The sequence below is a fragment of the Arachis hypogaea genome, chromosome 15 (assembly GCF_003086295.3).
Source record: "Arachis hypogaea cultivar Tifrunner chromosome 15, arahy.Tifrunner.gnm2.J5K5, whole genome shotgun sequence".
In the NCBI taxonomy this organism is placed as follows: domain Eukaryota; kingdom Viridiplantae; phylum Streptophyta; class Magnoliopsida; order Fabales; family Fabaceae; genus Arachis; species Arachis hypogaea.
Window position 1 is genome coordinate 7,437,645 of NC_092050.1, and position 72,089 is coordinate 7,509,733.

At 34.4% G+C, this 72,089-nt stretch overlaps 5 protein-coding genes and 1 pseudogene across 5 annotated transcripts; 1 reads left to right on the plus strand and 5 right to left on the minus strand.

Annotated features, from left to right (window-relative positions):
- The first annotated feature begins 3,836 nt into the window (after positions 1-3,836).
- On the plus strand, positions 3,837-5,587 carry LOC112748435 (uncharacterized). Its single transcript, XM_025796672.2, has 2 exons — positions 3,837-4,993; positions 5,351-5,587. The coding sequence occupies exons 1-2, from the start codon at positions 4,358-4,360 to the stop codon at positions 5,432-5,434; spliced, it is 720 nt and encodes a 239-aa protein (XP_025652457.1). The 5' UTR covers positions 3,837-4,357; the 3' UTR covers positions 5,435-5,587.
- A 3,868-nt stretch (positions 5,588-9,455) lies between these two features.
- LOC112748437 (aspartic proteinase 36) lies at positions 9,456-14,185 on the minus strand. Its single transcript, XM_025796674.3, has 12 exons — positions 13,503-14,185; positions 13,292-13,412; positions 12,397-12,824; positions 12,142-12,298; positions 11,988-12,070; positions 11,805-11,901; positions 11,647-11,719; positions 11,277-11,489; positions 11,001-11,125; positions 10,592-10,693; positions 10,429-10,526; positions 9,456-9,944 (listed from the first exon to the last, which is right to left on the minus strand). The coding sequence occupies exons 1-12, from the start codon at positions 13,742-13,744 to the stop codon at positions 9,773-9,775; spliced, it is 1,911 nt and encodes a 636-aa protein (XP_025652459.1). The 5' UTR covers positions 13,745-14,185; the 3' UTR covers positions 9,456-9,772.
- Positions 14,186-14,359: 174 nt separating this feature from the next.
- Positions 14,360-17,561, minus strand: LOC112748439 (FRIGIDA-like protein 3; annotated as a pseudogene).
- A 10,231-nt stretch (positions 17,562-27,792) lies between these two features.
- Positions 27,793-30,906, minus strand: LOC112748442 (metal transporter Nramp3.2). Its single transcript, XM_025796679.3, has 4 exons — positions 30,092-30,906; positions 29,807-29,943; positions 29,060-29,712; positions 27,793-28,225 (listed from the first exon to the last, which is right to left on the minus strand). The coding sequence occupies exons 1-4, from the start codon at positions 30,595-30,597 to the stop codon at positions 28,028-28,030; spliced, it is 1,494 nt and encodes a 497-aa protein (XP_025652464.1). The 5' UTR covers positions 30,598-30,906; the 3' UTR covers positions 27,793-28,027.
- Positions 30,907-34,134: 3,228 nt separating this feature from the next.
- On the minus strand, positions 34,135-35,257 carry LOC140179078 (uncharacterized). The gene is made up of 2 exons (XM_072217679.1): positions 34,519-35,257; positions 34,135-34,472 (listed from the first exon to the last, which is right to left on the minus strand). The coding sequence occupies exons 1-2, from the start codon at positions 35,255-35,257 to the stop codon at positions 34,135-34,137; spliced, it is 1,077 nt and encodes a 358-aa protein (XP_072073780.1).
- Positions 35,258-62,049: 26,792 nt separating this feature from the next.
- LOC112748445 (probable indole-3-acetic acid-amido synthetase GH3.1) lies at positions 62,050-64,412 on the minus strand. Its single transcript, XM_025796682.3, has 3 exons — positions 63,945-64,412; positions 63,748-63,849; positions 62,050-63,584 (listed from the first exon to the last, which is right to left on the minus strand). Exons 1-3 carry the CDS (start codon positions 64,286-64,288, stop codon positions 62,207-62,209), a joined length of 1,824 nt encoding a protein of 607 aa, XP_025652467.1. The 5' UTR covers positions 64,289-64,412; the 3' UTR covers positions 62,050-62,206.
- Positions 64,413-72,089: the final 7,677 nt, after the last annotated feature.

The following is a 72,089-nucleotide window of genomic DNA, read 5'->3' on the forward strand; positions in this document are numbered from 1 at the left end:
TAGTATTTAAATATAAACTAAAAAAGATAAAAAAAAATAAACAAAACTAACTATTTAAAAAATAAAAATAAAAATTAATTATATGAAATCGAGTGAATAAACTTCAATTAAATTTGTTTATTACTTGTTATAATATATTAAAAGAGAGCACAAGGTAGTTTTACAATCATTCTTAAACATTTAATTTCACTCTATGTTATCACATAAGATTTTTTTTCTAGGTGACATAATCTTCTATCTTGCATTATGCCATAAGATTCTCATGGTATTTTTATCTCATTATAACCTATCTTTCTATAATATTATAAGATTTATTTATGTTATACTATTATTTTCAATATTAATGTTAATTCTTTTTAATAGATATAAATTTAATTAAAATCTAATTCCTTCTCTTCTCTTTTCATACTCATCACTCATTCTTATATTTACTATATAATCAACATCTACTTCACACATTTTCTTTATCTCCTCTCACATAATTTCATACCTCTTTTTCTTTCTCCTTCTCCATTCTTACTAATTTTTTGCACAACTAAAATTTGGTTGATGACCATAGTTTTTTTTTTTTAATTTGCTAAACGTATGTATTAGGTAATTGTATGATTGTATTCATTAATTTTTCTATTTCTTTGTGTAATTGTATTCGTAAATTATATAGTGTATTTGTTACCTATATATCACTTTTATTTTATTTCAACAATTTATATTTTTTTAATATCATTTAGTTGTAACAATATTGTTGAAAATACATCATGTTATCGTGATTCATAAAAAAATAAAATTAGAAAATTAAATATCATTCTTGATTATCGCTTATAAAAATTTTAATAATATTCATACTTAAATTTTATCTAAAATGGTTTTATCACTGAATCATAGTATTTAAATATAACCCAAAAAAAAAAATAAAAAAAAACAAAAGTAACTATTTTAAAAATAAAATAAAAATAAAAAATAATGATATGAAATCAGGTGAATAAACTTCAATTGAATGTTTTATTATTTATAGTCTAATTTATGTATAATTTTTTATAATTATTAAATTTTGAATTAATTTTTTATTTTAAATTATCATTTATGATCAACCATTATAAAATTTAAATTAATAGTTATATGTTGCTAGACAAAATTTTAAACTTCTTAATCAATTAAATTTAAATCATATTATTATTCAATTAAATTATAAAATAACAATTAAGTATAATTATTATTTATATTAAAACGATATATTTTTTCTTTGTATATCTTTTTGTTGAATAATAATATTGTTAAATTATATATAAATTATCAAATTAAATGAATATGTTGTAGAATATTTTTTATAAATTAACTTCTAAATTTAATATTATTTATATATTATTTAATATATCCTTAAATAATATTAATATTTTAAATTTATATTATATAATATAATTTTAGTTTTTCGCATATCGTGCTTATCTTAATCTAGTTAATTAGTAAAAGCAGAACGCACAAAATTTAGATGAGTAAATTTTTATAGTGGTCCTCAAAATTGACGCCGTGCACCAAAATCGTCCCTGAGATTCCAATTGCACCAATTATGTTCCTGAGATTGGAAAAATTATATCATAGTAGTCCCTGACTCGTTTTCCGTTAACGACACGCTGACGTGGCTTGATGACGTGGACCTTTAGTGACACGTGTCACCTCATAGTTTGGCCACGTGTAACGGTATGATGACGTGTCAGTCAACGACATGTGGCATGCTGACATGGATGGGTATGCCACGTGTCACAATGCTATTTTGCCACGTGTTAGATTATGCCACGTGTCACAATCTTATTTGTCCATGTATCATCCATTATGTCATCGTTACATGTGTACCAAATTGGTTCCTTACTTTGCATCAAATGACTCATTTTAGTCCCTGAAATTGAATGTCGTGCACCAAATAAGTCCCTTCATCAGTTTTTTCTCATTTTTTATAAATTTAAAATTCTCAATATTTTTTTATACACTAATTTTAATTATATTTTTTTATTATATTTTATAATAATTTTTTAATTAATAATATTAACTTGTATCATTAGAGTACATGTTAACTAAAACTAAAATTTTTTTTATTGTCTATTGTATTTATTTGTATCTGTTTTAATATTGTTCAAGTCATGGTTACAATAAGTACTTATATTGATTAATGGTGTGATATATGAAAAAGCCACTTAACTAAGTTATAGATAAAATGAATTATTATAATTGATAAATCTATCTCATTAATTTAGTGAGAAGTTAATTATATGGGAAATCAGACATTCTTAAAATGGATGGAATAATGAATTTATATTAGATAATAAATGCCTTATCAAGAATTTCTAAAATATTTATTAAAGTGTTAAATATTAAAAAAAATGTATTAAAGAATATTATTATACTCTTAACTTATACTCTTTATTAAATCAATATCAATATGTCACATAATTCTTTTAATAAAATATTGTAGAAAAAAATTGTATAATTAAAACTAATATTTTAAAAATATTTTATAAAAACACTTGTATTTAAATAATTTGTGAAAAGATAAAATTAAAATTAGTGTATTTAAATATATAATGAGAATTTTAAATTTATAAAAAATGAGAAAAACTGATGAAGGGGCTAATTTGGTGCACGACATTCAATTTCAAGGATTAAAATGAGTCATTTGATGCAAAATAAGGGACCAATTTGGTGCACATGTAACGATGACACAGTGGATGACACGTGGACAAATAGTATTGCGACACATGGCATAATCTGACACGTGACAAAATAACATTGTGACATGTGGCATACCCATCCATGTCAGCATGCCACGTGTCGTTGACCGACACGTCATCGTACCGTTACACGTGGCCAAACCATGAGGTGATACGTGTCACCAAAAGTCCACGTCATCAAGCCACGTCAGCGCGTCGTTAACGGAAAACGGGTCAGGAATTATTATGGTACAATTTTTCCAATCTCAAAAATGTAATTGGTGCAATTAAATTTTAGAGACAATTTTGATGCACGCCGTCAATCTCAAAGACCATTACAGGAAAACTCAAATTTAGATAGGAAGTGAATATGTCTATTATCTAATCTTGTTAGGAAAAAGTTTTATTTATGCCATTAATACACGTAGCCGTTAAGCCTAATAAGATTGGGGGTGGTCTTGAATCAGACACTTCACCTGACTATAGCGCTCAAACAAAACTTTTTAATTAATTGTACTTTATGATCTTCTATCAAGTGGTGCAATTAAAGAACAAAAAAGACATTATAACCACTGGGGATCTTAAGATCTTCGGAAGAGCTTATCCTATTATAAAAATTGGAATCAGGAACATCCAGCGCAAAAAAAGGGAGAATGCATAAACTATTACTTATAATTCTCTAAGCCAAGAGATCAATTGAATCATATAAAACATCATCAATTGTTATAGTGCTTGAAGTGGTGTTAAAAGTCTTACTCTCAAATCATATGCTTTGTTTTGATGGGATAACTGATTTATAGGATACATTCATATGTATATAAGAACTAAGAACAGAACATTCATAAAGGAGTAGGAACAAGAATTAAAATAACAATGTAGAGAAGGCCCAGTTGGAGGCTTGAAAGCTTGAAGGCATGTTCGTGTGGGGTCCACAAATTGTGTCGGTAATATTACCAGCTCCATCTTGTAATCTTTCGAACAATTATTGCAACAAATCCTTTCTGGCACATTGTGATTGGTTCATTATACCCCCTACCCAACACTAACCCAGCTGTATCACCAACATAGTCCAACAACCATCACATTACTATATGTTACATCATTCACATAAGGCGTATAATTTATCAGATTTTATTTGGATTTTTGTTGATTATGATCTTTCCCTACACATTGTAAATTTGTAATTGAAATTGAAACCAGTGAAACATGAACTTAGATAAATAATAAAATCCTGGCAGCCTCATTTTTGTTCATACCTTGCAAGAAAATGAAATGCATCATAATTCATAAAGCCAGAACATTGCCGTAACCAAAATCACATGCGCCTAATGGGCCTAACGGGCCCAGTCCAGACTGGGAGAAGCGCCACGCCGCGCTAATCTCTGTTTGTTTCCTCATCAAGTGGGCCCCAAAAGACGAACCTTCTGCACCCTATTCCGGACACGTCGATCCAACGGCTATTTCTGGCCCATCATATCCACGGGACCCACCTCGCACACACGATCTAGATTAATCACTGCCGTCCATTCTGTTCTGACAATGATGCATCTTCAACGTCAAAATCTGATAGAAAAGGGCCTATATAATGCACCCGCTACAAACCCCAAGGCCTTCATCTCTAACACTCTCTCACTCTTTCTCTGTCTGCAAAAAAGAAAATGGATCGCAAAGGTGTTCTCTCCTTCGCATTGATCTGCATTGTCGTCGCCGGCGTCGGAGGTCAATCCCCGGCGGCAGCCCCGACTACAACCCCGGCAACTCCTGCTGCTACTACTCCGGCAGCATCTCCAGCTCAAGCACAAGCTCCTTCTTCAAAGCCAAAATCACCGGCGCCGGTTGCTTCTCCCAAGTCATCTCCGCCAGCTTCGTCTCCGAAGGCCGCCGCAACACCGGTGTCAACTCCAGCTGCAACTCCGTCAAAGTCAGTTGCTCCAGCTCCGGTGGCCAAGGCTCCCGCATCGACACCACCTGCGGTTGCTCCAGTGAGCACTCCACCGGCACCAGTGAGTTCTCCACCAGCTCCGGTTCCCGTTAGCTCGCCGCCGGCGAAGTCTCCACCTACACCCGCACCGACAAGCACTCCTCCTGCAAGTTCTCCACCAGCACCTGTGGTAGCACCAAGCGCTGAGGTTCCTTCTGTTGCTCCTGCTCCCACGAAGTCAAAGAAGAAGACTAAGAAGGGTAAGAAGCACGGTGCACCTGCACCCTCACCGGATTTGCTTGGCCCTCCAGCACCGCCGCTGGGAGCTCCTGATGCTTCGTCCCCTGGTCCTTCTACTTCTGCCAATGACGAGGTACATTCTCTAATCTTTGCATGTCCATTTTTTTCAGATCTATAGTTAGTTTCAGATCTGAGGAGTGAAATCAGATATATACTCATTTGTTTTAGTTTTAGACTTTAGTTGACTTCAAAGTTTCAAAGTCAGTTTAAGGTTTTCACTGAACTCAAACCTTGTCTTACTTTGGCTACTGTTTCTTTTCTTTTTTTTTTTCAAAAATATATTTTAGTTGTTTAGGGTATGAAAGTAATTTAGTTAAACAATAAAACGGTGATATGAGAATGTCATGTTTAGGGCTCGATGATTATTTAATGTGTGTGTCTGCGATTAACATTGGGATCTGAAATTGTGGTTTCTTGATATGAATTGCAGAGTGGAGCTGAATCCATCAGATGCTTGAAGAAGGTGTTGGGATGCTTAGCTTTGGGCTGGGCTTCCCTTGTTTTGATCTTCTAAAGAGAGAGTGTGCATTATATTTGTTGTTACGACATTCTTGTATCATTTATTTTCTTTTTGAGGCCCTTTTATGGGCGACATTTAATTTATTTTACTACTATTGTTTCCTTTAAACTCTGATTATTCTATTATTCACGATGTTTATTGGCATTACTAGCTATGTCATTGCTCATTCATTACTCAATTTTGCAATTTTTTTCTTGGGATTTGACTCTTGTGGTATACACCCACACAGCAATGCATTTTCTAGTTCTACTTTGGTCGTTTCCTAAGTTTGGAATGAGTAAAGACCAAGGAGCACCGACAAAGCCAATTTGGCTAATTTCATTCACTAAAATTAGAATAAATATTTATCGTTATAATTTAGGCATCATAGTCTTATGAAATTATTATTATTATTATTATTATAACTTCTAAATTTAAAAATGTATTAAAAAAAATTGAAATTTAATTTTTTTTTAAACCATCATTTTCTGATAAAAACACACTAGGGCTCTCGCTTTCTGGATTTCTGTCTTCTGGTTCATTTGCACTCTCGGATGTCTCCAGATCCAGGTTGATTGATCCCCTGTAAACAAATAAAAAAGATCTAGATTCGTCCATGGGGAAGTAGAACACGATCACACTTAATTATAGCCACGAATAGAAAAACCAATTCCAAAAGTAACTATAAACATCTTAAAATAGAATTACGGATTGAAAGATAAATCAGTTGTAAAGAAATCAGCAAAAATATAATGTCTGAGCGCGTGGAGTACTAAATTTTATGTCAAGTAAAAATAGCACAAAAAAAATACGCATATTTTGTTTGTTCCAATTCATGGGTGACCCACTGCTATCGGCGTTTGGTAAATAATGCTTGCGGACAATAATAAAGGTGGTAAGATACTAAGATCCAGAAATTTATACAAATTTCCTCGTTGAATTATGTTACTTTATCTTCCTTCCTAATTCCTCTTATTTTAATTGTCGTTTTGATATTTTTTAATACAATAAAAATTTATTTAGATACAAAATAGGATTAGATATATTAACTTTTTTAATGTATAAAAAAAAAATTAACACGACAATTATTTTGAAACAGAAGGAATATTTTATTATTCATGCCTTAAAACTATTCAATCATACTACAAACACAAAAGATCAATTATTAGTTAGTCATTTTTATATGGATATATGATTGATATTAATGAAAAGGTTTATCCTTTTTTGTTTATAGCTTTGATATTTTGGTGGTTAATTATTTTGTTGAAAAATTATATAAAATTATATATAAATATACACACACACACACACATATATATATATATATATAATGACTAATTTAATGATTGATATTTTGTGTTTATAGAATATTTTTTAAATTTATTTGCTTCTAAATGTCAATTTTACAAAATTTAAATAAGATTAAACTCTTTTTTTATTAGTAACAATCAATATTAAGTGAAAGATATAGTAGTGTAAGTGAGAATATAGGATAAATATTGAAAAAAGAAAATTGTTAACAGAGAGATAGTTTTATATAATTAGCTTAATTTACTTCAAGTAAAAATATTATTAATTATTTTCTTAATTAATGTCCAAAATTAATTGAGCACTTATTTAGGAACGTAGCTAGTAGAACAAAATGTTGAGATAATGTACACCTTGGGCATTAGCAATTAGTATTTCCATTTCCATCTCTTTTGTTTTTAATTATTTGCCCTCCTCTAACTTTATTCCACACTTTCTTTGTTTCTTCGGGTAGACGCTAGCTAAAAAGTAAAGACAACTTTAATTTATCATATTAGGCGTCTTTTTTTTTTTTTTCCTTCTTAAATTTATTGCATGCAATAACGGTTCAACTAATTTACAGTTACCAGTTACCACCTTCTGCGTTCATAATTTTTTATCTTAAAAGCACACTTCTTTCTAATTGAGAGTGAGCGAGTGGAAGCAAAATCTATAATTGATGTTTTTATTTGGTACACTACCACTAAGGTCGAAGTTTTTTTTTTTTTTTCTTATATGTAACATGATTGTATATTATATTATGTAACATTCTTCGATGTCTTCTTCTGTGGGATGCATGACCGGATCAAGTATATTGACAAATTAAAGGGACGTTTTGGAGTATCAGTAAGGAAAAAAGCTGAGAACACCAAAGGTTTAGAAGCAATGGCTCTCTAGTCTTTAGTAGGAGTCACTAAGCTATAATGGTTAGGAAGATTTTCAAATGTACCGTCGTACTAGTGTATCAGTGAACCGTTGATCTTAATTATATATATTATATATATTTTTTATAATTAAAATTAACGGTTAAAAATCACTAAAACACCGGTACGACCGCACACTTGAAAATTTTCCTAAGGAAAAATATAGGGTACCAACATGTTATCTGCCAACTTCTGCTAATTTTTATTTATAATTGTGTTTCATGGAAGTATGTTCGTGATGTGTCTAATAATTAATATATTTTAAATACATATATAAAGAGACACATCCAGAAAATATATTTATAAAGACACTTCTATTAAACATAGCTATAAAAAAGACATTTTTATTAGACACATCCACGAACACACTTCATAAAACACAATTATAAATAAGAGTGGACAGAAATTGGCAGATATGCTGTTGGTAACGTAGCGGAACCGTTTTCCTAAAGGTTATTGCAGGTCCTCATTATACTTTCACGTGCTTTGGTAACAAATTATAAGAGAATTAAAGGCGTCATCCGCTATTCAACTTTCACTATCACAGATAAATTCTTATATTGTCTACTATATACTAATGAAAAATTTTCTGTAATGCCTTAACCTGCACTGCACCCTATTATGCTACATATTTATTGCATGTGGGGTAACACCTTTTACAGCTAAAAGCATGGGCCATTGGCCGAAAGAGTGTTGTAGAATCTAACCAAATGAAAAAGAAGGTTTGTAATATACTATTTATTAGCTTTAACAACAAATCCATCCCTTGTTAAGTTTCCTTTGCTGGTAAGAAATATTCAATGCCAAAATCGCACTCAATGAACGTAGGCCTTCATAATATATATATACAAAATCACCTTCTCTCATTCTTCTTTAAGGGGTCGACTTTTTCACATGCTTTTACTCCAACAAAAGAATTTTGGCAAATTTAACTGATAAATTGGTTCATGCACAAAGCCTTCATGCTATTTATAGGCGTGTAAGAAGAAAGTGATGCATCCACTAATCTAACACAGAATCCAGTATCACGAGCCTATCAAAATCAGGAGGAGGAGAACTTGATTGCTGATTCAAATAGTTTAACATACGAAGAAAATTTTAGTTTTGTAAATAAGCTAACTCAATTCCAGCTATTGATGAAAATTTACTGAATTTTATATTAGTTTAGACCAAAAAAATAAAGAACGTATGCACTATATTTTAGGACTTAATTTTGATGCACACATAATGTAAAATTGTTTGTCTAATGTAATACTAATTTTTAATTTGTTTAATGCAAATTGATTTGCTGAGTTTTATACTAGTGTATACCTCTCTCTTTGCTTTTAGCACAAAGAATGAAAGAAGCTGCTCTTGTTTGTGTTGGGTTTGTGTTTTTGTTATGAGACGTTAATAGTATTAATTAATATAGATGGAGAGTTATGACTTATCACTAAAAAAAATGACAGTCCACCTACCTCCACTGCCATGAAATGAAAGTAACTGGTGAACAACGGTACTGCAAAGTCAGCAATTTGTGATCTGCGTTCATGTTACGAACATTGGTCAGGCGCGTGGTTTTATTCACACAAAACACCAGAGAGATTCCTCACACCTTTGTTTTTTTTTTTTTTTCTTTTTAGAATTTAATAATATCAGATCTAAGCAGGCAAATGAAATTGCGCGACAAGCTGTACACGTAGTTGTTTTTTAAATATTTGTTGATTGACATATAATCATTTTGACACTGAAATATGTTGCTATTATTATCACAACCTATTATTAATCATCATTAATGTGATAATGTCTGAATACGGAAAAACACAAGAAACATGTTCAACAGAGTATTCATCAAAACACCAATCAAAACCTTGAAGCCCTCAATAAATGCGGACATAAGATTCTTGGATCAATACACAGAAGTAGCAATAATGATTCCTGGACGAAATAGTTCAAAACTTCAACCTAATGTGACACCCTTTTGTATATTACAGTATTCACAAATTTTCTTTTCTGACTATGCAATTTCCAAAATATGTTCCTATAAGATTTCGTTATATATAAACTGCATGATTTCTTTGAAACAAAAGAATGTTGGTATATGCTAGTTGCACTAATCAGGATTAGGCAGACCATTATGCAGAAGCTGCAGCACAAAGGTAGCTCATAATGGCTGAAGTTCCTGCTCTGGCACAACCACATCAACCGGCTTGTACGAGTGCACAATTTCCTCTCTGTTTTTCAAAATTAAGAATATTCCTAAGGCTGCTACTAGTAGAAGCAATGTAAGCATAACAGCCAGAGCCACAACCAAATAATATTGTTGCAACCAACTCCTGCATCAATAGGAATATGTGTTAATAACAAAAACAGATAAAAGTTCTATCTAAACAACAGAACCATAGAAAATTGAAGACTATTTAACAACCTCAAAGACACACAAGAACAAACTGATCACCAAAATGGTAACTAAAATAAGGAACAGACCCACAGAAAGAGAAGAATAAATGAATCTGAAATTGCGTAGGTAATGTTTGAAAGAAGAAACGTGCAAAATTTTTCCACTACGCATTAAACGAACTAAAAATAAATAAAAAATAGGCAATTATGCAACTACAATAAATAAATGCAAAAATGTTTGCTAACCAAAAAATATTAGCCAAATAAATAAATGTTAAATAAGACAGTCACCAAAAAAAAAATGTTAAATAAGACAAGTTTAGACTGTTTGAGCTGATTGTTTTTTGTCTCCCTAACATTACTAAAATAAATGATACTATAGAACAGATAATTCCACTTTTACTTTAAGAAGAACCTTACCGTTTCCGTGGAGGCTCAACATTCCAACTAAGTAACTTATAATTTCCAAATGTCTCAGGAAGTCGTATTCCATGTTCAGAAAGCTGGGCAATTATACTCTGCATAAAAAATCACCATCAGATGGCAATGTTGGCATAAATGCTTATTCAAAAGTCCAACTTACCATTGCTGTGGTGTTAGAAATGTAATCAGCATATGTCCTTGGGGTTATGACCCATTGAGAGAGAGAACCATTTCCAAAAGAAGTAAAATTCATTAAGTGAACCTGGGACAGGAAACCAAGAATATTATTATCACAAGTAAAAACGCACTTGAACAGGTAAATATTAGCTGAAAATGCAAAATTGTTTTCGGGACACACCTGAAAGTTGGTTGAAAGACTAAAACCTAGGTCCTAGGACCTCCAGTCCTCTAACCAGACCCAAGTACCCAACCCACACCAATCATTTGAGCTAGTGAAGGTTGTCTCAATATTATGATTAAACTCATTTATTGCACCGGAATTACAAATCACAATTAAAGCCATAACTATGCAGCAAGATGTTCCAGCACTTAAGTTACAGTTTTCTAACCTGTGAAGCATTAACATCCAGCTCATGAGCTATGAGTCCGGCCAATTCAGTAATGAAAGGCTTCATATCCAAGTAGCTAATGTTAAATGAAATTACAATTGTAATTTGAGCAATTTGGAGTTCATCTGCACATTTAAGTTGATGAAAGTACAACAGTCATGACTCATGAGTAAGCATACACATTATGAATATAGATTAAAACTTTAACAGAATATAACTATTTTTTAAACTGTACAATATTCTATCCATGTTGAAACAGCAATCAGCTTATAATACCTTGATGTAAATTATACAGTGTTGCAGATGGAGCAACTGAAGGCTCTAGTGCAGTGGAATTGGATGAGTTTGTTCCTTTAGCATTTGGAGGCACAGGTGGTGGGGCATCTGATATGTGTAGTCTTTGCCATAACTCAGAACAATTAGTTTTCCAGAAACCAATTTTTGAATGCTCACGATCATACATTACAAGTGTGTTACGGACAATGATACCTATAAAAAATAATATATGAATGATCACTAAAGCAATGCAAATCTATACCTCAGAAGCTAGCAATCTTGTACAAAAAAATAATAGAGAGGATCTATTTCGAATGAAGGAAAAGCATGAAATGAAATGAAATGAAGTTACTGACAGTAAATGGGTTACCTCCTAAGAGGGTAGTTAGATCATTTTCATTTGGGAAAACCCCAAGACAATATGCACCTCGCACCTTTGAATGCTTCATAAAAATGTGAAAAACAGGGATTAGGAAACCAATCAAACTGTAAAGCTAAAGATATTAATGATCTTCATATGGGACTAACCCGGAACAAGTAATTTTCAGGTGACAGTGACAATTTGTGACCGTTATCAAATACCATGTCAACAGCTGGAAATTTATTAGAGAGTTGAGAGACATCACTGAAACACGAGTAAACTCAAACTGTTACTTAAGCTGCAACGGGTATCTGTTTACTCTTAAATAATGATACAGAGAACAGACATACATCCCAGCACCAGAAAAACATATATCATTGTAATTTGGATCTGGACCAGGGATTCGCTTCAAAGACTTGGCTTCCTTCATAATCTGCAAGCAGATAAAATAGATAATCAGAGTCATGATCCACATAAGAAAAATACATCTATGGAAGAACTTACGGCATGTTTAAAAGCGAGAAATGCAAATTGTGGTAGGTATGCATAAGTTGTGCCACTATCCAAGACAGTTCCATGTTTTCCATTGAACACCTTTGTGTTTAGAGGCAATCTTTTCCCCGCAACATGTATCTCCTTCAGATTGATATTATAATATGGACTGTTGCCATCCCAAAACTAGAGTAAATGTAAGATTAATCAAATGAATTTGTTAAGAAAAGCATGATACCTCGTATCCGTAATATATTCGAATCCTACCTTCGATAACGATCTGAATGTGTAAAAACCATGTCTGCTGGGGAAGACATGCCACCAAGAACCATTGCACCTCCACCAACATCCATTCCACCATAGCAAAGTGAGAACGAATCACTTACTACTTTTTTTTCAACCAGTTGATCCATGATACTTAATTCACCACGGCCCAAACCCATGATGCCATCAGCATGCTGACTGTACAGATCACCAGTCTCAACGTTTTCACAGCCAAAAACAGCACGCTGTGGGGCAAGGTCACTCTGATTTCCAAAGGATACGACATCCTCACCTAGGACCCCGCTACTACTACTCATTTCAGCATACCGTCTCTCATATGTGCACTGGTTCTTCTTATTGTCACAGTTACATCGCGAGGTGCATTTGACAGGATGATAGGTTTTTGACAAGTCTGGCTGGAAACTTGGATCCTGTCAAATAAAATTGGGTTTACAAATCCATTCAACTTCAGATAAATCAGAGTTCCCCATGCATGAGCACAGCTTAAAAAAAAAAATCCTTGGAAGATACTAAGAAACAAAATAAACACACAGGGAGGAATAGTAATTAATTAATAGACCTCTAAATTGTCCAAGATGCAATTACTCAAAATTACTAGACACAATTCTTTCTATTGAATTCTTTCTATTTCTAGTAGTCATTAACTAACCAATAGTAACTACCATAACTAACTAACTTACGGCTAACACTTGGTACCTAGAGTTATGTTGAATCTGAAACTGCCAATCAATTTCTTATATCAACTTATATGACCAATTTTGATAATCGAGACTCAAAAGTCATATCCACAACCCAACAGCAGCTCTTTTAAACAAATTTAACAAACATGAAATTATTGACGCAAAAGTGCCTCCATAAGAGGGAAATGGAACATCACCTGGTGCGTACCACAGTGTTGGCAAGTAGAGCAAGGAACATAAGTAACAGTACTCCCCGTATCCACAATAAGAGCAAACCTCTGCGGCGGAGTACCGATCCATAGCCGCGTGGTATAGTACCTACTCCATCAAATTTCCCAATTAATAAACAAATTAGTAAATACTGAGAATACAGAATCTCGATTTTCAGAATAGGGAAGTGAGGGAAACCCGTTTCGGAGGAGATCGTCGTGGAGTCTCATGCGAGCGTTAGGGTGGGATCCTCGAAGTTGGCGATGATGATTAAAGTTGAAGTTGGAAGAATTAGGAGCAGAGAGATGGAGAGGGAGAATCATGGCAGGAGGAGAGCCCTTCTCTGCATTTTGCAGCAGTAACACATCGCTTCCATCTCCCCAAAGAACCAACTCTGCCACCCATAGAATCAGAGTGAACAGAGTCCAAGCTCGCGCCATTAGTAACTGACTCCAACGACTACAGTTAATTCCCGCGCGACGATGGCGCTGATCGGTGCTGCAAACACACAGCACCCTTAATTGGAGAACTGAACGGAACGGAGGCAAGTCGGGTTACCGTTTCCTTCAATTTCAAGTTATACCCTTTAGTTTATTGAATTTGACTTGATCGACTTACTTTTACCGGAGCTTGTTAATTTCACAGTGCTTGGAAGTTGGAACACTATGGAGTCGTTAATGTTAACGCCTTATTAGTTAGGTAATAATTCAATAGTCGTTGTTGAGCATTTAACTTCTTTTTTTATTAAGGAAAAAAATCCTTGAGATATTTTTTCGTTCATTCATTTTGAGCATATTGAAGTATTGTTTCTTTATGGTCTGTGATCAGATTGAGCTTTGAAGTTTCAACATGTCAATTTCCAGCGGTTGAGGGTTCCAATTGCGTCGCATTTTCTCCACGAATCATTGGTTATATTTGATAAATTCTAATTGTATAAAATTATAAATAGCATTTTTCTATTAAAAAAGAAAAAGAAAACTGCTTTGATAATCATTCCATAATATACAGAGAGAGGGCACAAGGAATATGCCAAATATGGAGATGATAACGAAAAGTTCGGTGCTAACTACTAGCAAAGAAATATCTCTATATCTTCGAGAGAAACCCTCACTTAACAAAAGGAAGCTTCGTTACAATCAATAGTCACAACTCGCAGTGCTGATTTTTGGGCCAAATAAAAGCTGCACCATCAAAAACAAACAGCAGATAGTGACTCAAATGCGAAACTTCCTCCCACACATACTAAATTCTTTCGAATTTCCAAATGAAGTTAACAGGAACAAAACATGCCTAGAAGCATGGCTTCACTAAAGTATTAATGGCACATCTAGTCCTTCCCTACAACGATTTGAAGTATATCACATTTCACATGTACAGCTTGTGTGACGACTGCAAACCACTACTCATATATCGACCTCGGTTAGGAGCAGCATTGGATGGTTGAGCGTACATAGCTTGGCCAGGAACTTGATAATTATACATAGCAGTACCAGCATGAGGATACCTATCTGGAATCCCTGCATATGCAGCTGCCCTAACTGGTGGATGTTGCCTAACCATAACACCGGCCGGAGCAGCGCTACCCCCAGATGAACGATGATAACCTGAATTCATCCTCGGCTTCTTTGATGGAGGACGCTTGTTAAAGTCTCCACTTCTCTTTCTATCCGGATTCTTTGACTTCTCTAGTTGACCAACCCTTTTCAGAAGGGAATCAAGTGGGTAGTCAGCTTCAAGATTGTATTCTTTGATACAATTGATCACTGTCTTCAGTCCAGCCAACTCTTGCATTGGCATCATTCTGCAGATAAACGGCAATTTACAAATTTGTTATACATGCAGAATAAGAAAATCATTAACAATTGAAATGAACTTCGATGAAGCACCAAATCATACCTTAGCAATTGCAATATCACCCACATTTCCAGCCCGGACTTGTGAGTTTCTCCTCAAGTTCTTGAGATATACCTTCAGAAGAGGCACAGTCGGGAATGCTTCTTCAAGCTGGAAGGAGTGAATAAAATGTACAGCAGCAATTTGTGTCCCCTCATTTATCAATAAGTCTACAATAGCTGCATAAAAAGTAGTAGTTAGAATGATCAAATATATGATAATCATATTATCTCTGACCATGTAAATTGATACCAAAAGGCAGCAGCGTATATATGTCACACATGGCGGCACTTCGTTATAAATTCAAATTTATTAACATCCTTAAAGAAAACTAGTTATCTATAGTAAGGTTACATATCTGACTGGAGAACCCTTCATTGCAGACTTCACAGGTCAGTTAATCAAAAGAAAACCAACCTGGCACTTTGTGAGTTAACCCAATAGATCGGCAGAGCTCAGGTGCCTGCCTGCACTGAGCAGCAGCTTGTAAAAGCTTGCAGAGTTGTTCTTCAGCAAACTCTGAAGCAATCCTAAAAGTTGAAAGAAGCTGCAGAAAAGCCTCTGCTTCCAATGAATTTCCATTGGCAGCATCAACGTCTGCGCTAGCTAACTTGGACCTCCACTCATCAGCAATTGCCTTGGCTTGCTGCTTAGTTTCAGGGTTCAGAAGGTGGTCTGCACCTGGGTCAGCCTTTGCCAATAAATTGGCCATGGCTTCCATAATTATAATACAGGATTTGCGCATGCCCTGAAGGGCATCATCCATTTTATCTTTTGGTTCAGTAGTTTCATTGGTGGGGTAAAACCCCTCTAGTGAATCCAGCACCAAACGTGCTGGTTCAGTAGCATGCTCTAATGCAATACAGATATCTTCACGAATAACAGAGAGATTATGTTCGTTCTCCAGAACATAATTCAGAAGACCTTTTGCATCCATATGCTCACAAAACTGAGTTAGCTCTGGACGCGGCCTAATCTCAGTAGCCACGCCATCAGTATTTTCACCTGATTTATGAGGAAAGTCTTCCTCTGGGGAATTAGCATCACCAATAGAGCTGCTTACCTTGTTTTCTTTGCTCTCCCCATTTTCTACAGACTCCAAAGTCGCAGTCTGGTGATTTGCACGAGCCTCCACAATGGCAGAAACAGCGGCATCTTTAAGATCTTGAACCCGATCCAAGAGGTCCTGCTCTCTAGAAGCAACCTCTGCCTCTCTCTCAGCAAGTAATGCATTCATTTCTAATTCTTTCTGTTCGTACTCCTTCTCCTTGGCTTCAATCTCTTCAAGCTTCCTATTCATTGTCACCTCAAGCTCTTGGAAATGTTGCTTAATTTCATCCCACTGGATTTTAGTCTCTGAAGCCTCCTTCCGTGCTTCTAATTCAATAAATGCCTGAGCAAGCTGCCCCATCAGAGACTGCACGTCTTCCCCAGCTTGCTCCATGTCAGGCATATTCATGCAGCGTGTTCAACTGAATTTCAAGAGCAACTCCTTGGTCAAACATTATTTAGAGCATTAACTGTAACCTAAAATAAAATTAACAGGACATGTTGCAACTTGCAAAATCCGTCATAAAGAATTAAACATTCCATGTAAAGAAAAATAGAGCAAGGCTGACAACTGTTGAGGAATATTTTCAGAATTTACAGTCTAGGCTTTCTAGAGAGTTCGGTGAATTATATTACTCTTCAAATAAGATGACTACAGACCAGATAAAAATTCATGGAGAATATTTCTAGAGTTCATAGTCTAAGCTCTCTCGAGGGTTTTGGGGAATTATACTATTCTCATTTATTATAAATAAACAGAACAACCCTGTAATTCAATATATCCAATCTCCATTACGTAATTTCGTTGCGCCTATCGGAACATTGAAAATTTTATCAAGCATAGATGAAATTTACAAAATTTTTATATTGATTTGTGAACACATAGCAGATGGAAGCAAGTATGGATATTGAGAGTGGTTAGGCTATGCAAAGCATAAGGCACGCAGCTCGATTCCTCAAAGTATCCAAGAACGTGTGTTTTTTGCGTTATATTATAAACAAGGAATTACAAGATTAAACGGAACATGAATTAGGGCATAAAGAGAACAAGATAATCACCACAAAAATGAGAGAATAGAAACCAAGAATAGAATAAACATTAATGAGAAAGAGAAATTTGGCAGCAGTATTGGCGGATAGAGTGGGCACCTGGTTTGCGCTTAGGCGCTGGGGTGGCCGTCACCGATGGGGAAGAAGAGTGCCGATGCCGCTAAAGATGGAAGACGGAAGACACAGAGCGATGAGATGAAATAGCCGGAGATGCATGAAAGAAAGAAAGAAAGAAAGAAAAGAGATGGGAGCTATGTCAGCTATGTGAGAGACTACTTGATTTCAGACACATCTCCAAAGAGGGACAGCTTTGTGAATGTGTTAGTGACTTGGACTATCTGTTGCGGCCCAAATAATTCAGCCCATTTCTTGTCTTAAAAATAAAAAAATAAAACTAGCAGGCCGAAACCCATTGTATAGCAATGGTGCCTATTACTTCCACGAATATTCATTTACTTGGTTATAAAAAAAAATACATTTGTTCATACTCTGGCCCAACGTTAGGGTCCAGATTTAAACGAAAGGCCCAACCCACAGGAACTGAGCCTCACTCTACACCGATCTTCCCCAGAGGAAGTCGGTTTTTGCCACGACTTGCTCTAAAGAAGTTGAGAATAAAGATTAGCTGGCAGATAGACACTCATTCAAACGAGTAACTGCCCCTAAAATCTCTCAACTCACTTCCAGGAGCCATATCTCAACTTCTCTAAGATAAAGGGACGGTTATCCACCTTAAAAGGTGAAACTACTTCAACGGTGGTTATTGGTTCACCACTATAAATACACTGACACCCCTCAGGTATCTCTAAGTCCCAATACTCTCTAGACCTGCTTACTCCCTTGCTGACTTAGGCATCGGAGTGTCTTTGCAGGTACCACCCCCCCCCATTCACCCATATTCACAAGTCGGACGGAGGCCCAGGAACGTGATTCCCTACGAAGGCTTCCCTCCTCAGACGATTGGGCCAGCCTAACGAGTCCAGCCCATTAATCTCCGGTTATCCATCGTAACATTGGCGCTGTTGCCGGAGACCCGAGAGATCAACCAGTGATGGCGGACAATTCACCCGAAGATGGTCATACAGCGTCTGATTCCGAACAAGAAAACCTAGATATCGGAAACAACGACGCGGACCTAACTCTTCACCAGGGAGCCAACAACCAACATAGAGAAGGAACCTCTGGGTTAAAAAATACGAAGGTAAACTCCTCAGAGGGACGCGAATCAGGAAAGGAAGGGCCACCCCATGCAGCCGAGCTAATGGGGTTGGTACATGGCCACCAAGGTCGTTTGGAATAGCTGGAACAGGAGTTAGAGCGACAACGAGAGGCAGACCAAAATCTCAGGGAAGAGATAGAGCGACGAAAAGAGTTAGAAGAAAAACTCTTGAAGGTAGAATCTTCCCTTAGAAGTCGGGACTCCCGTGGCGACCAAGAAGAGTCGCCCTCGGGAGGAAAGGATCCATTCAGTGAAGACATAATGAGGGCAAAAGTTCCAAGAAACTTTAAAAGTCCTGATATGAACTTCTATGACGGAACCACGGACCCAAAGCATCATTTGAGCAATTTCAAAAGTCGGATGTATCTGGCTGATGCTTCTGATGCAACTCGCTGCAAAGCTTTTCCGACCACCCTATCAAAAGCAGCGATGAAGTGGTTCGACAGCCTCCCTCCAAGGTCGGTTACCAGCTTTGAGGACCTCTCGAGAAAGTTCTTGATGAGGTTCTCCATCCAAAAGGATAAAGTAAAGCACGCATCGAGCCTCCTGGGAGTAAAACAGGAGGTCGGAGAACCTCTACGAGACTACATGGAAAGGTTCAACAAAGCGTGCTTGGAAATTCAAGACCTGCCCACTGAGGCAGTCATCATGGGACTAGTAAATGGACTTAGAGAAGGTCCATTCTCACAATCCATATCAAAAAGGTACTCCACCCCCTTGAGTGATGTACAAGAAAGAGCAGAAAAGTACATCAACATGGAGGAGAATGCCAGACTACGAGAGCCGAGTTGGCAATTTGGGCACCCCACGCAATAAAGGAGAAAGAAAGGGAGCCCAAGAAAAAAGAAAAGGTCGGTCTCGACAGACCAAGAAGATATCACTCTTATACTCCTCTAAAAGTTTCCATAGTGGATGTATACAGAGAAATCTACAATACTGAAAGACTGCCGCCTCCCAGGCCCATCAAAAATAAAAAGGGAGGAAGCCGCAGCGATTACTGTGAGTATCATAAAACGTATGGTCACTCAACAAATGATTGCTACGACCTCAAAAATGTGATAGAAAAGCTGGCCAGAGAAGGCCGACTTGATAGCTATCTCATGGAAAGGTCGGACTATCATGGAAAAAGAAAGCGAGATAACGGAGACAGAAGAGACCCACCAACACAAATCCCCGAGAGACACATACACATAATCTCGGGAGGATTTGCGGGAGGGGGACTCACCAAGTCATCCCGCAAAAGACACCTCAAGCGAGTCTACCAGGTCGGGAGCGAATCACCCGACCTTCCTACTATCTCATTTACAAAGGAGGATGGGCAAGGAGTAATCCCTGGACACGATGATCCAGTGGTGATAACCATGATCCTAGCCAATGCCCATCTCCACAGAACTCTAGTAGACCAAGAAAGTTCAGCAGACATCCTTTTCAAGCCCGCGTTCGACAAGCTAGGGCTGGATGAAAAGGAGTTAAGAGCCTACCCTAATACCTTGTATGGACTAGGTGACACGCCAATAAAACCACTGAGATTTCTACCCCTCCACATGACCTTTGGAAAATGGGAAAAATCCAAAACTCTGAGCATAGACTTTATAGTCATCGACGTGGGGTCAGCATATAATGCCTTAATTGGCAAAGCTACCCTAAATCGACTCGGAGCAGTGGTGTCTATCCCTCATCTTTGCATGAAATTCCCGACATATGCGGGGATAGCAACGGTACGGGGAGACCAGAAATTGGCAAGAAAATGCTACAATGAAAGCCTAAACCTAAGAGGAAAAGACAAAGAAGTCCATACCATAGAGCTCGGCGGCACGAGAGTCAAGGGGAAAAACTGAAGAGATACAGGTCGGCGAAGAGGAAGAAAAAAATACCAACATAGGAGCCGACCTAGAAGAAAACCTAAAGCAAAGGTTGACAAAGCTCTTAAGAGACAATTCTGACCTCTTTGCCTGGAAAGCTTCCGACATGCCAGGGATAGACCCCGAGCTCATGTCTCACAGACTCTCAGTATACCCAGGATCACGACCTATACAGCAACGAAGGCGTAAGCTCGGCCCAGAACGAGCTCAAGCGGTGGAGGAGCAGGTACAAGCACTCCTAGAAGCCGGCTTCATTAGAGAAGTTAAATATCCAAACTGGCTAGCAAACGTAGTGCTAGTCAAGAAGCAAAACGGCAAATGGAGGATGTGCGTCGACTATACCGACCTGAATAAGGCATGTCCAAGGACCCATATCTACTCCCAAGCATCGATACTCTAGTGGACTCTAGTTTGGGGTATCGATACTTATCATTTATGGATGCCTAATCGGGATACAATCAGATCCCGATGTATAAGTCGGATCAAGAAAAAACATCATTCATCACGCCCGGAGCAAACTACTGCTACGTGGTCATGCCATTTGGATTAAAAAATGCCGGGGCCACATATCAAAGGCTGATGAATAAGGTGTTCACTCCCCACCTCGGGAATTTAATGGAAGTCTACGTAGACGATATGCTGGTTAAAATCGGGAAAAACCGACCTCTTGACAGACCTCTCGCAAGTCTTCAACACCATAAGGTTACACGGGATGAGGCTGAATCCCGCAAACTGCACCTTCGCGGTGGAGGTTGGAAAATTCCTGGGATTTATGCTGATGCAAAGGGGGATTGAAGCAAATCCCGACAAATGCAAAGCCATCCTAGAAATGAAAAGCCCGACATGCTTAAGAGAGGTTCAACAATTGAATGGTCGACTTGCAGCCCTCTCCAGGTTCTTGGCAGGATCAGCACTAAGATCCCTTCCATTGTTCTCTCTACTAAGAAAGGGATGTCAGTTTGAATGGACTCCAGAGTGCGAAGAAGCATTTCAGGAGTTCAAAAGATTCTTGAGCCAACCTCCAATCCTGACCCGACCTTTAGTTGGAGAGGAGCTTGTCCTATACTTGTCTGTGGCAGACAAAGCTGTAGCGTCTGCACTAATACGAGAAGATGTGGTCGGGCAGCATCCCGTGTACTTCACCAGCAAAGTCCTACAAGGCCCTGAACTAAGGTTCCACAAACTAGAGAAGTTTGCTTATTCCTTAGTAATAGCCTCACGGAGGTTACGGCCTTACTTCCAAGCCCACACAATAAGAGTCCGAACGAACCAACCTGTGAAGCAAATCCTCCAAAAGACGGATGTTGCAAGGAGAATGGTTCAATGGGCAATAAAGCTCTCCGAGTTCGACTTGAAGTACGAAACTCGGACGGCTATTAAAGCCCAATGCCTCACCGACTTCCTAGCAGAGTACGCAGGAGACCAAGAGGAAAAGCCAACTACGTGGGAACTTTACGTAGATGGATCCTCAAACAAGACAGGAAGCGGTGCAGGCATAATACTGGTTAATGAAAGGAGAACCCAAATAGAGGTTTCCCTCAAATTTGAATTCCCAGCTTCAAATAATCAGGCAGAATATGAAGCCCTGATTGCAGGATTGAAGCTGGCAGAAGAAGTCGGTGCAACAAAAGTGATGGTATTCAGTGACTCTCAAGTGGTGACCTCCCAGATAAATGGAGAGTATCAGGCCAAAGACCCAAATATGAAGAGATACTTGGAAAAAAAATTCTGGAACACCTTGGGCGCTTTGCAGAAACCGAGATCAGGCATATAACTCGGGATCTTAATAGCAGAGCAGATGCCCTCTCCAAGTTAGCAAGTACTAAACCAGGAGGGAATAATAGAAGCCTGATCCAGGAAACTCTCCAAGAACCCTCTGTGGTGAAAGCAGAGGACAAACAAGATGTCCTTGAAGTAACCGGGCTAAACCTCGGATGGATGAATCCCTTGGTCGAATACCTAAAATTCGACATCCTCCCCGAAGAGGAAAAAGAGGCCAAGAAAATCCGGAGGGAAGCACAATACTACACTCTGGTGAAAAATATCCTCTATAAAAGAGGAATATCAACGCCATTGCTGAAGTGCGTACCGACCTCAAGGACCACTGAAGTATTAGAGGAGGTTCATAATGGGATCTGTGGAAACCATCTCGGAGTCAGGTCGCCAGCCAGAAAAGTAATCCGAGCTGGGTTCTACTGGGCGACCTTGCAGAAAGATGCCACAGAATTTGTGAAAAAGTGCCAACCATGCCAGATGCATGCAAATTTCTACGTGGCTCCCCCCGAGAAGCTCATCAGTATAACTTCTCCATGACCCTTCGCAAAATGGAGAATGGATCTGTTAGGACCTTTTTTCCAGGCCCCAGGACAAGTCAAATACTTAATTGTGGGAATAGACTACTTCACAAAGTGGATAGAAGCAGAACTATTAGCCACCATCACGGCCCAAAGAAGTCGGAGATTCCTCTACAAAAATATCATCACAAGGTATAGGATACCCTATTCCATTACTACAGATAATAGAACCTAGTTCACCGACTCCACCTTCAGAAGCCTAGTAGCCAGTATGAAGATCAAACACCAGTTCACCTCGGTGGAACATCCACAAGCAAATGGACAAGTCGAGGCAGCTAACAAAGTCATACTGGAAGGACTAAAGAAAATACTACAAGACACAAAAGGAGCTTGGGCTGAGGAGCTCCCACAAGTGTTATGGGCTTACCGGACGACGCCACAATCTGCCACAGGAGAAACACCCTTCCGACTTGTCTATGGCGTGGAAGCCATGATACCAGTAGAAATCAACGAACAAAGTCCAATGGTGATCTTCCATGATGAGGTCGGAAACATACAGGGGCACAAAGAGGAGCTTGAATTGCTCCCCGAAGTCCGAGAGCAAGCCCAAATAAGAGAAGCAGCATTGAAGCAAAGGATGACTACCAGATACAACAAAAAAGTCATTCGATGGAGTTTCACCCCAAACGACTTGGTCTTGATTAGAAACGACATTGGAGTCAACAAATCTGGAAAAGAAAAGCTCGCGGCTAATTGGAAAGGACCATACAAAATTAGTGAGGTCTTAGGAAAAGGTTATTATAAGGTGACCGACTTAAACGGCGCCGAGTTACCAAGGTCGTGGCATGCTTGTAACATGAAAATGTACTATAGTTAAAAGCGAACTCTACTCCCTGATGTACTCTTTTCCCAACTTCGTGATTTTTTCCCAAAAGAAAAGGATTTTTTCTGAAGGGGGGTTTTTAACGAGGCATCACAGTAGAGACTAAGGGATTATAGATAGTAAAAAACCCTTAGTAGCAGTAAAAGTACCTTCACAAATAAGTAAAGATCTTTTATCTCTTATAAATTCCTTCTTGTTTTTCTTTCTTTCTACGAAACGCGCCGACTTAAGCTCGACAAAACGTGAAAATCTCATGAACCGACCTAGATGGTCGTCAGGATGAAACGACGAGTTACAAGTTGGTGTAAAGAGGTTATAAAAGTTGATCGTGAGAAACTCGGGAAATCCGACTCATAAGTCGGAAAAGCCGAGAAGCAAAGAAAACGCATCGCAAAAATAACCTAAGTTATAAGAACTCAATAAATAAAAAAATTGAGTATAAGGAATACCAAAAAAGAGATCAGGAAACCTATTAAAAGCACTAAAGGTTGTCCCGAGTTATTAAGGAAAACTTAAAGAAAGGGACAGTCAGCCAAGAAAAAGGTTTTTCAAAACAAAGATCAAAAAGGTTTTTTCGAAACCCAAAACAGAAAAGCATGCGCACAAGAAACAAAGAAAGGTAACTTAAACCCTTATCCAAAAAAGGGTATTTTTTGTTAACGGCCATAAAAGGCCAAAGAGAATGTCAGCAAAATACCACCACAAACATAAAAATAAATAGTTTAAAAGGAGGGCCCACAAGCCGAGCCCCCATATAGCCACAACAAATTTTTCAGCTGGGAAGGACGTCACCACCAGAGTCGGAGAGAGTAGTCGGAGCATCACCAGAGTTAGGGAGAGTGCCATTAGGACCAGAAAGAGAAGTGTCCATAGGAGATGGGGTGGAAGTTCCAGGAGCCTTCGAAGAACTCGGGGCATCTTTTGGTCGGGGAGGGGACTCCATTATCCTCTGCCCCCGAGTATTTAGATCAGACTCGGTGACATAATGGGGAGAGAGAGGAGAAACGATAGCTCCGTCGACCACAATTTTATCCGGATCCAAAGGAGAGAGATCCAAGTCGGGAGCAAGAACCCCAACCTGTTCCTTAAAAATCCTCCATGCTTCTTCAGCCCCGTCAGTAATGGAGTCCTCCAACTCGGTATAGGCCTCCCGAGCTCTCATCAAATCCTTCTTCACCTCCACGAGATCCTCGAACAAACTCAAATAGCTCCCATGCGCCTTCTCCCTCAGGCCCTCCGCCATGGAACATTGGGCCTGCAACTTCCTTTCCCTCTCCTAGAGGCCATCCCTCTCTTCCTTCAATTTGGCGACCTCCTCCCTCAGCACCCTCTCCTGCCCTTGATATAAGAGAAGCCTCCCCTCCAGCTCTTCAACCCTCGAGGTTGAACTCAAAGAGCTGAGGGGAGCCTTCTCAAAAATATCCAGAAACTTTGTACACACCCCAGCCACCCTGATACTCTCCTGAGCCAGAATAGTAAGGTGGTTTCGAACAGAAGCATCATCCATACTTATACGAGTATGAGGATAGATATGCTTCTGAACAAACTGAGGCGCATCTACTTTAGCCTCACCTTCAAAAGAAGAGCCAGACTCTAAAGTCTTGCGCTTCTTCTTTTCTGGCTCAGGGGAAGATCGGGGAAGAGGGGACGGCTGAGAAGAAGCTGAGGAGGAAAGGACAATAGGTCGGGTGGGGGTCCCCAAATTGTGGGAAGGAGGGGGAGGAGAAGGAAGAGAAGGACCAGTTACCCTGGCGCCGCCGACTCTGGCACGGGACCTCGTTTTGGCCTCCTAAACTCTCTAGTAAGACTCCCTGAAATTCTTCTTCGCCATTTCTATAAAAGCAATTAGGAAGCTAAAAGTCAGTAAAACAAGTCGGAGAAAACAAGTCGGAAAATATGATAAACAAACAAAAAGCTACCTAATTGAGCCTGGACAAAGGTCGGAGACCCCTAGAGAAATTTTTTGTATCCAGGTAGGGGACTCTCCCCCACACTTCTCGGAGGAACCCCACAATGGCCGCCTCCACCTCATCCAAATCATCCAAACCATATTTTTCGCAAGGGGAGGCCTCTAGCCAGTACAAAGGAAAACGAAGGGAAGAATTCTCATCCAGGAAAAAGGGGTGGTGACCCTCTACAGCTTGAACTTTGAAAAAGTAATTTTTGAAGTCATGGAAGGATTCATCAAAAAGAGTGAAGACTCTCCGACCTTGTATGGCGCGGAATGACACCCACTTTTGTTTGTTATTTTGCCCACTGAAGGGCTTAGTCATGTGGAAGAGGAAAAAGAAAATTCTCAGAGAAGTCGGAAAGTCCAAAACATGGCTGATGAACTGGTAAATTTTCAGAAAACCCCAAGAATTTGGGTGAAGTTGGGTAGGAGCAACACGATAGTGACGTAAGACGGCTATTTCAAAATCAGAAAAAGGAAGAAAAATACCCAAACGGGTAATCATGCTCTCATATATATAGAAAAAGTGAGGGGCTGCCTCAGCAGCCCTCGCAAAGCAAACTCGGTCTTCTAGACCCGGGACCACCAACTCATACTTCGGCTCATCCTCATCAGAAGTACAAATTCTATGATGAGTGCGGAGATTGGTGATGACGTCAGTATCTACAAAGAGTTCCTCCTCCAGAATAGTAACATCCACCCATTGAGCGAGGGTTTCTATGGAAGACATTCTTTCTTAAAAAGGTATAGTGAAACCTACAAAGGAAAAAAGAAAAAGGATCAAAAACAAGGTCACTAAGGGCCTGGAATCATACAAGAGTCACTAAGAGCCTACGAGTCAATCCTCCTCTCTAAAATAAAAACATGCACTTTGTAAAAAAGAGTAGAGGAAAACTAACATTTGCTTGAAAAAGGATAGGGGCAGAGAAAGATGAACTCCTTCGAACAAAAGCTCCTTCCGAACAGAGCAGAGGAAGTTTGAAAGTTTTCAGAAACGAAGCAAGGAAAGAGAGGGAAAGTATTTATAAGAACGTTAGGGGCATATTGGTAAAAACGGAAGCCGTCATTTAAAGAAAGGCACCGTTCCCAATGTAACTGATCCCCGCGTATGAATACACAAATCCCTAACGGACGCAACGTTTGATTAGACGCGACTGTTGAGAATTTTTAAAACACGTCGGTTCTGAAACATCACGTCAGTTCCTTATCAAGTCGGCTGCGATTCCGAGTCGAAATACTCGACCCCAATTCTTAAAAGAAATTGGGCTCGAGTAGGGGCACTGTTCATACCCTGGCCTAACGTTAGGGCCCAGATCCAAACGAAAGGCCCAACCCACAAGAACTGAGCCTCACTCTACACCGACCTTCCCCAGAGGAAGTCGGTTCTTGCCACGACTTGCTCTAAAGAAGTCGGGAATAAAGATTAGCTGGCAGATAGACACTCATTCAAACGAGTAACTGCCCCTAAAATCTCTCAACCCACTTCCAGGAGCCATATCTCAACTTCCCTAAGATAAAGGGACGGTTATCCACCTTAAAAGGTGGAACTACTTCAACGGTGGTTATTGGTTCACCACTATAAATACACTGACACCCCTCAGGTATCTCTAAGTCCCAATACTTTCTAGATCTGCTTACTCCCTTGCTGACTTAGGCATCGGAGTGTCTTTACAGGTACCACCCCCCATTCACCCATATTCACAAGTCGACGGAGGCCCAGGAACGTGATTTCCTACGAAGGCTTCCCTCCTCAGACGATTGGGCTAGCCTAACGAGTCCAGCCCATTAATCTCCGGTTACCCATCGTAACAATATTATACAAGAAAAAATATCTATTATTTTTGCATATATAATATAATATACATGCATAAGTAAAATAATTTTATATTAATAGTACATATATAATAAATCCTTAGTTTCATATTTTTCATTTAAGAATGAAAAAAAATATACATTTTTACAAATATACAGAAATGTACTTGAACATGAAACTTTCAGAATGGCGACACACTCAGGTTTTCAAAGAAAAAAGTATGCATTTTGAATATGAAAATATAATAGATTGTATCCCTTACTATTCGGTCACTCTATAGAATATATGTTATAATATAAAATTCATATATACATAAATATAAGTAACTAATTTAATGAATTTCTTTTACACACACATATATATGTAATGTTCGCATTGCTAACATGCAGTCTTTGTATTCCCCATTGGAAACTTTTCTTTCAGGGCTGTGCCAGAATCTCGAAGTAAATAAATAGCACATTCCAAGAGAGGAGTTATCTCTTTGAACATCATAGTTTCATTAATAATAATAATATAATAATAATACAACAGGAACATCTATTTAGACTTGTGTAACTGATGCACAGATAGCAAATAAGGAACCAGAGCCCCTTGCTTGAACTAAAAAACTAGCTAGTGTGTGAATAGTGTATCCATTGAAAGTCTTGAGTGGCATCCATGGTCTGAAGGAACAAGGATTAATGCTCAGTTCTCTGTGCTAGCAACTGCCTATGATCGATCTAAACTTTGCCAAGGCGAAAAGGAAACAGCACGCGCAATAAGGTATATTACAAATGCAACATAAGCAGCTGTTAGTGCACACACTACAACGGCAAACACTGCTCCATTCACTTCAGAGGAGAAGAAGTCTAGCAAAAGATAGCCATTGATCACTATCACCAGAGCAGCCACCAGCCAAGAAAAAATCTGTACCACATCACAATTCACAAAACAATCATTTCTAATATGTCGTTTGTTAAGGAATGATCTTGTTACATTCTTTTAGTTTTTGTGTTTAATTTGATGCCTACTAAAGAAAAGATGATTTATATGTGTGTTGTGCAAGTAAACTACGTTTGAAAGGGAGACTGAGACTAGGAGACAGTGACTTAGTCTCTGTATTGTATTTGGTGTAAAATGTACTGAATTGAGTTATGTCTAAGTATTATGTTTAATTTAAAATAAATATAGGGATTGAGTGGTAGATTTGGAATTTGAAAAGTTAAATGGGATTATTTTTAAGAAGAAATATTATTAAAGTTTTAGTCTCGTCTTAAAAAATTCCAATCCCCTTTGTCTCCATTTTCTGGAGGTAAGGAACTGAAATTTTGTGTCCCGAAACTGAAATTTTAGTTCCAATTTCTAACCATCAAATACAATACTGAGTTGCAGTCCCTTAGTCTCAGTCCCAGTTTCTGCAAACAAACGCTACCTAATAATCAATCCAAACAAACTGAGCTGAACAATATTGAACAAAGGGCTACTCCAAATAAATCCAAGTTCTCAAGAGAAGCTAGGGTTCTTACAATAGACTGCATAACAGAGGATATTTAGCATATACACATATATGTATACCATTTATAACTGTTACTAGGGTCCATTTAATTTGTGACCACTATAGGCATGTACAGACAGGGAATTTCAAAGTCATATAAAAATGAATTAATTTGGCATTTCAAAGTCATTTACGAAATGCATGGACTAGTAATGTGTAGCTGAATGCTGATATGTAACCAAAATGCTGTAGAACTTTTAATATACCTTGAGGACAGGACCAATTCTGAAAGTGCCCATTATCTGTTCCTTGGACACCAAGCAAAGCAAGGGAATAAGAGCAAATGGGATTTGAACTGACTGAAGAACATTAAGCCATTCATTCAGGATATCTAAAGATTCCTCCGAGGTATCAAAGATAAGAGCGACTATCATGGTTGGGATGATTGCGCAGCTTCGGGTAATTAACGCCCTCACCCATTTCTTCAGCCTTAAATTGAGAAAACCTCCCATGATGAATTGACCAGCATATGTACCAGTTATGGTGCTACTTTGCCCTGCTGCTAACAAACCAATGCCCCATATATATAGGATTGGGAATAATCCACCCCCATACTTCTCCTGAAGATAAGTCCCTGCATTTACAAGACCAATACTATCGGCTATTTCAGTACCGTAAAAGCCCTTGGCAAACACAGTCGTGACGAAAATATTGATGATGAAAGAGACTGCAAGGGCCAAGGTGGACTCTATGGAGTAGTAATTAAGAGCTTCTTGAACGCGGCCTTTCTTGCTTTGATCAATCTGCCTTGACTGAACGAGAGCGGAATGCAAGAACACGTTGTGAGGCATAATGATGCAACCAACAACTCCAACAGCTTGCTTTATAGTTCTGGAGCTAAGTTTAGGAACCAAAACACCTGCAAAGATAACACTGGTTGTATCAGAGATAAAGCAATATCACTCCAAAGAATTTGGTTACACACGTCCATATCAATGAGATGAACTCAGTACCAAGAAGAACATCAACCCCATTGGGTTTTGCTTCACCGAACATCCATGCAAATGAGAGCGCCATTATGCCAATCAGAACAGCAAAAAATGCCTCCAATTTCCTCACACCATAGTTCTCGAGAAATAGAAAAATAAAACTGTAAACAAAGCAACAAAGAGACCTTGTTGAATTAACTAACCATTTTCCCGGACCCACGATTTATATAACCGTAATCCAAAATCACCTTATTTAATTTAATAAACCAAGCATAAGACAGCAAATTTATCCATAATAATAGTAATTACCAATCAAGAGCAGTAATGACGACACCAGCCCATAGAGGAACAAATCCGTTACTGAGAATCCGGATAGCAATAGCGCTGCCAATAACCTCTTGTATGTCGGAGCCAATAAGAGCCAACTCAGTCATGAGCCACAGCACAATCCTGGCCCATGGCGGGTACTCCTCCCTGCACAGCTCAGCCAGGTGCCGCCCTGTGGCCACCCCGAGCCTGGCCGAAAGCAGCTGAATCAGAAGGCCCATTAGGGTGGCCCACATGAGCAGCCAGAGCAGCGAGTATCCTGCAATCGCACCCGACTGAAGATCCCCCTCCAAGTTCCCTGGGTCAAGAAACGCTATGCTCATCAAGAACCCCGGCCCAGTGAACAGCCACAGTTTCTTCCACGAGAAGGGCGGCGCCTCCACGTCATCGCCATACTCATCCTCCACTCCCACCGCCACCACCACCTTCTCGGAGGAGTCGTAGGCCGTGTCCTCTTCTGGCTCCAGGAGGGGTTGTTGGGGTGGCATGCTAATTGCGGCGGTGGCGTCCAGAGATAGAGAATAAAACAAGTGGCGGTTTGAAGCCGTGTAAACACTGAAAAGGTTCTCTCACTCTCGACTGTGCCTTGTGCTGTGTGATGAACTGATGCTAGTGGTGTTTCCACATTTATGCTCTATCTGCCACTTCCTATCATTCTCGTTGAATTAAATCTCGAAATTGAAACAAAACTACTCCCAAGGGTCATCGAATTAAGTGATATGATAATTTTCTATACACATCAGAATCTTACTCTCAATGATTATCAAAAAGGGATGTTAGAGGGAGCAGAATTCATTGTTTTTTATGTTAAAATTATGGATTAAAAATATATTATTAAATTATTAGATTAAAAAAATTAGATTAATAATTAAAAATGTTGAAAAAAAAATCTACTAGCAGAATCTTTTGATTGTAATAAACATGGATTTATTGTGTCTAAGAGATTAAAAATTAGTGTCATTCAAGGGAAATTCTTATCTATTCTATAGTTAAATTATTTTGTATTATAATTTTTATTATTTATTTTTTTTTAATTTATTAAATTTTTAAAAAAAAATTTAACAACAATTTTATTAAAATTTAATTCGTACTTAACTAACAAAAGACAAGTGAATAATATCATATTATTAAAAATATTAATAATAATTAATTAATATTTACACATCATAAAATCAGCTGACTCTATTACTTTTTTTTTTAAATAAACACATGAGATTATTTCATAAAACACAACAAATTAATCTATGGAATATGAAAGAATTCCTCGTCCTGAAGATATTATTTAAAATTATTACAAGTAAAATTTTTTAAATTTGTTAATAAATATATCATAAGGGTTTTGCTATCTTAATACATTTAAATTTTTATATTTTATATTAAACGTCTTAACTAATATTTTTAAAATACTTATTAGTAATGTTCTAAAATTCTCACTGGAATTTCTTTCTATAACTTCTTATTGTTTTTGGGAAAAATAATGTATTTTATAAAGTTTAAAACGAATACAAAATGTATATATGATCAAGATAATAGATGCATATACGATAAACTTGGAAGAAATTTGATCACATATGCATGCATTTTGTAATTTGTACCTTTTTACACTTCAAAATAAAAAAAAATTTAACAATTTTTTATTAAGATTAAATATTTTTTTATTAAGATTAAATATTCGGACCATGCGAGTTGTGTCCCTCAGAATGTAAAAAAAATTACCCAGAACAAACAAAACGGAGGGTCCGAATTCCATGTTTCACATCAGCTGCAATTGGACCATGCGATTTGTGAAGCAAAATTTCATGACCAAAGAACTCGCATGGTCCGAGGTGTATACTCTGAGTTTTTTCAATTTTTTAACACAAATCGGACCTCCGATTTGTGTACTCTGAATTTTTTTCAACTTTTTCAACACAAATCGGAGGGTCCGATTTGTGTACTCCCATAATTTTAAAAAACACCAAAAATTACCATGTTAAAATATATCACTTATTTTATTTTCATATCAAAATTTTTTTGCCATTTAGATTAAAAGTCTTTATTTTATTAAGCTTGAAATACGGGTGTATATGAGGATTTTTTATTTTAATAAATAAATTAATTACAATAATTATTGAAATAAATAATTTAAAAAATATTTATCAAAATAAATATTTTTCTTATCTCATTTACACTGTAAACGAGATAAGATAGGATGCGAAACGAGATAAGATAGGATGCAACATGTGTATATTTTGTTTACAAGCGTAAAAAATATATCTTTTTTTTCTGTTTTATTTGACGCGCTTCACATCTTTCTATTTTTAGGAGTGGATACAATTACCGGGTTTATTTTTATCATAGAATTTGAACCCGTACAAGTTTTTTATTTTTCAAATTTAAATAAATCCAATTAGATCTATAATTTAATCTAAAATTTTTTATATACTCTTTTTGAATATTAATTGATCAAATATATCCATTTTAATCTCTTCTACCAATCTTTTTAAATATTAATTGTATGCTAAAAATTTGGATTATTAATATTATTAATATTTTTTATTATTTTCAAAAAAAATATTTTTTATTTTTGCAAATATATGTATTGTAAACGAGATATACACGTGTCGCATCCATCTGTCTTATCTCATTTACTATACGTGCAAAATTATCTCATTTACAGAAAAAATATTTATTTTGGTAAATATTTTTTAAATTATTTATTTCAGTAATTATTATAATTAATTTATTTATTAAAATAAAAAATCCGTGTATATGATAGTTAAACTAGATCATTCATCCTAATATTTTATCGAATTTTAAATTTAATTTGAAATTTTTAAAAAACATTAGAATAAACTAGATCAAATTAATATATATTTATATAATTTTAAAATTTTCACATAATAAATTAATAAAATTTTATTTCTAAAGATTAAATTAATAAATATTATATCATATTTATATCAAAATAAATTAAAAAAATCACATAATATAAAAAATTTAATTAAATTATAAAAACATAACATTTTATTACTAATTTTACTTTAATATATATTTTGTTATATAATATAATTTCCAATCAAATTGAATCAATCAAATTATTTAATCTGAATTTAGTTTAAAATTATGTCAAAATAAAAAAATAAATCCAAATCCGAGAAAATGTACTTTATTACCGAGGGAAACCGGGCTCTTACCCGTAGCTGGAAATATTAATATGCTTAGACCGTCAACTAAGACAATCACTCTTTTTCTCTCCAGTTAAAGACTTAGGCAGGAAGAAGAAAAATCAGTACCTTTCAAGAGTTAGCCATATAGATACCAAAAAAGTATGTGGACTCTCTTTATTCCCTATGATTTACACGGCACTCCCAGTAGATAAAATTGCCAAAGATTTCAACGCACGTCAAAATCAAATGTTTAGACGAACATGGAGTTGTTTATATACGAAGTAATGTTACATCCATACTAAAATCAGCCACTAAAATCAGTTATTAGTATAAATATATGTTAAAATATAAATACACATTAAAAATAAATTAAATCACACATATATTTATACACAAATACATTAATAACTGATTTTAATGACTAATTTTAATGTACAAATAATATTTTTGTTATATATAATATAAAGAGAATTTTAAATATACTAGATATATTAGTATTCTAATAATTTAACAGTTAATTTCAATGATAAAAAATATATATAATATATATTAATTAAAATTAATTAGTAAAATTATTAAAATACTAATGTTTTGGGTAGATTTAAATTTTTTTTATAATATATCCATTCTTTTTCAGTTTTTGGGAGGGGGGAGGTTTTTTTTCTCTTAATTTTATCTGTTTGTTTGTATTCTGACCCACAAGTTAAACATATTTAAAATCAAATAAAACTCAATTTACAAAGAGTCTACTCTCATTTTGTATTTGTATGGACTGACTTTTACTTAAAACTAGTTTTAAGACCCGTGCCAAGCACGGGAAAATAAAGAGCTGCTTACCGAAAAGATTATGAAAGGAGCACATGAGAAATAAACCAATCAAGGCAGAATGTTACGTAGCAAGCCAGTAAAAACTTTTCTATAGACAACATTAATAGTATGATCTGAAACTTTGCCATTAGAACCAACAGATAATATCTTCAGTCCAGAATGAATGCTGACCCGAGAGAGCGCAACATAAAGCTGACCATGAGTAAAAACAGGCCTCGGAAGATACACGCCAACGGTTGACAGCGTTTGACCTTGGGACTTGTTTATGGTCATCGCAAAGCAAAGCGCAACCGGAAACTGGCGTCGAGTAAACCTGATCGGTAATGTATCATTATTAGGTGACATGTTCATCCTGGGAATAAAGACAATCTCACCAGTATTACAACCTGCTAATATGACGCACTTAATGATGTGGTCACTAAGACGTCTAACCTGCATTCGCGAGTCCATTGGATTGGTCAATATTGCGAAGAAGCATCACAGGAACACCGATTTTAAGAACTAACCGGTGTTGGGGAATTCCTGAACAATTCAGCGCATTCAATGACTCGGTGCTCATTGTGTATAATTCAGATTCCAGGTGACCATCTTCATTAATCAGTGTATCAGAGCTCAAGTAAACCCTCTCGTTGCCAGGGATCAAAGACATCACGTGATTGTTTACTTCAGTTACAACATCAAGTGTTGGTGCTAATATACTCCTACCCTTAAAATAATCCACGCTAGAAGAATGGAGTAAAATGTCAGAATAAACAAACAACACCAAATCATGCAGACATGGATACTCAATATTCACCAGCAAGTTGTCGGGTATTCTAATTACTGATTCGCCATCGGTGCTGTCTCCGATTAACCTGTCACCAATTTGAAGCAGCCATGTAGCAAATTCCTCTAATTGTACACCGTGGATATCTCGTGAACCACAGCACAGCCTCATGTTTTCAGTTAACTGCAACACTTGGCAAGATTGCCACAGGTTCGAAGCATTAATACACGAATGAACGATCTCTTCCCGGGAACTACGAGGAATCACAGGAAATATCTGACGGAAATCACCTCCCAGAACAACAATTTTCCCACCAAATGGAGCATCGGGATTATATCCACGATCAAAACGAAGAACATCCTTAAGGTACTTGTCGAGCGCTTCGAAGCAAAATTTATTTAACATAGGTGCCTCATCCCATATAATTAATTTTGCAGATGAAATAAGACGCGCGAGGGGTGTGCCTTGCCTTATATTACAAATAGAGTCTGGTTAACACTGAGTGGAACCTTAAAGCGTGAATGAGCAGTTTGCCCATTAGGCAACAACAGAGCTGTAATGCCACTGGATGCAACGTTGAGAACAATATCACCCTTCGACCTTATTGAAGCAGACAGTGCATTCCATAGAAAAGTCTTAACAGTTCCACCATATCCACAGAAAAAGAAAAAACCACCAGCGCCATGACTAACTGCATTTGCTATTGTGTCGAATGCAACGCACTGGTCTCGATTCAACCGGGAAACCAAATCGACGAAAATACTTGCCAACTCTGTCCTGTCGAAATTGAGCTCATAAAAAAAGACTGTGTCGGAAGAAAAAATATTTATATATAAATATTTATTTATATATAAATAAAAAATAAGTTTATATTTCTATTAGCCAGAACTTTTCAAGTCATGTATATGGACACAATATAATAAACATATGGAAAATATATTGATATTATCCATAATTTTTTAACTCATGTATATGGACACAATATATATATATATATATATATATATATATATATATATATCATGTAAATAATGTGCTATATACATTGATAAATTTCAATATAAATGTATGACATAGATTAAAAGAACGGGAAAAAATATGGCATGCAGCCATTCAGCCAAAGGAAAAAAGGATGGGGATCTGACTACCATAAAAGATGATGCTTCAGATGATTATTTTTAGAGTAATTACCCAAATCAGTCCCCGAGGATTTTAGAATCGGACATTTTAGTCCCCAAGAAAAATTAATACACGGATCAGTCCCCAAGGTTTTACTCCGGCAGACAAATCAGTCCCCAGTTCATTTTCTGGCAGAGTAATTACCAGATCAGTCCCCAAAGATTTTAAAAACGGACATTTTAGTCCCCAAGAAAAACTAATGTACAAATCAATCCCCAACGTTTCTCTCTGTTAGACATAATAGTCCCCCATCCAAAAATAACTAAAATAAAATAATTATTATTATTAATTGCACAATAATATTGTACTATATTTTTTGTATTTTTTAGACAAAAATAATGATAAATTTATTCATTAAATTCTTATATAATATATATATATATATAGTCACTCAATAATAATAATAATAATAATAATAATAATAATAATAATAATAATAAAATGATTAGAGATTATTTTACAAGAAATTCAAAGTTAAAATCATTTGATATTTTTATATTTAATATAATCAAAAGATGTCCTAGGTAAAAAAAATTATATATGTTTATATTAAAAAATATGTATTAAAACAAAATATTTTAATTTGAATTTATATTAAATACATATTTTTTTAATACAAACATATTTTTTAAAATAGTACATTTTTTGATTATATTAAATACAAAAATATCAAATGATTTTAACCTTGATTTTTTTTAAAATAATCTCTAATAATTTTATTTATTATTATTATTATTAATTACATAATAATATTATACCATGATTTTTTATATTTTCTAGATAAAAATAATGATAAATTTATTCATTAGATTCTTATATATATATATAGTCACTCAATAATAATAATAATAATAATAATAATAATAATAATAATAATAATAATAATAATAATAATAATAATAATAATAATAATAATAATAATAATAATAATAATAATCAATAAAATTATTAGAGATTATTTTAAAAAAAATTAATAATAATAATAATAATAATCAATAAAATTATATTAAATACATATTTTTTAATATAAACATATATAATTTTTTTTACATAAGACATCTTTTGATTATATTAAATACAAAAATATCAAATGATTTTAACTTTGAATTTCTTGTAAAATAATATCTAATAATTTTATTATTATTATTATTATTATTATTATTATTATTGAGTGACTATATATATATATATATATATTATATAAGAATTTAATGAATAAATTTATCATTATTTTTGTCTAAAAAATACAAAAAATATAGTACAATATTATTGTGCAATTAATAATAATTATTATTTTATTTTATTTTATTTTTGGACGGGGGACTATTATGTCTAACAGAGAGAAACGTTGGGGATTGATTTGTACATTAGTTTTTCTTGGGGACTAAAATGTCCGTTTTTAAAATCTTTGGGGACTGATCTGGGTAATTACTCTACCGGAAAATAAACTGGGGATTGATTTGTCTGCCGGAGTAAAACCTTGGGGACTGATCTGTGTATTAATTTTCCTTGGGGACTAAAATGTCCGATTCTAAAATCCTTGGGGACTGATTTGGGTAATTACTCTTATTTTTATATTAGAGATAGAGTATATAAAATAGATAGAAAATACGAATATATGAATAATGGAGGTTTTGAGGCAGAAGAAAGCGTACGGCCACGGGATCCAAGGCAAAGAAGAGAAGTCTATAAAAATCAGGGTTGAGATCACCATTTTCGCCTGAGTCAGCAGATGGCCAAAGGTACATACTTCACAAAAAGAGCAACAATGTAAGATGCTATGTACGGACATGAAGCTCTCATATTGGGTTAGATTGTCAACAGAAAGCGCTACAAAAGGAACACATAGATTTGTGTATGTGAACATAAATAGAAAGTAACATACATATTGGTCACTCATCTATGGTCCACCAAACCGTAAATAAACTTTTGAAACATTTCAGATAATGACCGCATGGCTAAAAAAAAAAACGAAATTCGGGGAAACAGCGGAATCCTGTGGAGTGGTGGGGGAAGGTGTGGAATGTGGTGCGTTGAGTAACTGATGTAGGGTAGATCGGGAATATATATATATATATATATATATATATATATATATATACTTATGGATATAGGTGGGGTTATGAATGACCTATTCAAATATTTCTATTTATTTAGTTATATTTATTTATCTATTTATGTATTTAAAATTTATAATAAAGAGTAAGCGGTGTCTAGAAAGATGTTAAGGTTATAAGAAAAATAATAATAATATAGAAAATAATAATAATAATCGTTGATGTAATTGATCAAAGAGTGAGAGATAAAATAAAAAACTTATAAACAATAATTGAAGAATACTATAATAAAGACGATTATATTATGAAATCACTGAAGATATTATTTCGGCCACCGTAGGCCGGATAGTAAAGAAGATCCTGGATTAGATAGCCTAAATTGAAATTGGAATATTGATATTTATAATAAAAAGTAATGGGTTTCAATAAAAAATTAATGTTCGATTATAAATTATAAATATAAATGTAGAAATAATAATAATTGTTGTTGAAATTGTTCAAAAGGTGAGAAATAAAATAAAAGATAAAAGATTAAAATAAAGTTTTGGAATAATACAATAATAATGACAATTATATTATTATCTAACCACTGAAGAAACCTATTGAGCAAATGGTGTCATAGTTATTGGTATTGTTATAAGATACAGGGAACCGAAGCCGTGATGAGGTATATTATTTGGGCAACCCAGGCCCGGATATCAAAGGAGACACTGGATTAGATATACTAAAGGATTGACATCAATAAAAATTGAAGATGTAATGACAAAAACACTTCCTAAGTGACGTGGCTAGGACAAATGTGATCACTGTGATTCTTTTCATGATAATTAATTGGGTAAGTTAAATTAAACACTTAAGCAATTAATAGTATGACCTATTAACCGAATAAAATGAGGAAGCAAACTTATTTAGAATTTGACCTTGTGAGGAAACCAAAAAATTAAGCAGATGTTGTTCAATGATCCAAGTAACCAAGCGGTGGTCATTAATAAACTTTGGGCCCCCTGAAGCAGAGTACATAGAATCTCAGCTGATGTGATGATCAGACGGCTTAGTAGATAACCCAGTTAAAATATTTAGCATGTAATACAACGATTAATAATCATGATAATGACCATAATATATAATATATAATAAATAATATATCTCGATGGTTCATAATTAATTACGGAGAGTATAGGAAGCACTTTATACGTAGACCTCAACCAAAGTGAAAAAAATTGAAGAAGAAAAAGTTCCCGCCTTTGGAAGATAGCCCGATGAAAATGAATAATAAACAGGTAGTCAATAAATGCAAGTCATTGGATGAGATCAGTCAACAAACAAGTAGTGTGAAGTCTAAATATAGCAGTGATAATTACTCAGTTTAATTACCCCTGACATAAGTATGACTAAAAGAAGATATAGTATCATTAAATGAAATTCACAGTAAATGTTGAAGCAAGGATGGAAATTGAAGTTCATTTACTCCATGTAGGAAAATGTCTTGTCACCAGAGATTCACAGGGTTGAACAGGATGAATGAGAAAGAATGGAACACAGCTAAAGTAATTAATTGCATTGAATCAGCAAGAATAATGAAATGGAGGTAAGATTAGATGAATGGGCAAGTCGGGGGGATATATGATACATGGAGAGATACATGGGAACCAAGCAAAAAAGATACTGGGACGTCATCGTCAAAAATGAACGCTGCGACAGATTTCAAAAGCATATATGTATATGTAAATGTATATGCAATGTAAATGCTGGCCTATCAGATAGGCATGGCAGTAAATAACAAAAGAATAAATTTGGCAGACAAAAATTAGTGGGAGCACAAGAATAAACTTGGTAGACAAAAATTACTGGGAGGACGATTAAAGGCGTTGGTTGATTGTATCTAATCGGTTGTTTACCAGTTTCATGATCATCACTAAACGTGAATAGCAAAAGTTAGGTAGCCAATGTTAGATTAGCGGGGGACAGCAGCAGATAAGAAGGCATGGCTTGATAAGATTTAATAGCGTGTTTACCAATGTAAAGATCATCAGTAATTCGTAATAGGTAAAGTTATTCACCCTAAATCAGATTAGCAGGGATTATCAACAGCGCACCTTAAAATGTATTCTGGATATAATTACTGTTAACAACGTAACAGACGAAATAGTGAGGATGAATAATATTTGATGGTATTATAACTATTACCATTATAACCAAAAAGAACAATTGACTAATTACCTGCGCAGTGAGGAGGCCATAGTCAAGGAAAGCAGCCAACAAACCGTATATCCTCGAAGTTCCTGAACTAAGCATTGCCGCACAAAAGCCGAAGCTGCAGTGCACAAGAGGTAGCTCAAAAGTGGAGGGTGTTAACAGTTGAGGTCAAAGAAATTATTCAGATTCAACTAATGGGATCCTCCTGCAATAGTTGAAACAAAAGAATTTTACATGCACGAAGTTGGAGTTTTTATTAGTGAAAACATTGTGAAAAAGAAATCATAAAGTAAATAACCAGTAGAATAGATGAATCAGGAATTACCCAGGTAACACGAAAATGAATGTGTGCTGGGCATGCCGAGGAGTAAGATCGGCCAAAAGAAGGATCGGCGGAGCAATCACAGACACGACTTGCTGTGCCGACCTGAGTGAGGTGAGCGACGGCTGATTCAAGGGTTTGGAGTGGAAACGAAATGAAGCGTGGCTGCAGGAGGATAAGGTCACAACATCAGTGTGGGTCATTGCTCACCCAACCCACAGTTACAAAGGGAACAGATTGGGCCCATGTCATTAGAAAAGGCCGGTAAGGCTTGAAAATATCATGATACATCAATTAATGTCTTTGTATTGAAATGGCCGGAACAAAACGGCAGCCCAAAGCAATTAAGACCGGCTGTGAGTAAAATATGTTAAGTTGCAAAGATTGGAAAAAAGTAACCGGAACACAAGCTGCCGGGCCAACCAGCCATTATCACAACCACGAAATCCAGTTCCGGCATCACTAATAAACATAACACAACACATTACATAATAACCAGGAAATATGCAGCGGGAATTATAAATTATAAAATATAAATAAAACATGAAACATTCATAGGTCAAGAGACATGGAGATAATGATCTGAATCAAAGGGAACTAATCACCCCCGGGGACAGGATGCAATCAACTCGGGGACCAAAATAAAAGATTACAATTGGCAAACTGCTAACTTGTTCAGAAAGTGCGTACATAAATCTTAAGAAATCAAAGCGCAAAACAGCGCAGAAACAACAATACGTTATTCAGCAATATTCAGACTTCTAGAGAAAATCCCATGCAACCCTTGATGCAAACAACTCCAGCCCATCTCACGCTTCCAATGAACTTCACAACTCCGTCAGCCAGACCAATGGATCGAAACTTGGCCTTGGATACAACAGCATCAAGCGACGACTCAACACCCTCAAAATCACGGACACAATGGCTGATCCCAAGAAGCTCGCGACCTATCTTCATACAGGGTGTTTCCGTCAGGTTAGTGACGCCAATAAAGAGATGTCGACCCCACGCCATTGCGCCACCGGGTCTAAGGTTGATGGTCATCACATGAACTCCGAACCTTAAAGCGGACCGCTCATAGGTAACGAAATTCACATAATCATCGTGGCCAATCAACGTCGGATAGTCCACACATGCCCCTGCACCTATTTCTATCTCATCCAACGCAGAATCCATGGTTGCGTATCGAACCACGGAGACCGGCTTCTTGGTAAATCTACCTTCACTATTGACCCAAAAAAACACAATTGCTGGTCACGGCATACCCACTGCTCAGTCTATCAATCATTTGCAGGGTCCGCGCCGCGGGGCTCCACTGCCTTGCACTTGAAAGATACATCTGCACGTCGTATCCAGGAGTTGCCAGGTTACGTTTTGTGAGACTAAGAATCTTATAATCATCACAACCCACCATGCTAAGAAAGGCGTAAGCAGACCACTCCTCACGGTGGTTGAAGTGGTAACCCTCAAACCCGGGATCAGCAATAACAGACCTCCAGAAACCGAACGGGTCCCAAGTGATCAATGAACTCGAACGACCATCTATTGAGTATCTTGCACATACCTTGCCGGTATCTGTTCCCACCAGGAAAAATCACGTCCAGTCAAGAGGAGCAGCGACCAGAACGGCGACACGGGTTCCAAAGACGAACATAGAAAGCCTCCCACAGTCAACATCTTTGAGGGGGTTGTCCAAGTGAAGAACAATTGCCTGCCCCCCCTCCGATTTTAAATGAGTCACCATATTATCTGCCCGGTTCAATCTTTTGTACCAATCACACGACATACACCTCCCCCTACCTATGGTTTTTCCATCAAAACAAAGGAAAATCTTCAAAATCAGGTCGGTTGGCAGGGCAGAGATGTTCAAATTGACTTCATCCCCGCAATGTCCACCACGGAAGCCATGAGCAGCTTCTTCGACTGTTGCTCGGGACATTCCAAAACGATGCTGAGATTCTTTACTAGCCACGAAAGAGGAAATGCTCTGTAAACGGTAGAATGATTTCTTTAGTTGGTGTGAGTTCCTACACCGTTAGTGTGGCTCTCCTTAAATGCATAAATAATAGATAACAGATAAATGGATAAATAATAAATAAATACATAGATAATAGCCATGTAATAGAAATGTAATTTTATAATTATATTATATATATTATACAAATAGATAACAGATATACAGATACATATACTTTAATATATTAATACTTTAATAGATTAGTGGATTAGTGGATATACATTAATAGATAAATTTTACTGTGCTTAATAGTTGATTATTGATTACTTTGGTTAGAAATAAGCTGTATAATTTCTTCTGCTCTTACTAATGGATACCCTAAGAGTGAGGAGAATATGAACAAAAACTAAGAAATGGTATGACGTCGGAATTAAATGACAGCAGAAAAAAAAGTGGCATTTAACAGTCAAAAGGATTAACTGATTGGGTGGATTAAAGCAAAGCAAGACCGGCCAAACACAAGCGTTGAATAAGAGAATTCACACACCTAATATTAGTGCGGGTTGTGACACTTGGCCTCTTGAAACTGGAAATTTGGATATTAACTTAGGATCTCAATTATTCTTAAAAACGTATTCATATATTTAATTTATGATTTTAACAACTCCTAGACAAAAGAACGAATAATTTCCTATTAGTAAAAGTTACAAGAGTGATTATTAAGCCATTATTTCTATTATTAAATACTTAATACTCCTCCAAAATTTTAGTACTTCTCAACTCATAATTTATAAATTTGCATTAAACTTTTATTAACTTTAACTCTTAATTAACTTTTTTTTTGGGTCATTACATTACTCACACACCCATACACCTAAATTTTGAGATTTTTTAAACTTCATCCCAGTCTCAGTTAAGATTTAAACTTGGTGCAGCTTGATTAAGAGGCAATTTCATTGCCACTTGGCCTCAGCCTTTGCTGCAACTTTTTATTAACTTTAGCTTTAACTCTTATCTTTACTCAAAGACGTTAGACGGTCTCCTCACACCAGAAAAGACGTTAGACCCAACACTTTAAGGATGTGGACCTCACATCCAGGCCGTAATACCCAAAACACCACTCTTTGTTTTTTTTGTTGTCTTGATCCACTCTTGGCTTAGCGAGAAATTGCCTGTGTGGCCGTGTATATGAATTTTTTTTACTTTTCCCTTCCACTGTTACAGTGACAATTCTTTCGAATACTCCATTTTTTTTTTTTGGGTATTGAGAAGCCTCCGCTTAATGGCAAACGATCAGGCAATTAGTCACTAGATACATTTCATGCCTGGTGAGCCTGGATGTCTATATTTTTGGTGAAGAGTAAATTAACGAACAGATGGGCCATGCACCAATAAATTTTTTTATTTAAAAAACACGGACGGGCCATGCCCAAAGGCTAACTGCCAATATTGCATGTGTACAACTTTATTGGTTAATTGGACTGTTGGACAAGTTTTATAAGAAAACTGGTATTCTCAATATTATTGATTTTGGATATTAAACTAGCCTGACCCAAAAAAAAAAAAATAAGGACATCAAAGTGGTGTTCTGAATTTCTGATTATATCAAAATCTTGCCCGTAATAAAAAAAAAAATCTCTTACTCAGTTTCGGCTTTAGGTGCCTTGTGGTCCTTTTAAGTTTTGAGTTGTTATTTTGCGATCTGGTAGTAATCTTCTCATTTTTATATGGATACAGTGCATATGATGATTTTAATTTAAAATGTCACTATACCAAAAATTCGTAAATCCAATCCAAATAATATCTTTGTTACTATTTGGACTTAATCAATTTAATCTAAGCTTTGAATTAAAGTTGATCTGATAGAATTTCTGAAAATTTGAATTGAATTAGTTAATAATAATAATAATAATAATAATAATAATAATAATAATAATAATAATAATAATAATAGTAGCAGTAGTATCCGCTAAGGATATTCCCTTGCAAGTATAGAAAAATCTATCTGAATATCCAAATTCATGACGGAGATGAATAATACTAATTATTTTAAGAGTTAAAATTTTGTGATTTAAATTTGATCGGGGTTACTTTCATATCTTTATGAGTTATTTAAAAAAACTCAAATTTATTGTACTCTATAGTCTATACTTTTCCACCTGTACTATTACTATTGCATTTGGACGTCATTTATACTTCTAAAAAACAAAAAGCTATTTTTCAAGATATTTTAATATTAGAGACCTATATATATATATATATATATATATATATATATATATATATATATATATATATATATTATGATATTCATTTATCATCAATTTTTTATTAGGCATTATTATGTTATTGTTGGAACTCAATAGAAGTTCAAACAAAAATTTGTCTAATAACAGAAGTACTAAAAATAATTTTTTCATAATTTGTGCGATTAAATAAGCAATATCAAAGATATTTCAAGCAGTAAATATAATGACAGATATTAAATAATCAGATATCAAAATTTTAATATGAAAAAATCTTTAAAAGAGGGACAAAAAACCCACGAAACCTAATCTAGTAAAATCTTCCACTATCAAAATAATGGGTACACAATCAGTTTTTCTAGTGACACTAGGACATTTCAACAATCAACAAAATACATCATCAAAACTGATGGAATCAACATAAATCCTCCACAGAGTGGGTATCTCAAATCAGATAAAAGAGAATGCAATACAACTAGCAAGTTATATCCTAATGTTTATCTCTACACCAGGAATAACATACTAAAATTTTATAAGAAATGGAGCAAGTTTACCAGTTTAATCGGATCAAAAATGACTTGTCCTTTTCCCCCAAATTTTTCTTTTTCTCTCGTCGAAGCCTCTGCTTCGTTCTTCTTTCTTTCAAAAGTGAAAGTCTCAAAAACTCTCTCTCCCTTCGTGGCTTAAAAGGCACTTTCCTTTTTTTTAGAAAAAAAGTTGTGTGGACCCCGTGAGGTTGAGGACCCACCAACAAATCTCCTCCTCACCAACTCAAGTGTGGATAGGCTGCTCTATCAAGCCCGCCTTCTCTTTGCAGGAATCAAACTTTACTGCAGGTAAACTCTTAGTCATCATATCTAAACCATTATCATAAGTATGGATCTTCTCAAGTGCATGTGACTTCATCTCAATCACTTGACGTATCCAATGATACCTTATCTCTATGTGCTTCGATCTGGAATGAAACGTCGGATTCTTGCTGAGATGGATAGCACTCTGACTGTCACAGAATAACAAAAACTTCTCTTGATTGATGCCTAACTCTTGTAGAAATTTCTTCATCCACAAGAGTTCTTTAGAAGCTTCAATAATAGCAATGTATTCTGCCTCTGTAGTAGACAAAGCAACACATTTCTGAAGTCGAGATTGCCATGACACAGCTTCCCCTGCAAAAGTCATCATATAACCAGAAATAGACTTTTTTGAATCAAGATCCCCAGCCATATCCGCATCTGTGTAACCATCCAACACAGGTTGGCCACTCCCAAAGTATAAACAAACTCTGGAAGTACCATTAAGGTATCTGAGAATCTACTTCACTGCTTGTCAGTACTCCTTGCCAGGATTAGAGAGAAACCGACTAACAACTCCAACAGCATGAACAATATCCGGCCTGGTGCAAACCATAACATACATCAAACTGCCAGCTACAGATGCATATAGAATCTTCTTCATTTCTGCTTTCTCTTTCTCACTTGTAGGACATTGCTGCAAATTCACCTTGAAATGACTAGCAAGTGGAGTACTAACAGGTTTGGAATTACTCATGCTAAATCTCTCTAAAACCTTCTCAATATACTTCTGCTGCGCCAACCACAGTTTTTCATTCTTCCTGTCACGAGTGATACTCATGCCAAGGATTTTCTTTGTAGGACCCAAATCCTTCATAGCAAAGGATCTATTCAAGTCTTTCTTAAAACTTTCAATCTTCTTAGTGTTATGACCAACAATCAATATGTCATCAATATAAAGCAAGAGAATTATAAAATCACCATCAGAGAATTTTTTAACATATACACAATAATCAGAAGAAGTCTTACTATACCCATGACTTTCCATGAAGGAATCAAATTTCGTGTACCACTTGCCTTGGCGCTTGCTTCAACTCGTATAAGCTCTTCTTCAACTTGCATACAAGGTGCTCCTTTCTTTTAACCTCGAAACCCTCTGGTTGCTCCATATAAATTTCTTTATCTATGTCACCGTGAAAGAATGCAGTCTTCACATCAAGCTGCTCAACCTCTAAATTCAAGCTAGCCACCAATCCAAGCACAACTCGAATAGAAGACATCTTCACAACTGGAGAAAAAATCTCCTCAAAATCAATACCTTTCTTTTGCTCAAAGCCTTTCACAACAAATCGAGGTTTGTACCTTGGCCATGAGACATTTTTATCCGCTTTTAGTTTAAACACCCATTTATTCTTGAATACTTTTTTACCCTTCGGTAGCATCACTAATTCAAACATATGATTCTCATGCAAGGATTTCATTTCTTCTTGCATGGCCTTCAACCAATCTTCCTTATGCTCATCAGACATAGCTTCCTGGTAGCTCTCTAGCTCCCTAGTCTCAATGTTCATCACATACTCATGAGGAGAGTATTTCTGAGAAGGATGATGCTCTCTAGTAGATCTTCTCAATTTAGGCTCAACTAGTAGTTCAAGTGAAACTTCAACATCTGATGGAACTTCTGCATTTGGCACCTCAGGTTGAGGTGTAGGTTCATCATGTAAATCATCACCATTATTATCAACTTGTACATCTCTCCCATCAACAGGAGGTCTAGTGGAAGGACCAAGTTCATCATTAGCAGAATGTCTAACAGTTATTGTTGGCTTATCTTTCTTCTCAAGGTCTTCAATGGTTTGGTCTTCAAGAAAAATCACATCTCGACTTCTAATTATCTTCTTACTCACCGGATCTCATAATCTGTAACCAAAATTTTCATGACCATAACCCATGAAGATACACTGCTTTGACTTTCCATCAAGTTTGGACCTTTCATCTCTTGGAATGTGAACAAAAGTCCTACAGCCGAACACTTGCAAATGACTATAGGAGACATCTTTTTCTCTCCAAACTTTCTCTAGAACATCACCATTAAGTGGAACTGAAGGAGAAAGGTTGATCAAATCTACTGCAGTCCTCATCACTTCACCCCAAAAGGATTTAGGAAACTTTGCATGAGATAGCATATACCTAACCCTTTCATTGATAGTACGATTCATTCTCTCTGCAACTCCATTATGTTGAGGAGTCTTAGGAACCATCTTCTCAAGCTTGATCCTATGTCTTTACAATACTCTTCAAACGGACCCCTGTATTCATCACCATTATCTGCTCGAACATATTTAATTTCCTTTCTTTTTCTCTTTCAACACTTGCATGAAAGTGTTTGAAGATACCAAGCACCTGGTCTTTAGATTTCAAAACAAAAGCCCACACTTTTCGAGAATAATCATCAATAAAAGTAACAAAATATGATGCACCACCTAGTGTCTTAGCATCCATAGTGCAAACATCAGTATGAACTAAATCTAGAACATGTGATCTCCTATGAGGTCCAGAACTATGAAATGATACTTTAGCATGCTTTCCAACAAAACGATGAGTGCAAGTATTTAAAGTTGTACCTTTCACTGGAAGTGAGTACTTCATGGTTAAGACGCTTAGTCCTTTCTCACTCAAGTGGCCAAGACGTATATGCCACAAATCAGAAGATGAATCATCAGCTACATTCACATCTTCTTGCACAACTTTGCTTGCAACCGGTAGAGAGTAGTGAGACTATTGTCTTCTCTAGCAACAATGAGAGCCCTTTGGTAATCTTGCATTTTTCACTACTAAATGAAGTGTAATACCCCTCTTGATCCAATACCTTCACTGAAATAAGATTGAACCGCATATCTGGCGCATGCTTAACATTCTTCAACTGCAACTTACATCCCATGTTAGTTTCAAGCCACATATCACCCATACTAATGATATCACACACTTCTTTATCTCCCAATTTGATCTTGCCGAAATTTTCAACAGTATAGGAAGTGAAAAATTCACGCCTCGGAGTGACATGACATGAGGCACCAGAGTCCATAATTCAAGTAGAATCATCACAGATAAAATTCACACAATTTTCATCATATGTGATAAGAACATCTTCATAAACAATAGCAGCAGTTTCTTTATCACTATCTTTACCTCTGTCTTTGTTTCTTCCCCTTGATTGTTCTCTTTTCAAGAACCTACAATACCTCTTGATATGCCCCGGCTTACCACAATGGTGACAAATGAACTCCTTTCTTGGCTTGTACTTTTCTCTTGACTTGCTTCGACTCTCTGACTTGTCAGAACTGTGAGGTTTTCTACTTTGACTTCTCCCCCGTGACTCTGAAACAAGTGCTTCTGACTAGGAGGAGACATTAATCAAACCTCGTTTTCTTTTTCTGACTTCTTCATTCAACATGCTCTCTTTAACCATTGCTAACGTCAACTTTTCTTTTGGAGCTGAGTTAGTCAGTGTCACAACTAAAACTTTCCAACTATCAGACAAAGAACTCAATAACAACAAGGCTTGCAACTCATATTCAAAGTGATTTTATTATTTATCAGTTGGTTCACCGTCTCCTGAAAAGTGCTCAAGTGCTCCGGTATTGATTTATTTTCAATATACTTCATATTGACAAGTTTCCTAATTAAGAATGCTTTGTTTTGCACATTCTTCCTCTCATATAACTCCTTCAATTTCTTCCACATATTCTCGACATTCGTTTCAGTGTCAACATGTGGATATACGCTAAGATCAAGCCATTGCCTAATTAAAGCAACTGCCTTCCGATTCAGCTTCTTCCATTCAGTATCAGATTTAGTACCTTTGGATTTATCCTCCTCTACAAGATCATACAAGTCCTTGCTATACAACATATCTTCCATGAGGGTCTTCCAAATTGAATAATTTTGGGAATTCAATTTGACTATATTCGGTCATGAGTATTTTTCTCCATTTAATCAACACAGAGATAAACAACCAAAGCTCTGATACCACTTTGTTGGGGAAACTCAACAAAGGTTCAAATAAGAACCTGTCTAACAGTGGAAGCCCTAAAAATAATTTTTCCACAACCTGTGCGATTAAATAGGCAATATCAAAAATACTCCAAGCAGCAAATATAATGGCAGATATTAAATAATCAGACACCAGAATTTTAACGTGGAAAAACCCCCCAAAAGAGGGACAAAAAACCTACGGGACCTAGTCTAGTAAAATCTTCCACTATCAAAGTAATGGCTACACAATCAGTCTTCCTAGTGACACTAGGGCATCTCAACAATCAACAAAATACATCATCAAAACTGATGGAATCAACATAAATCCTCCACAAAGTGGGTATCTCAAGTCAGATAAAAGAAAAGGCAATACAACTAGCAAGTTATATCCTAATGTTCATCTCTACACCAGAAATAACATACTAAAATTTCATAAGAAATTGAGCAAGTTTACCGGTTTAATCGGATAAAAAATGACTTGCTATTTTCCCCTAAATTTTTCTTCTTCTCCCGTCGAAGTCTCTGCTTCGTTCTTCTTTCTTTCAAAAGTGAGAGTCTCAAAAACTCTCTCTCCCTTCGTGGCTTAAAAACCACTTTAAAAAAAAAAGTTGTGCGGACCTCACTTGAAATTGGGGACCCACCAACAGTTATTATGTTAAATGGAAATAAACATATGTACTTAATTATTATGAAACTTGTACTATATCCCTAATATATCGGAAAAATCGAGTTATACCTCAGCATGATCAAGCAAATTCAAAATAGATAAACGTCCACCGTAATAAACTTTTTTTCCGAATCTCGTACTTAGTCGGCACCGGATATCTCAAAAACAACCAACGAATATTTTACCAACAACAACTATAAATCAAAGTCCTAACCGACGATAAGGAAACAAGAAAAAAAAAGAACAGACCACACGACATCACATTCACTCTCTTTTAAGATATTTTCACTCATTTGAGCGTTTAAGTCATTTTTACATGTATCACGCTTGAGTTTGAATTTAAGAGACTACTTTTTTACTGGACAAGAGGCTTCAAGAACTCGCAAAACAACACTGAACCGACCTATAACTCGAAAGAGTATCCTTACCAGAACATAACTCTAATACAAAGTACTATTAGGCATAGAACATACAGGCTACTGAGGCTAGAAGGGAATATTGATTCTCATTATACAAATTCTTATTATACTTATAACTAACATATGTATATAGGCACGTTTCTAGTGACTAAGATTGTGATGATAAAAAAAGACTATGGATTGATCTACCAATCTACAAACAATACGTGGAAAATGAAATAGTGGAGAATGAAGTAGTTGTTCATTCATATTATTCTTAATTGTTGGCTTAATAATTTTTAAAGCTTAATTCACTCACGGTAACTTCTCAACTTTACCATAAAGTGTTGGTTGCAACCGATAACACTACTGAACTGAGTGGCACATACACTCTTCACTACTAGCTTAGCTCTCTCAGGGGCACCAATATCCCCTTTCCACCGTATTAGTAACTCTTGTTTGTTAGAGATGCATGTATGTGTTCACCTTCACTTTCCATTTTACAAAGCGAGATTCCTAAGCGAAACAAATTAAATCAAGAGTCCCCTCGTCACAATCAACGAGAGTTAGAATCCTAGCTACGTGTTCTCTCATTTTTATTTGTTTCTTACTGTTTTCATGATGTGAATTATTCATCCCTAAACAAAATAATTACTGCGGCTGATTAGTGAATTTACCTAGCTTTGAATTAGTTCTAATCTAGACCAACCACCAATCTCTCTATCCCGTGCCAAGATGTAATAAGTCTCTGCAATGTGCCAGCATAGCCATCAGCCTAGTGTAGTCACCAAAGACAGCATATATATATATATATATGAGTGTTGCTACATATTTAAATATTTTTTGACAACTAAATTTAATTAAATTGGTCAAAACCCAATAAAAACTACTTTTATTACACGCAGCATATACACACGTGCACTTTACTAACACAAACGAAACGTTGCTTCACAAATGTTTCACGTGCCGTGCTCAAAGAATATGAAAAACAATTTCTATTTTCGTGCTGCTCCTCTTCTTTTTTCTAATGGTGTTGTTACTACGTTGTTGTGTTTTGTTTTTGTTTCTTCTCCTCTTTTTTCATGTTATTCTTTCTTTTTTTTTTTTTGATAACTCTCAATAGAATAAAATAAGAATAATTATGAAAAAAAATAAGAAGAAGATAAAAAAAAGATGAAAAAGAAAAAGAAAACGAAGTAGAAGATAAGGGAGAGTATGAAGAAGAGTTTTGAATTCTGTGCACCTTATTTAAATCTAAAATGCACCGAAATTTTCTTAATGATAACGATACACAAACAAACTCAATTTAAAACAAGCTCATACCAGAATACACCGAAATTAAACTCAGAATGCACTAAAATTAAATTCAGAATGCACCGAAATTACGATACACAAACAAACCCGGTTCAAAATAAGTACAGACCAAGTGTAGCTTATTTAAATCTAAAATACACCAAAATTATTTAATGATGACAACAAACAAACAAACATAGTTAAAAACAAACACAGACTAACTGCACCTTAAATAAATCCAAAATGCACCGAAATTACTTAATAATGACGACGCACAAGCAAATTCCTCCTCCTCCTTTTTTATCATTATCATCTTCTTCTTTTCTTGTTCATATTTTCCTTCTTGTTTTACCTTCTCATGATTTTCTTGTTTTGTTCTTTTAACAAAAATAAAAATAAGAAAAAATTAAATAAAGAAGAAGAAGAAACACATAATGCTACAAAATCACTTGGAAGAGAATGAGAAAAAAAAAATGCAGCAACAATAGTAGCAATAAAAGAACTACGATAAGGAGAAAACACGTGATAACGATAACGATGATGATAATGGTAGCAGTGGTAGTGGTCGTGGAGGAGGAGGAGGAGGAAGAGGGGAGCTACATAGTGAGGATTGTCTCCCTAATTTTAATTTTTTACTTATAAATTATATGTAAATTTCAGTTTTGTCCCTCTTAAATAAATTTTATCTTAATCTTATTTTATTGCGTAAATATTTTTAACCCACTTCTAATATTTCATCTAGTTCCACCCCTGAAGAAGAAAACATGCGCGATAAAAGTGAAGAAGAAAAAGAAGAAGAAGAAGAGTGACAAGGGTGAAGAACGACGTGCACTTGTAAATTTGGAATGTTAGATAATCATTATGATTTATTTTTTTTGGCTATTAGTTTACTATTAATATTTAAAAATATAGGATAAAATATGTTGTTACATTACTAAATTAAAAAAATTAATTTAATGACTACTAATGTCCAAAAATAATAAAATCTAATGATGTCTAACGTATATATATGTGTGTGTATATATAACAACTGAAAGAACCAAAATAACCAATAATCGAAAGTCATTATTAATTTGGTAGACAGAAACTTAACTAATTAACTGGCACATACAATATAAATTAAAGTGGTCCCAACCATTTGGGATTACAAAAGCAGTGTTAGCTAGAACTAATTTGGTAAATTCCCTCCATTATCATTTCCATTGACCTAGCTCGAGAGACAGAGAGTGTTGTCTCTATTCTTCCTTATACGTATGAAGAGACAAGCACTTAACAGGAAAAGAATTCAAAAGAAGAGAGGCTGTCGTGGACAAACTAGGGAAGCAAGCAAAGGTAAATTAAAGTATACAAATAAAGTACCCGGTAAAAAAAGGACAATAATACACGTGGTCCATGTTTCTCTTTGTACAAACCATGAACTCGAATTTAATCATCTTGCTTGGGCAAACCCTGGTTATATAGCATCTCTATTATTCAAACCCTGAGCCTTTTTGGGCTTATTTACTGTCAATCACAGTTGCTTCTTTGCTGCTACAAAAAAGGGAAAGCCTTATATCAATACTATAATGTGTTCATTTTTCTCCAATAAGGCAAAATGTTATTGATTATGGTTGTTTAATAGCAATAGTATAGTACATTGGAACTATTTAATGCAAAATATGATTTCATTTTATCATTATATAACATAACAATATCTCAGAATTATCTTGTTATAAAAGTTAATTATTTCTAAAAATTAATTTCTTTTATTATCTTAATGATCATATAAAATTACCCTAGCACTCCTACGGATTAAAATTAATTGAGTTTTATTAACTATATTTTCCTAAAAATATTGGTTAAAATTTTAAAATTATTTCAAATGCAAGAAAGATTGAATTTGTCATGATGTAGAGCTTTCATCTTTTTAACCCAGAGATTTTATTTTAAAATCTTAACTAATTTATTGTAGATTGGCTTTAAAATCTAAATTGACTTTACTATACGCTTTTGTATACTTTTTATGTTCTTTATTTCTTCAATTTGTTGAAAGAACTATCCAGCTTCAATGTACTTGAATTCAAGCCAAAGGGTAAAAGAAGCCAGATATTATTAATGAGGTTTTACTAGACAGGAAAACAGTCAAAGATTTTACTTTAATATCACCTTTCCATCACTTTAAAACCTCATTCCGACCACCAACCACCACATTTAGAATTGCCTCCTGCTGTATTTAATTAACGCATGAAATATAGAATATCTAGTGAGATAATGTGCACTTAAGTAATTCTTTTCTTTTTTTTTAATAATAAAAAAAAGAAAAACCTAAACCAAACTAGTACGATAGACGATTGCTTATATTTTATAACAAAAACACATGAATTGTGTGAATGGTTGTGTTATGGAATATTTTCTTGAATTCATTATTATTAATAAGAACCAAGTTTAAGAATATGTAAAAATAACCAATTTTGATGATTATCTCAGATTCTAAGAAGATTTCATAAAAAATGTTATAAAAATAATGGTAATTTTTCATCAATTAACATAGTACCTAATTCATTTTATAAATTTAATGGTTACATTATAACTATGTTCTCTTCTTAAAAGAGGTTACAAACTTACAATACAATATTAATTATATATGTATCCAAAAAAATATGACTCAATATATGATGAAATATCAAACATTCAAATATCTTATGAAAAAAAGTATTTTATTAAAATAATAGCTCATGAAAAGAGCAACTAAGGTAAAAAATTGCCAATGAATAATAGCTCAAATGGCATAATCTCCCCATACTCAATTAAGAGGTTGCGGGTTCGAGTCTCATATCTTTGGTAAAAAAAAAAAAAAAACCAAGGTAAAAAATTTATAACATTATAACCTTATAACGTATGCATTATTTTAAATACATGCACTTATCTCTGATCCATCATCTTATAACTCGGTTTTTATTGTGCATTTTGAGTCATAATTCGACATTAATTATCATTCATTCTTTGTTTATAACCGACACTTTCATTACCAACTTAATGACCATCATTTCTATCTTAATGATCAAACGGTCATAACATCAATTTTATTCATCAATTTTATGCCTATAAAAGGAACCTTCTATATCTAATCTCAGAAACAATACATGATAAGTTTTATTTCATGTCTTACATTTAGGGCTGGCAATTTATATCCTACCCGCGAGTATCCAACCTGGACCAACCCGTTCGGGTAGGATTGTCTACCCTTCTCGCTGCGGGTAGGGTAGAGTGCGGTGTGAGTTTACCTGCTGGTAGGGTAGGGTACGGGTTCAGGGTATACCCTACCCTACTCTACCCTACCTGCACCCCTAATATATTATATAATATATATGTAAAAGTCATGTATGTAATGAAGAACGTGAGTGTTGAACCCACAATTTTTCTCTTATAAAAATTTGAAATAACCACTAAACTAGTTAATGATTATATTATTTATAATTTTATGTTAGTTTTCTTTAAGATTTTATTATTTTTAATTTTAATTTGAACTTAATTTTTTATTTTCTATTTTATTAATATGTATGAAATTTGTAATGGTTGAATTTTATATTTACTTGAAATTTTTTTTTTTTTGCGGGTAGGATCGGGTAGGGTAGAGTTTAGAACTTTAGAGTATGGGTAGAGTTAGGGTTGAGAAATTCTCAACCCGCAGATAGAATAGGGTAGAATTTTTAAAAAGTTTTCAACCCGCGGGTAGAGTTAGGATAAAGTCCAAACTCTACCCTACCCTACCCATTGTCAGCCCTACTTACATTCTATATTTATAGAATTATTATAAGGACACACACGTGATAAGTTCTATTTCACGTCTAACATTCTATATATTCATAGAATTATTATATGCCTCTTAAACACTTATTGACTTGAGCGTCAGAGTGTCTTTTGTAGGTACCCATCTACTGGTGAATGAGTTATACACCGGCCAATCTCAACAAAAACAATTGACACCCACTGTGGGCCGGTAAACTAATTTCCTGCTCCATCGAATAGATTCAAAGAATTTGAATTATATTCAAATACTTGAATCAATTTTCAAATAACATTTACATATTTCAGCAATTTATGTATTCTAATATTTTTATTTCTCAACCTCTATTCAAAACTCGGTTTCATAAGGCCAAATAATATTCATTGAGAATTTTACAAACAATTCATTTAGAATGATGAAATGACTATTGACACTAATCTTTAATTTGTTATACTTTCTATCAATAATTTGAAGCCTAAAAATATGCACTTCAAACTCCTAAAAATTTAAATAAATCAATGTATGTTACCTACAAAATTTCTTTAATTTCATGCTCTTTAATTACTTGCCATGTTCTATCTTTTTTTATTCTTGACCAAAAGTGGAAAGCGTACAAAACCTGCTATATAGTCGCTTATAATTTTGTTTTCAGCTCTTGGGATCATCTACTACACAATAGTCTCGTCTCTTATATTTTCCTTATCTGTTGTCATGAGAGTGTTGATAAAATTTCTACCTATATGTCATTATTATTTTAAATCCAAACATACCATGATTCATTCTTTGCATTAACTATTTTTATATATCCATGTGCCACACTTGTCAAACATGTTTTGTTCTCTATACTCCAAAATCAATATCTGCAAATCTATTGAATTTTTTCAAAATTCATTCTTAAAATTTGATAAACTATAACATCAAATAAAAAACATGAACATTATTTACTAGTTATTTCTTTAGCACTTTTTAATTTCAATTTATATATAAATTCATTCATCACACATAAACAAATTCAAAACATATCATTATGACATTATAATTTCTATACCATCATGTTATTTTTTTTTATGAATTATATTTATTTATTTATTTTTATTATCATCTATACAATTAGATAAGTCCAAGCCTTGAATGTAATTGAATTCTTTCAAAACTCATAATAAAATTTCTCAATAACACTATATTAATTCAATCTCTATTATTTATTTTATTATCAATATTTCATTCTTTCTTCCTACTACAGTTATAAATTTAAATGTATTTTTGCATGAACTTAAATTCAAAATTGAATTGTTCAAAAATAATCCTAATAGCTCTATGTCATTTGATTGATTATATATTTTTTATTCTCTAGCAATATATAACAGTTGTACAGTTTATTTTATTAAATTTTATGTTATTATTGATTTAATACAAAAAGTTAAACAAAAATACGTGCAAACATTCAAAATTTATTATTGTTGCACAAGGAATATCCCTCGTCATATTGTAACTGTTAAAAATATTATACTAAATGTATCATTCAATAACTGTTATCTTATTATTTTATTATCAAATTAAAGCATGTCCTACAAAATAAAATTCAGATATTTACATTTGACATGTATGACATTCATATATCTCAGCATCTTCTCTACAATTATCAAATTTCAAGGTATATTTTTCTACTTTGAACTCTTTTACTTTTATAATATATATTATTCAATATATGTTGCGACTTTGTACATATTTATTTTCTCAATTTATCTCATTCATGTCATATGAACTTCACTATAAATTATAAATATTCAATAACTAATTGCTTTGAGCGAGAAATTCATCAATAAGCTGTTGTGGGCCGGAAAAATTTCCAAGACAATTAACCATTATATCCTCGGATCATACAATCGATTTCGTCAATGGATATCTATTTCTGATCTTTTCAGTTCACATACAATCAAATGCTAAAATTATTCTTAAGCGGAAAAGTATCTCCCACACAACAACATCTTGATTAAATAACTCTTACCACTCAATTATTTTATGAATAAGCTAAGTGCCGACATAATAACCCGACTAAACTTGGGGTCTCACCATATCATTATTCACTTATGTTTTAACCGAGTTATAACTCATTTTATTTTTCGATAGACAAAGTTTGGGGGGTGTGATCCATCACCTTATAACTCGGTCTTTATTGTGCATTATGAGTCATAACTCGGTCTTAATTATCATTCATTCTTTGCTTATAATCGACACTTTTATTACCGACTTAATGACCATCATTTATATCTTAATGACCAAATGGTCATAACATCAATTCTATTAATCAATTTTATGCCGATAAAAGAAACCTTCTATATCTAATCACATGAACAACACATGATAAGTTCTATTTCATGTCTTATATTCTATATTCATAGAATTATTATAAACAAAACACATGATAAATTCTATTTCATGTCTTACATTCTATATTCATATAATTATTATAAGGACACACACGTGCAGGGACGGTTCTATGTACAACGGTGTGGGGGCAACCGCCCCCACTACGATTTGAAATTTTTTTTAGTAGTATATGATAATAATATTTATTTTCCCCATTAGATTATTAAATTTGACCCCACAATAATTTTTTACTCAACTTTTGGTACTTAATCGTCAATTTAAAAATTTTATATTAGAAATTCGTTAGAATGATTAATTCTCAAATTTAAACGAAATTAGTGTTCCTTTTTAAAAATCAATTCAAAAGAATATTATTTATCTTCTTTTTAAATTAGCTTTAATTTTTGCATAGCAACTGTATTAATTGAAAGAACTTTTTTAACTATAAATATCAATAAGAGTCAACTTCTAATTGCGTTGGGAAGTGGATTTCTATATAATTATTTAGTAATATATATAAAAAGAGAGAAATTTTGATGGTAGTATTAAGAGAAAAATTATTTAATGTTTTAAAATAGAAAACCTAAAACAATAGAATTTTAAATTATATATTATTATTTAAATTACTATTTTAGTATTGTAATTTATATATTAGATATTTTGAAGGTTAATCATATTTTACAATAATAAAATATAATCATAACAATAATCATATTATATGTACATAAAAAATAATTATTTGTATAAAATATATATTAAAATATAAAATACACATTAAAAATAAGTTAAACAATACATATATTTATACACATATATATAATGGTTAATAGATAATTTAATATTTATTTTTTTATATACACATATTATTTTTATTATAAAAATTATTATGATGTTATATAAATTTTGCCCCCACTACCAAAATTTTCTGGATCCGTCACTGCACACGTGATAATTTCTGTTTCACGTCTAACATTCTATATTCATAGAATTATTATATGCCTCTTAAATAATTACTGACTTGAGTATCAGTGTCTTTTGCAGGTACCCACCCATTGTGTTCTTTGACGTCCGAGTTATTCTCACTCCATTAAAGAAAAGGCGTATTACAATAGCACAAGAGACGAGTTATACCTCGAAGGTTCATCCACATAAGAATGATCTCTATTTTAATTCTTTTTGCGACTTATGCTAACTTAAGTGTTGGAGACCGTTATCATTAGAAATGACGTGTTCAGAATATTGGGAACTCAAAATAAAAGGATAATGTTAATATTGTGTTTTCAACCTATTTTCTGTAATTTTATTTAGAAAATTTTAAACTCAAAAGAATAAAAATACTTTTGAATAGTTTATAATTTGTGTGAGCGTGTATAGATAAAATTATAGTATGATCAGAAATCATAGGTTATATAACCGTTAAGGCATTTTCTATTTCATCTCTTCTAACTAGTTTATAATTTCGTATACATATAAAAAAATAAAATAGCGAATTCATTGTATGTTTCGTTAAAATAATATTAGAGAACTAACTTCTTTTAATTAATATTAGTCAATTTTTAAAATTATTTTATTTATTTTAAATTTTAGATATTAAATCATAAATATTTTATTCTAAATTTTAAATTGTAAATCGTAATCCTAACTCTTGAAAAAATGGAAAATTTTAGAATGAAAAAAAAATTGATTAATATTAACTACTAATTAAAAATTAATTCTTTATATTCTTTTGCGTTAATCATTAACTATTTAACTTAATTGGTTTTCGCTGATCATTTTAAGTCGTTTTAGCTATACAGCATGTCCTTGATAACCGCCGTTATCTTTTTCCTCATTTGAAGTAATGCGCTAAACTATTTTGGTTGGTCGGATTGGTTAAAGAGAGTCAAATATGTTAACTAGCTTTTCCCAATTTTGTAGTAAGCACATCTTAACTAGCCATAAAACGTTGAAATAACACATTCTTTCTAAGTTGAAGTCACTGGTGAACACCTTCAACTAAAAAAGAAATGACTAGTTAATTGTAATTGTAATTTAATTAATAAGGGAAGGTTGTGGATCATTCATGGGGATGCTTGAGGTGGCTTATTCATGTTTCTTAGAAGTGTCTTTTAGCAACATATAGGAGTCCCCAAGTTTAAGGAATATCAGTAATTCCCTCCTAAAAATTACAGTAAGTTTAAAAATACATTATAAATTTGAGATAGAAAACAGACAGAGAGATGAACTATAAAAAAAGATGAAAATTAAGATGATACGTAATACAAAAATATTATTTACATATAAAAAAATCAATTACTAACTAAATTAGTCATTATATATTTTTATATAAATACATATATTTTTAACTATTTTAAAATATATTTTATATTTTAATACATATTTTATACAAATAATTAATTTTTTGTGTCTGCGTAATATAATTGTAAATAATAATAAAAACGAGAAGTCCTGTCATTTTTTAAGGAGACAAAATTTATATGCCATATTATGTTTTAATCACAAAATTAATATTATATTATTTTTATTATTTTTTCTTACTTTTATGCTTTGTGTGGTTAATATCAATATGAAGGAAGAAAAAGCATATACATACACTTGGAATATTTAAGAAATTTTATAAAAAAAAATAAAGATTAATTCCAATAAAATTATATCGTTAAATAAGCATTAAAATTTATACCATACCTTTATAGAGGATTAGAGAAAATAGTAAATTTTTTTAAAAAAAATATCGTTGTTAATATAATTGCCTATAAAAATTGTTGATGAGTGTAATACTTTTCTAAATAAAAATATAAAAGTAATCTAAATTGGAAACAAATATAAAATAGTGTCTATCATGCTAGCCTATAAAGTCAAATATAACACAATTTTTTACTTCACTATCTTTTTTTTTTCTATCTTTCTTTTTCTCTTATTTTTAAAGGTGGAAAGATTTTTCATTATGAGCCTCTTGGGCAAGAACATCCAAGCCAGATAAGCTCAATCGATGTGTGAGTCTGGCTGACCCCTATACATGGAATTCGAAATTGTCGTTTACACGTTCAAAGACTGTAAATCTGTGTGATATACTAGTATTCCAATTCCAGGTTTTTGAACAAATCGTTTTAAGAAACAAAAAAAAAAAAAAAAGAAATTAATCAATAATCATCTGCCCATTTTTCCCCCTTCTTCCAAGTTCCAATTCAAATATATTAAATATATATGGGGGGATAAAGTTAGTCAAAGACGTTAGTTAGAAAGGCTACCAAATTTAATAACAAATGAGTGAATATTTGGATTCGGATAAAAAAATTAGTATTATTATTATTAAGGCTGTCAAATGTCACAATAATCAAGCTCCGTCACGCAGCTACCCACTAAGCCGTCCGCATCAGTCTGGTATAAAGTTCATGTGACATGCTTCCAAAAACGTAGGGCCTCCGATAATTTTATTAATTAAAAGTTTAAAATTATGGTTTCATTTCACACCTATTAGCTTATAAATTTCATACTATATAGTAATTTACTTTCCCGTGATTAGTAAACCTAGCACAGAAAGAATATATAGCACGTGCAAATAAGTACACGCACATAGAGCCTATAGTAAGAGATACCTTCAAAACTTTGGGTCATTGGACAATCCACTTTGATCCCATTGGAATTGAGTTTCATATCCCTTTCACATCCCATATACCAAACACGAAAATTTTCCATCAATTTGAGCTTTCGACGTGTCTTTGACTCTTTTCAGAAACTTATAATTAAGATGTATTAAGAATTTAAGATCACACATACATAATAAGTAAGCGTGGTTTCCATACTGAGGACAAACAAACATTTATATACGAACGAACAAAATAAAAAAAGAAGTTTAAAGTTTAAAGCACATAGTTATGTTTTAACAGAGTTAAGCCACGACGGCCAAAAAAGAGAAAAGCTAAAAGCAAGCACTTTTGAACATCACATCAAGAAGTTAATACACAGATACTTCCATGAGATAATAATAATAATAAATTAAAAAAAGAAAAGAAAAAGAAAACATTTTTATTGAGATCTAGTTCTAGTGCATGACTACTGCATGGCGGGAAGCATCCTTCAACGACGACGTTCAGGTGTCCAGTGAGGTGCAGCTGGGCTGAAATGAACAGAGACCACCCTAGAGTCGAGCAGTTCCATTATTGGTGTGAAGCTTACGCACCTTGGAACCTTGTACTGATTAATGGACGCACCCCTGGAGATAGCATAGTCCATGAGCTCCTCAAATGTTCCATTCTTCACCACTCTTATTTCCAACGGTCCAATCGAATTATCTGCAACTCTTCCCTGTCTATAAACCGAGTTTAAAGACTCCTCCATTGCCAAGCAGCACTGGTTTAGAACTTCATTAGTTGGAGGACGAGAAGCGTTCTTTATCATAAGCTCCCAGTAAATCACGTAATGCCCTGGGATCGATTTTGTGTCTGCATAACTCGTGTACTCAACCACCGTCGTGTTGAACTCCTTTAACAGCACAGATGCGTTCTCTATGCCTCTCTGAAGCTCCGATTCATCGGTTTTGTCAGAATCGATGCTCAAAAGAACGTTCTTTCTTCTTACAAAGCGGAATTCTGGCGCCGTGTTGTAGAACCTTGTGACTTGAAGAATGTCACCCACACGGTATCGGTTGAGGCCGCAGTAGGTTGTGATAACGAGCTCGTAGTACTTCCCGACTTCGACGTCGGCGAGGTCAACGAGCGGCGGCGGCGAGTCACGGGAGAGAGTGAGAGGAGACGAGTCATCGTGTGGAATGAACTCGAAGTAACCCATGTTTGGCATAATGGTGTAAGAAACGTCAGAAGGATCCGAAATTGGCCTGAGATTAAGACCAAAGTAGCACTCGGAGGAACCGTACATGGTGCAAGCTTTAGGTAATCCACCACTGTAGTAGTCCAGCGTGGGAATGTATTGCGCCATGGCACCGGTGACGATCACGTCCAGGTACTTAGTATTTGGCCAGATTCTTGTGATTATCCGTTCCCAGTCCTCACTGGAGCACTCCATCGTTATGAATTCCGCCAGCTCCGGGTCGGGTTTGAGGAGTTTGGCCATGCATTCCCTTATGGAAGGGTCGGTGATTTTGGGGCTTAGGGTTCCGGTTGAGATGTCATGGCTCAACTGTTGCCAGTTAAGCTGGAGGAAGCGGATGGCCCTGAGAAGGCCGGAGGCGAAGACGGCGCCGACGCGGAGGACTTGGTGGCGCATGATGAGGCCGCATAGCATCTGTGTGTACATACTCTGGAATGAATCGGGGCAGAGGATCGCCTCATTCGGGCTAGTGTACAAGTTGTATGGGTCAAACGGACGGTTCTTGAAGTGCTCGCTTTTGTAGTAGCTTGTTAGCACCGGCCGCGCCACCAGCCCTCCGGGGGTCTTCGTTTCTGCCTTCACGAACAGGAAGTGAAGCGCTTTTCCTTTGTCCAAATCAGGAACGTACCTGTGTATGTGCACAGCGTAAGAACCAAATCAATTGATTAATTTTTTATTTTAATTAATTAGGAGTTAGTACTGTAGCTGATACATATACAGTTAGTTATACACGTCGGTTGCGTTGAGTTAATGCAAGCACTGTGAAAGAGAAGAGAGAGAAAGAAACGTACTGGTTCATGACTGGCATGAGAAGGCTGTACAGTAACTGACGTCGGTCTAACTCCTCATGAATGAACGGCATCAGTTTTCTTTCGCCAGCAGATGTGCCAGAACTGCAAGTTTTCATCATTACATATCATCATCATATACATATCTCGTGACTCGTAAATAGTTACTGTGATCAATGTGTATATACATAATTACATACCTCGTGAGGAACTCAGAGATTGGGTAAGCGCAGAAGATTGGAGAGCGGTCACCATTTGCAATGCGCTGGATATCAGGCTGAAGATCCTCGTAAGTAACGACAGGAATTTTGGACTTGAAGGTCTTCCGGTCAGTGGCTCCGTTTAGGCCAAATCGCTTCAGATACTCCGTGTCGGCGTTCTGGTGCAGAATCTCCTCCAAAACTCTCTCCTGGACCGAGTCGGTGTTTTTTGTGACCTCCTCTATGAACTGAAGAGCCTTTGCGCTCTTCTCATCACAAGCAGGTGCAGGAGCTAAAGGTTGTTCAATAGGAGAGGGCGACAACAACTCAGAACCACAAGCCATCACGAAGGGTTAATAGCAGAGAGAGAAGACTCGTCAAGAATGGAATCAAGTTGATTATGGAAACGTTTATTATTGTTTTAGCGGTGTTGATGCAGAAAAAGGGATTGGAAGGGTGGAAAATGAGTGTGAGAGGAGAGAGGGGGGTTCTTGTTTTTATAGTGGGATTTGGAGGCGTAAGACTTGGCTTAGGGCAAGGCAGATCATGGGAAGCCACGTTGAGAATAGAGGGGCCAAATAGCAATTTTGGAGGGAAGCGTAGGGAGTGTGAGACAAGAGATTAATTTATTTTGTTGGTGTAAACATGGCTGGGGAACATGTGGGCCCATGAACACGTAGGACTTGGGGCATTATGGCCGACATGGAGGGGCCCGTGGATCGCCACGTCATCAGGACCTTGTCGAAGACGATTACTCGTTCGTCATGGCCGAACCACGCGGCCATTTTACTTGCAGAGGTTTGTTGGTCTCCGAAAGCGACCCGTGCCGGCTGTCCCTCTTGTAATATTGTAGCCCATTTCATTCAGCAAGAGACGGCCCAAGGCTTAACTACACTACTCACATACATCTGAATTGTGATCAAATAATTCCCTCCAATCGGCTAGGTTACCAATAATATTTCTGCCAATTTTTCAATTCTTATTTATAAAGGTGTTTAATAGAAGTGTCTTTATAAATGTGTTCAATAAAAATATTTTTTTATAATTGTGTCTAATAAAAATGTCTTTATATATATATTTTTTAAATATACCTTCTTATACATATATTTAAAATATAATAATTAATTATTATTAACAATAAATTAATAGATAGTATATTATTATCCTATACTTTTCCAATTCTTTATTAGTCTCGGTTATTATTAGTATCTGAATGTTATTAAATTTAAACTGGCTAGAGCTTAATTATTACTATCTACTTATTATTACAGAGTAGAAGCGTTTTACCATCGTGATCTAGTTTTTGTTGTTATTTCAATCCAAACATCCCAAAGATGATTCTATTTTAACCTTATAAAAATCTTGTGTTTTGATATAACTTACATATATTTTATGAAAAAATTACAGAAACAACGTTTTTTTTTTACAACATAAATAATAAATTAAAAAAATTATTTTTATTTTTAAAATTTAAAATTTACATTAATTAGATTTATTTATATTTATTGGGCTTGAGATGTAGTTTATGATAAGGGTGTTTGTGGTGCGGTTTGGTTTGGTTTTCGTTTAATTTATGTGCGATGCGGTTTGGATTGAATGAATTTTTTTTGGAAATCCGATCCGATCCGATCCGATTACAAGCGGTTTGGATCGGTTGGATTTGCGGTTTTTTAAATAAAAAAATTGAATACATATAACAAGTCTCAACATCAAATTTTAAATAATTAACAATGACATAACAAGTCTTAATAATATCTTAAAAAACTAACAATAACATAACAATAGAAATAAAATTATAGGTTAATTAAAATAAATAAATAAATAACATTTTGAACATAAAATATTTATAAAATAATAATAATACATGAATAATAGAAAAATGTATAACAAATTGAACATGTTATAAGTATAATTGTAAATATAATAATAAAAGAATAATATTATAGTACATTGTGCGGTTTGGATTGGATTGGATCGGTTATGAAAAGTAAATCCGAAATTCGATCCAATCCAGCGGTTTGCAAAAAATAGAATCCAATCAAATCCGAATTAGTGCGATTTTAATCGGTTTTCGGTTTGGATCGGATTGGATGAGCGATTTAATTTGGATCGGTTTGGATTTGAACACCCCTAGTTTATTGTTCACAATTTTCATTACTTATCTAACAGAATTAATATTTTAAAAATACAAAAAATAATGATAATTGTAAACAATATGAATCATAAATTAAAAAAGGAAGGTAAAGTTAAAATTAAAAATTAAATCATTAATTAATTATTTAATTTCAGATTTTAAATTTAAAAAATTAAGATTAGCATTTAAACATATTCACACTGCGTATGGTTATTTCAAATCTCACAAGAACCTCCAATACATGTCCGAAACTCGTCGTTATCGTTCTCCGGTCCTTAGCTCGCACTGTGCACCCCACCGGCCATACAAACGCCGTCGCAATTTCCCTCGGACATCGTCAAAGTCTCACCTGGCGCCACTGTCCCTCCGTGGCAAAGGCATATCCCCCCGCGACTGGCTACCCTAGCTACGCGTTGCCCATCAACATGACGGGCCAACAAAGCTTCAACTGTTTATTGTTGTTAGAAAGGATAAAAGAGAGTAATAGAGAAAATGTTTGTGTCTATTCATGTTATAACGAATTGTACAATATAAAAGGGTATTTATAGGTGCTACGAGAATCGTAATAATAAAGATATACTAAATAATTCTAATGAATGCTAATTGATCCTAATATATTGACATCCCCCTCAAACTCACGTGACAACTTGAATTTGAAACTTATTTAAAACAACGAAATAAAAAATGCATAAACTGATAGAACGGGTGTCGACGGAACTGCCGCTGTCTGAAGGAAGTACAGACCGCTGTCTGAAAGAAGTGCAGACGAAACTGCCGCTGTCTTAAGGAAGCGTAGACGAAACTCTCGCTGTCTAAACGAAGCATAGACAGAACTGCCGCTGTTTGAAATAAACGCAGACGAAACTGCTGCAGGAAAAAGTAAAAATTATATTATTTCTCCATGAAAATAGATAAGCAGCAGATGACAATGGTTTTTTATTCATCAAACCCGAAAAGACACAAATCAGAGAGGATAGATTAATTGGTGAGGTGAAAAAATATCAAAGGAGTGACAAAAGACAAGAAAAAATGGCATAGAGAAAAAGTGTAAAAAAAAAAAACGGTGATTTCATCAGAGGAAACACAATCGATCCTCTTCAAGGAGGATACCATGACTTTGATACCATGTTAGAAAGGATAAGAGACAGCAATAGAAAAAAGGTTTGTGTCTATTCAAGTTATATCGAATGATACAATATAAAAGGGTATTTATAGGTGCTAAGAGAATCGTAATAATAAAAACATAATATTCTATAATAAATATTCAGATATACTAAATAATTCTAATGAATGCTAATTGATCCTAATATATTCTGACAATTGTATCAAACCTTGAATCAAATTGCGGACGAAGCGGCCACCGCGCCCATGGGTGCAAAAAAATTTGCTACAAAGGAAGCTGCGATATTTACATTCCAGAATCTTTATTGTCTTGTTCAGTGGACGCCAGGTCTGTCGCTGGAAGATTGTAGAAGCTGTTTGGATGGTTTGATCAACTCGAACCTTCTTCAATGCTGTGTCGAAAAGCATGTGACCGCCGGGGTGCACCGATCTTTCATCACCATGGAAGAAAACCGCGTACCGTCATTCTCATCGATCGTCGCTGCCGGTAGCTGTCGAATCGTTGAAGGAGCAACAGCAGTGTTAGTCGTTGCATCATTTTCAACACGGCTTTTTAGTGAATCTATTTCAATGGTTAGTTCAGGATAGTCATTTTAGTAGGTATGCGGATGGTTATTTTAATTTTTACGTGGATGATTATTTTGATTGGATTGGGTTTAGTTATATATAATTAAAATGTACTGGATGTTTAATTTATTAGGTACACGGATGATTATTTTAATCCTTAAGTGGATGGTTATTTTCACTAGAGGTGAGTGACGCCGGTGACGGTGTGTGGCAAACCAAGTAGCGACGGTGAGAAGGAGCCCGACGGCGCTGTTTATTTTCGGTCTGGAGAAGAGCGACGCCGATGAGGCTTGTTGACAAATCAGCAACGATGAGGAGGTTCCTGACAGCGACGAGACGGCGACGACAGTAAAGGATTTTGGAGAGAAGCTAGTGCTTTGGTAAATTAGGGTATAATGAATGGTAAAAATTTTTGAATTATTGAATGGAGTTTTTTGGTTGGGATAATTTGGGTGGTGTTTTTTTTTTTATTGGACCAAATTTTTAATTTATTGTTTATGTTGTTCAAATTTTTCATTATCAACCTAACAGAGCCGGTTATTATATTTGGTTTTAATCCTAAAAAATATAATAATTTATTTTCAAGATTTAAACTAAATTATCATATTTTTTTAGGAACAAAAAAATCAAACAAGATAAATGACTAGACTCAAATAGTTTTGGAAATGCTAGAACCTAAACCAATTAGAGACAAGGACTCGATTACTAAATGTTAAACTATATAATAATCTAATTAATCAGACATGGAGTAAAGTCATAAAAATATTAAAGTAGTTGAATAAATGGAATCAATATCAGCTTTATTTATAAGAAGATAATTCTAATTTGTTTCCCTTTTTATATTGAATAATAATGAATACCATTATACGGAACGGAACCGTACGGGACTTGACGAACACGTCCACATAACACAGCTGTGTTCACGGCACAACCTAAAATGAACCAACATCGGCGTATCATGGTGAAACTCAGTTCCTCCCCCTTCCATGCAATATTCAGTGTGATCGAATATTATAATTTTCTTCCGCTACCAACTTCTGCTACTTTATATGTAATTTAATTTTGATATATTATCCATATAAAATAATTTTATATTTATATCTAACTACATATTATTAGTCAATAAAATAACTATTTTTTACATTAATAACGTAAATAATTATAAAAAAAATAAAACATAAAAAAAAGGTAAACATAATCAGACGATTCCTTATACAATAATATTAGGAAATTAAGAGGTACCAGCAAAAAATTAACTAAATATCTTTAGGTGAATTCAAAACTTCTACGTGAATGGTACCTATGCTATGTATTAGAATATTTTTTCTACTAAGTATTAGAATGTTTTTTTTTTCATACTAAATGAATGTTCTTTTATATATTTTATAAATTTTTTTATATACTAAGAATTGGAATTGTTAGAAATTCCGTGATCCCCGCTCCTATTTCTCCAACGTAGCATTTAGAATTTTAATTTAGAGTGAGAAGCAATTAATATAAAATATTATAAATTAAAAATAAATAAAATTAATTAAATATAATTATAAATTAATTAAGTTATTTACTTTTTGTCTGATCACCTTTTGTTCCATATATTTTTCCTTATATAAAATATGTATGTTATGCAGTTAATATATTAAAATTAAATTCCGTATATATAATGAATTCTCGCACAAGAAAAAAACTTAATATACAAAGGGCCGGGAATAACTTAGGGCATCAGATTGCATTAATGTTTTATTCCATGCTTGTAACAATATATTAGGAAATTTATTATGATATAAATAATTGCAACTGGTTTAGTATTATTATTAATTTATTATTGGATAACTCGATGAAATAGGTGTCTTCCTACACTGGTACGATGGTACCTAATTATTATATTGGTTTTTATTTTTCCGCATTAATTAATCATATAAAATGAAAACTATTTTATTTTAATTATCTTGTTTTATTTCATATGATTACATAATATATATATTTTCATCGTAAAAGAAAGATAAATCCACAGTAGAATTAATAACAATACAGGACGACTAACATGTAAGAAAGGTAAAGAGTTGTAAAATATTGAGGACACATGCATCAATGCATGCATGTTCATGTTCATTGTTGTTCACTACTGATGAAAAAGGTCAAATGCGACGGTGCAGTCGGAGCTCTTGAATATTTTCTTTTGAAGTTCTGAAACTTTTATATTTGGTCACTGAAAAGATAATTTTGTGCTAATTTAATATATTCCTGCCTTTTATTAGATGTCTTGATTGACTATACTCAAGCTTATTAAATTAAAAAAAAAAGGAAAGAAGAATAAATTTGGAGAACAATAGAAAAACTTGTAATAAATAATAATTTACTAACATAAAATTTAGATTAATTTTGAATATACGATATTTTTTTATTGATTATTACTATCTTATTTTTGTTGTCTCTCTTATAGAACTACGCTATCAACAGCTTCTTAGGATTCCTTCAATAACATAGTTAAACTTAAGTTATTTTATAATATTATGCTAATTAATTACTAATGAATGATTACCTAAAGATGGAGAAAAAAAACAATATTAATGTTGCCATGACGCAACTGTATCTTCACATAAAAAAATAACGAATTCAAACCATTCACCTACCCTTTGGATATAAAATGGTCTCTACTAGCGAAGGATTAGCTAGAGGAAACTTCAAAATGTCAAACAAAAAAATTAAAATAAATATTAAAAAATTAAACTAATTACTAGTTTACTGCATTGTGTGATCCTTGTGGTTCATATAATATATATATATATATATATATATATATATATATATATATATATATATATATATATATATATATAAATGGTCTCTACTAGCTAAGGATTAACTAGAGGAAACTTCAAATTGTCATAAAAAAAAATACTAATTATTAGTTTATTGCATTGTATGATCCTCTATATATATATATATCCTTATTTACCTGACGTTTTCCTGAATAATAATGCTAAGGAACCAAGAGGGTACCTGATAAAAATTAGCCAAATATTTCTGGGTAAATTTAAAACCTCTACGTGGATGGTACTTATGCTAGGCATTAGGATGTTTCTTCTATTAAGTATCAGAATGTTTCTTTTTCATACTAAATGAATGTTCTTTTATATATTCTATAAATTTTTTTATATACTAAGAATTGGGATTGTTAGAAGTTCCGTGATCCCACTCCTATTTCTCCAACGTATCATTCAGAATTTTAATTTGGGGTGAGAAGCAATTAATATCAAATATTATAAATTAAAATAAATTTTTTTATATACTAAGAATTGGAATTGTTGGAAGTTCTGTGATCCCCGCCTCTATTTCCAACGTATCATTTAGAATTTTAATTTAGGGTGAGAAACAATTAATATTAAATATTATAAATTAAAAATAAAATTAATTAAATATAATTATAAATTAATTAAGTTGTTTATTTTTTGGCTGATCACCTCTTGATTCCATATACTTCTCCTTTTCTGAAAAGTTCAACGGAATATTAGGTGATTATGAGTTTATGACTTTCAGATATATTCATACCTTCCCGTTTTTTGTTACAGCATATAACTGTATATATATGGTTTTCAAAAATATTATTTGTATATTAAAATTAATTATTATATATTTTTGTATAAATATATATATATAATGTAATTTATTTTTAATATATATTTTATATTTTAATATATATTTTGTAGTAATTTGTAATATTTGATTGTGCATCTAACATAGTTAGATTTATCCTATTTAATATGTATTGTTACTTGACATTTAATCAAATTTATATATTTTTACTTGCAATTATGTGAAAAATAATTAGAATTTTTTTAAATGTTAAAATAATACATTTTTTTCTTCTTTATTTTATAAGAAGTATTTCACTCTCTATTTTTTCTGAAATAATCAATATTTGTTATTCTTAACTAATTTTCGTATAGTATTTTTATTTAACTGCATAAAAATAGTAATACCTTGGTTGAAGAAGTTGATGCAGCAGTGAGGTAGAAGAAAGTGGAATAGTGAAGAATGAAAGAAGAGTAGGTTGAATCTTAGAGAATTGGAAGAATGATCAATTGTAATGTAAACAGAATTCTGGTATTGAATGTACAAATTTTAGTTATCACACTATGATAGGTATATATAAACATGATTTAATAGAGGGGTTTAATTCGAGAGTCGAAATAAATCGAACTAAATTGGATTAATTCGATGTAAAATTAATATATATAGAATTATAAATTTTATATATTAAAGCAATAAAATTTAACTTTTAAAAATTAAATTTAACAAATATAATATCTTATTTATATTAA

Excerpts from the sequence above, each read along its gene's own strand:
- LOC112748442 (XM_025796679.3), bottom strand. The coding sequence starts at position 30,597 with ATGCCACCCCAACAACCCCTCCTGGAGCCAGAAGAGGACACGGCCTAC. Across the intron at positions 29,713-29,806 it reads TGGGGTTGATGTTCTTCTTG|GTGTTTTGGTTCCTAAACTT; the intron begins GTACTGAGTTCA and ends TTATCTTTGCAG. Across the intron at positions 28,226-29,059 it reads GAATTGGTCCTGTCCTCAAG|ATTTTTTCTTGGCTGGTGGC; the intron begins GTATATTAAAAG and ends GATGTGGTACAG.
- LOC112748435 (XM_025796672.2), top strand. The coding sequence starts at position 4,358 with ATGGATCGCAAAGGTGTTCTCTCCTTCGCATTGATCTGCATTGTCGTC. Across the intron at positions 4,994-5,350 it reads CTACTTCTGCCAATGACGAG|AGTGGAGCTGAATCCATCAG; the intron begins GTACATTCTCTA and ends TATGAATTGCAG.
- LOC112748445 (XM_025796682.3), bottom strand. The coding sequence starts at position 64,288 with ATGGCTTGTGGTTCTGAGTTGTTGTCGCCCTCTCCTATTGAACAACCT. Across the intron at positions 63,850-63,944 it reads ATCTCTGAGTTCCTCACGAG|TTCTGGCACATCTGCTGGCG; the intron begins GTATGTAATTAT and ends GAAAACTTGCAG. Across the intron at positions 63,585-63,747 it reads CTCATGCCAGTCATGAACCA|GTACGTTCCTGATTTGGACA; the intron begins GTACGTTTCTTT and ends GCACATACACAG.
- LOC140179078 (XM_072217679.1), bottom strand. The coding sequence starts at position 35,257 with ATGTTAAATAAATTTTGCTTCGAAGCGCTCGACAAGTACCTTAAGGAT. Across the intron at positions 34,473-34,518 it reads CAATGGACTCGCGAATGCAG|GTTGTAATACTGGTGAGATT; the intron begins GTTAGACGTCTT and ends TCATATTAGCAG.
- LOC112748437 (XM_025796674.3), bottom strand. The coding sequence starts at position 13,744 with ATGGCGCGAGCTTGGACTCTGTTCACTCTGATTCTATGGGTGGCAGAG. Across the intron at positions 12,071-12,141 it reads TTCTCGCTTTTAAACATGCC|ATTATGAAGGAAGCCAAGTC; the intron begins GTAAGTTCTTCC and ends ATCTGCTTGCAG. Across the intron at positions 11,720-11,804 it reads CTGAAAATTACTTGTTCCGG|CATTCAAAGGTGCGAGGTGC; the intron begins GTTAGTCCCATA and ends ATTTTTATGAAG.